Here is a 72,089-nt window from a genome sequence, read left to right on the forward strand (position 1 = left end):
TAATATAGCCCAACATCTTTAGTAGACCAAAACACATTTCAATAACATTCCTCGCTTGTGAGTGTTTCATGTTAAAGTATTATTCCTTGTTTGTAGGTGCATGTGTACTATCTTCTTATTCCCGTAAATGATACCTAGTACCTCTATATGGTGCCAAAAAACTTTCACCATTGATATATCCTCCATCAGCCAAATAACATTTACATATAATAAATAAAATAATAGGTATGAATATGTAACTATATTTACTTTCAATATTTAGTAATTACTGTATTAGCTTACCAATAGAATCTTCAATCCATTATGCCTATTAATTGCATCCCGCAAAACCCTTGAATCAGTAGTCGAACCTTCCTAACCAGCTAAGACGTAGACAAAATTCATCTCATGATTACAGACACCTAACACATTCATTGCTATATTACCCTTTCTTGTTCGGTACCTTGGTTTATCCAAGTCAAGGACATTAACTCCAATATAAGTTCCATCAATGGCTCCTAGATAGCCCTATAAAGTAAATATTAACTCGTTGTTAGTTAAAATCTTATATAAACTATTAGTTAAGGCCTTATATTAATTTGTAATATATCATAATAATGTTATAGTGGTTACCTTGAACCACTTCCACCGGTTGTCCGCACACTCATTTGCAATAAGCGTTGGGTTGACAAACAATATCTCTTGTATACGCATTAATGCACCCAAAACTCGATGAACATACCAACTTACCGTTTCCCCCGACCGATAGAATCTAACTTGAATACATCTGTTTTTTTTGTGGTGTGCTAATATGTTTAGGAATGTAGCAACTTGCTCCTCAGTGGTCACTAAACCATCGTCTAATAATCCACCACGAGTGTGTAGTAACTCGCATAAATGTGCAAATGCATTTCTATCCATACGTAACTCATATATACAATTTTCATCACTTTCACGTGTGATATGTTGTATTTCTATGGACTTTTTCAAAATCGTGTCTAATCTATTCTCTAATGTACTTTGACTTCAAGCTCTCATTTGAGCTTCTTTTTCCTCACATTCAATTAACCAAAGTCTAATTGCAGCTAAGCACATCAACAACTGAATATAACTCTCCAATAGTTTCATAAATTGGAGCAAATGATTACGATCCATATCTACAATTTTTATTAAAAAACATGTAAAAAATATTCTATTTTTTAGAGAAACAAGTTTGAGAGACAAAGATTATAAAAAAATTAACTACTCAACAATAAACTAGAGCAGTTAACAATTGAATAAGTCTACAACAAAACTTGACAGGTACCAAAACTGGGCAACAACAATTTGGTTATTTTATCCTCCCAAAATCTAACAAGCATCTCTATAAAAACTACAAAAAACTGTGCATGAACAAAATTTTCAGGGCAATTGTGTAACATCCCAAAATACGACCTAAAAATTTTCGTTTAAATAATACTAAATCCATAACATCGAATGTCATAAAATAAAAATCATATGTCAATATCTCAAAATCATAATAAAGTGTTGTGATAAAACTGTATCAAAACTGTGTCAAGTCATATCTAAGAAAAATGAACCAACTCCCAGGAAAAAAAACTGAAGTTGCGGTGTGTGCGATGTCATCATCCCGAGCTCTTCCCTTTTCTAGCGGAAGTACCTGAAACCAAAATTGAAACTGTAAGCATGAAGCATAGTGGGCTCCCCCAAACTACCTCATACCATACAAACATATAAACACATATTGGGCCTTGCCCACTGCATTGGACCGATGTCTAGAAACTGAATCGGACCGAAGTCCGGAACTGACTGGGACCTTGTCCCCTGCATCGGACCGAAGTCCGAAAACTGACTGAGCATAACATAGCATAGCGTAAACATATCAACTAGCATAAAACACATATACTGCATACTGCATTAGACCGAAGTCCGGAACACATAACACAAAGACATGCTTGAATCACAAAGACATCAAGCACACTGAACTACTGCATCAAACCAAAGTCCGTAACTATTACTATCTAGACGGGTCGGCATTGTGGCCGTAGACGGAAGGAAAACTCACCTCGTAACGTTGACTGCTGAGATGCCAACTCTAACGCAGGCTGGTTGCTGCTCCGGAACTGTCCGGCTACAAACCCTACAAAACACTAGGTCAGGTACTGATAACTGAACTGAGGGTATAAAAACCATTTTACCCCTGATTAAAGTCAAAGACCCTAGTCAAGGTCAACAGTCCATGTTGACCTTAACTCGCCAAGTGTCCTGAGACTTCTTCCCACTCGCCGAGTCACCGGGGTGACTCGCCGAGTTCTTACGATTTACCTTCTAACAACACAATGCATACACATACATTCATAACTTGGGGAAAACTCATCCGACTCGCCGAGTTGTTCTTCAACTCGTCGAGTTTATGGCAATCTTCATCGGACTCGACGAGTTGATCATCCAACTCGTCGAGTCTGTGGCTATCTTCTTAGGACTCGTCGAGTCAACCTTGCAACTCATCAAGTTCATGCTGTCCTAATTTTCAACAGACTTGATTTGAGCCATGCAGCGGCTCCAAATCACATATCCAAGCTTCTAGGGCATGCTTATCACGTAAAGTTGCAAACTTTACGTGCATGCATGGCTATAAAGGCTCTAAATTCTTATTTTAAGTTCTTCAAGGAGCTTCATGCTCAAAAGAGACCTCAATCATGACCAAGACTACAACTTTATGCTTCTAGAATCCAAGGAGAGTCCAGATCTGAAGTTACAACTTCAGATCTAGCCCATAGCTCAAGTCATTAACTTAACATTCCATAAAAGAAACCCTAAAACTCAACCAATAGAAGATATCTACAAGGAAATGGCGATTTGGGTACCTCTAAAAGATAATAACTGAGATAAGTGTTGATTCACACACTCCACTTGCTCCAATCCCCTTCTCTTCCAAGCCTTCTCCCTCCAAAGATCCTCTTTTCAAGCTTCAACACACAAAGGGCACACACACACAGAGATTAGGGTCTCACAAGAGCTCTCTAGAACTGTAAGGAGGCCCAAAGGGGGTTGAGGCTCCTTTAAATACGGTGTAAAACCCCGAGAATTAGGGTTTCATCTGCCAGCACCTACTCGTCGAGTCCCAATATGGACTCGTCGAGTAGGTCACTTATATCGCGATCCCACCCTGCTGCTACTCAACGAGTAGGGTGACAAACTTGTCGAGTAGGCCTTAACCCAAAAAATCTTATTTAAACCATACCTGAGAATCGGGGCGTTACAACTCTCCCCCACTTATTTTAGACTTCATCCTCGAAGGCTGCTGCAGATGAAACTGAAAACAATTCTGGATAGTGCTCTCTCATATCCTCTTCAGTCTCCCATGTCCACTCGGAACCCTTCTGGTGTTGCCACTGCACCTTCACCAACTGAACCATCTTGTTCCTCAAGGTCTTCGTCTTCCGATCCAAGATCGCAAATGGTCTCTCGATATAATTCAGGCTGCTATCAACCTGAATATCCTCTAAGGGTACAACCACTGACTCGTCCACCAAACACTTCCTCAGCTGAGAATACATGGAAAAAGTTGTGGATCTTGCTAAGCTCTGCCGAAAGATCCAACCGATAAGCCACCCGACCCACTCGGGCCATAACCCTAAAAGGACCAATGAACCTGGGGCCCGGCTTGCCTCTCTTCCGAAACCTAATAACACCCTTCCAGGGTGATACCTTCAGGAGAACCATATCGCCCACCTGAAACTCTAGGTCCGAACGCCTCCTGTCAGCGTAACTCTTCTGCCTACTCTATGCAGTCTGCAGTCTGCTACGAACTTGCTGAATAAGCTCTGTGGTCTTGAGCACCACCTCGGTGCTCCCGATGACTCGTTGACCGACCTCGCCCCAGCAAATCGGGGTCCTGTACTTCCTTCCGTATAACATCTCGAAAGGAGGACGGTCAATGCTAGAGTGGTAACTGTTATATGAAAATTCCGCTAGTGGAAGATACGTATCCCAACTACCACCGAAGTCTAAAACATATGCCTGGAGCATGTCCTCGAGAGTCTGAATTGTCCTCTCGCTCTACCGTCCGTCTGAGGGTGGAAAGCGGTGCTAAGATGAAGACAAGTCCCTATCTCGTCGTGAAACCGCTTCCAAAATCTGGAAGTAAAACGGACATCTCGGTCTGACACTACCGAAATAGGCACTCCATGCCGTGCTACTACCTCATGCACATAGATGTCGGCTAGCTTCTTAGCCGATATGCTCTCTTGGATCGGTATAAAGTGCGCGCTCTTGGTCAGCCGATCCACTATGACCCAAATCGAATCCACTCCTCGTGAGGTCCTGGGAAGCTTAGTGATAAAATCCATGGTAATGTCCTCCCATTTTCATACGGGAATGTCTAACGGTTGCATCTTGTCGTGGGGTATCTGGTGCTCTGCCTTGACCTTCCTGCAGGTCAGGTATCTCTCCACATACCACGCGACATCCCGCTTCATGCACGACCACCAATAGTCGGGTCGAAGATCCCGGTACATCTTCGTCGCCCCTAGGTGGATGGAAAATCGAGACTTATGGGCCTCGTCCAACAACACCTGTCATACTCCGCCCCAGTACGGTACCCAAACTCTCCCATGAAGGGTCAACAATCCCCGGCTGTCATAATCAAAAGAAGCTACTCGGCCCACGATCCTCTCACACTTCTACCTCTCCTCCTTGAGGCTCTCGACCTGTGCCTCCCTGATCCGCTCCAACAGCGAAGTAATCAGTGTCATCCTCAAACATATATCCCTGATTGGGATCACTGCCGTCTTGCGGCTTAAGGCGTCGGCCACTACGTTGGCCTTCCCCGGGTGATAAAGGATCTCACAATCGTAAACCTTCACCACATCTAACCACCGAATCTGCCTTAAGGTTCGGTTGGTCCATGAGGTATCTCAGACTCTTGTGATACGTGTAGATGGTACAACGGAACCCATAGAGGTAGTGTCTCCAAATCTTGAGGGCGAACACCACTGCCCCCAATTCCAAGTCGTGCATTGGATAGTTAGCCTCGTGAGGCTTCAACTGTCTAGAGGCGTAAGCTATCACATGCCCCCGCTGCATCAATACTGCTCCCAAACCTGTGATCGAGGCATCACAGTAGACTACAAAATCATCCACTCCCTCTAGCAGGGTAAGAATCGGTGCCTCGCATAATCGTTGTCTGAGGGTCTCAAATGCCGCCTGCTGCTCAGGCCCCCAACGAAACACCACCGACTTCTTGGTCAATCGGGTGAGTGGTACTGCTATCTTGGAGAAATCTTGGATGAATCTCCTGTAGTACCCTGGCAAACCTAGGAAGCTCTAAATCTCAGATGGAGACCTCGGGACCTCCCACTGCATCACGGGCTCGATCTTGGCCGGATCCACTAGAATACCCTTCTGGTTGACGAGGTGACCAAGGAATTGCACCTCGCGCAACCAGAACTCACACTTGGAGTACTTCACAAAAAGTCTCTCTTTCCTCGGTGTCTCTAGCACCTCTCTCAAATTCTCCTCGTGTTGCTCCTGAGTCTTGGAGTAAACCAAGATGTCGTCAATGAATACTATCACAGATTGATCCAGCATCGGTCTACATACACGGTTGATGAGATCCATGAATGCGGCTGGAGCGTTAGTGAGCCCAAAAGGCATCACCACAAACTCATAATCACCATAACGGGTCCTAAAAGCTGTCTTCTGAACATCCTCATCTCTGACCCGCATCTGGTGATAACCGGAGCGCATATCAATCTTGGAGAACCAAGATGCTCCCTGAAGCTGATCGAACAAGTCGTCTATCCTTGGGAGTAGGTAACGGTTCTTCACCGTTACCTTGTTCAACTCCCGATAATCGATGCACATACGTTGCGACCCATCTTTCTTCTTCACAAACAGGACCAGGGCTCTCCAAGGTGAACTACTTGGTCTAATGAAACCCTTGTCTAGCAGTTCCTGCAGCTGCGTAGACAACTCCTGCATCTCTGGAGGAGCTAACCGATACGGTGCCTTGGCTATCGGAGCCACACCAGGGACTAGGTCAATCCTGAACTCAACCTGTCTCTCCGGAGGTATCCCAGGCAAATCCTCCGGGAATACGTCCGGGTAGTCTCGCACTACCGGTACATTGTCGACCATCACCTTGCCCTTCTCTCGGGTATCTAGAACGTAGACGACGAACTCTGCACAACCCTACTGAAAGTAGTGTCTCACCCTCGCTGCTGAGCAAAGGATCGGTCCGTGTTGTGGCCTCTCGCCCTGAATCAGTAACTCTCCCCCACTTGGGGTGCGGACACTCACTAGCTGTAACTCACAATCAATCACTGCCCCATTGGGGGATCAGCCAATCCATACCGATTATAACCTTATTCCCTCGCAGAGGAATAGGAACCAGATGTACTGAAAACTGCTCATCGAATAATTGAAGAGAACACCCCTTATGCACTCTCGCGACCCTGGCGGTCCTATCATCAGCTATCTCAACCTCAAGTGGACAATCCAGCTCCCCCGAATCTCTGCTAAACCTCTTGCTAAGCGCAAGTGAAAGAAACGATCGGGTAGCCCCCGAATCAAACAAGACTATAGCTGATATGTCGTTCACTAAGAACGACCCTATATATAGAAACACATAACTATAAGAACAATCAATAATAAACAATAATAAATAGGTGAAGGAAAATACATACCCGTCACCACATCAGGAGTCGCTCGCGCCTCCTCTGCTGTTATCTGAAAAGCTCTACTCTTCACCACTGGCACCTCACTTCGGCCCTGACGACCATCTGTAATCCTCAATGTTGCAGGGGCAAAGTGCTACCACCTTCCCTACTGCTTCTGTCAAACTCGGACACTGGGACTTTTTATGTCCCCTCTGATTGTAATGGAAGCAAATCAGATCAGATGTTGCGGTAACAGTAGGAGTAGTTGTACAATCTTTGCTCATATGCCCAGTCCGAATGCACTTGTAGCAACCGGGACTCCCTGCCTTGCACGCCCCATCGTGCAATCTACTACACTTGCCACACCGTCTGTGGCTCCGTTGTCCTCTAGATCTGTGATCTGATACCTTGGGCTTCTTGCCCAAACTCCCTGTACCCACAACCACCTCCAGCTTCCTCTTTCTCTCCATCTCAAGGTTAATCTCTCTCTCACGAGCCCTAGGAATCATGTCATCCAACATTTTACAGCTGGATCGGCTCATAAACTGGCCGATATCACTCCGCAACATCTCATGATATCAGGTCTTCTTCATTTCCTCATCAGCTGTGTACTGAGGAACGAGAAGAGCCCTCTCCTTGAACTTGGCGGTAATCTCCACCACTGTCTTTGTAGTCTAAGTAAGATCCTGAAATTCCCTGGCTAACTGTTGCACCTCAATGACTGGTACAAAATCGTCTTTGAACCTGGTAGTAAAATTAGCCCAATTCATAGCATCAAGTGCTGCGTCATCCCCAATGACATGCCCAATCTCCTCCCACCAATCTCGTGCCCTGTCCTTCAGAAGGCAGGATGCTAATCTGAACTTGTCCCCCTCGGGACATCTGCTGGTGCGGAACGCATTGGCAACATCTGCCAACCACCTAGTACTCACAATGGGGTCCCGCGCCCCATGGTAGTCTGGAGCTCCACAAGCCCGGAACTCCCTGAAGGTGAGTGTGCGCGACCCCATCATGGCCGCCATCTCAGCACGGAACGTGCTCAACTTCTCATCCATCAACTCTAAAATACCCTCCTTGATCGAGCTGAAGATCACAGGAGTCTGCTCAAGTATGATGCGGGTAACCTCTGGAGTGAAAAACTCCCTAGTCTGCTCATCCAACTGCTCGGCCCCCGAGCCTGATCCCGATCCCTCCCCGGCACCTGATCTGCCGCCTGCTGGTCTAGGGCATAAAACCACCATTCTGAAAAACATTACGATAAACGTCAGAAACACTGATATATCTCGAGGGATCATTACTACTACAGGTTTTCCGGTCTTATCTCAGCCTTCCTTGATTCAAGTATGGATCCTCTGCTTCCAGTAGTATGGGCCCCTACTACCTTCCACATCTATCCATACCTTCCTCAAGAACTGCCTTGACTCCATCAAGCCACTACTACTGCTACTGATCTCTGCTACTCTCATCCTAGGCTTTCCCTAGGGAAATCTCCTACTCAACCAAAACCAGTCCTCAGCTGCTGAAGGCCCCCTTGTAATGCCAATTAGTCATCACCTGAATACCACCACATGTTCCAAGGCTTAGATAATCCTTCGAGTAGAAGTCTCGTTCCTACAACGGTTGGACTCAAACAAGAGCTGCACAGTAGGGCCAAATCCAACAGTCTGAGATTATCCAACCCTGATCACATGTGATGTGACATATTCACCTAACGGCTAACTCCCATCACTTGGAGTCCCACAAAGCACAAAGCAAGCAGCATTCGGACATAGGAACAAATCAAGCAACTCTATTCTCATAACAAGAAACTGTACTAGCTTACAATGCTAGGCTCACAATATCAGACATAACCTAATCAGGCTATCCTACTGTTGTCTACTCGTACTAGCATGCAATACTCATAAGGATGAAACACATATAGCAGGCACATAAGGCATCTCCCTAGATCCTTAGTCCTATTCTAGCATATTGTTCTACTGTAACTGAAACAGATAATCATAATGTAAACTTGTATGGGTAATCTGAGAGTACTTACTTGAGTTCAGCTGATCGCATGCACCACACCCTTTTTTTTCGTTTTCAAAATCCTTTTCATTTTAATTCTCTTTTTCAAAAATTCTTTTGAAAACATTTTTCTTAAATTTTTTTTTTACTATTTCCTTAGTTTGAGTTCAGTCATACCCATAAGTGTGCCTGAATCCCTTAAACCAAGGCTATGATACCAACTTGTAACGTCCCAAAACATGACCTAAAAAATTTCGTTTAAATAATACTAAATCCATTACATCGAATGTCATAAAATAAAAACCATACGTCAATATCTCAAAACCATAATAAAGTGTTGTGATAAAATTGTATCAAAACCGTGTCAAGTCATATCTAAGAAAAATGAACCAACTCCCAGGATAAAAACTGAATCTGCGGTGTGTGCGATGCCATCATCCCGAGCTATTCCCTTTACTAGCGGAAGTACCTGAAACCAAAACTAAAACTGTAAGCACGAAGCTTAGTGAGCACCCCTAAACTACCACATACCATACAAACATATAAACACATATTGGGCCTTGCCTACTGCATCAGACCGAAATCTGAAACTAACCATGACCTTGCCCTCTACATCGGACCAAAGTCCTGAAACTGCATCGGACCGAAGTCCGGAACTGACTGGGACCTTGTCCCCGGCATCGGACCGAAGTCCGGAACTAACTGCATCTGATCGAAGTTCGGAACTGGCTGGGACCTTGTCCCCTGCATCGGACCGAAGTCTGAAAACTGACTAAGGATAACATAGCATAGCGTAAACATATCAACTAGCATAAAACACATATATTGCATATTGCATCAGACGGAAGTCCAGAACACATAACACAAAGACATGCTTGAATCAAAAAGACATCAAGCACACTGAACTACTGCATCAGACCAATTCCTACTAGAAGGAAAACTCACCTCATCATGCTGGCTGCTGAGATGCTAACTCTAACGCAGGTTGGCTGCTGCTCCGGAACTATCGGACTACAAACCCCACAAAACACTAGGTCAGGTACTGATAACTGAACTGAGGGTATAAAAACCATTTTACCCCTGATTAAAGTTAAAGTCCCTATTCAAGGTCAACAGTCTATGTTGACCTTAACTCGCCGAGTATCCTGAGACTTCTTCCCACTCGCCGAGTCACCGGGGTGACTCGCCGAGTTCTTACAATTTACGATCGAACCCTTAAGACTACTTATCGGGTTACCTTCTAACAACACAATGCATACACATGCATTCATAACTTGGGGAAAAACTCATCCGACTCGCCGAATTGCTCTTCAACTCATCGAGTTTATGGCAATCTTCATCGGACTCACCGAGTTGATCATCCAACTCGTCGAGTCTGCGACTATCTTCTTAGGACTCACCGAGTCAACCTTGCGACTCGCCGTGTTCATGATGTCCTCAATTTCAACAGACTTTATTTGAGCCATGCAATGGCTCCAAATCACAGATCCAAGCTTCTAGGGCATGCTTATCACGTAAAGTTGCAAACTTTACGTGCATGCATGGCTATAAACGCTCTAAATGATTATTTTAAGTTCTTCAAGGAGCTTCATGCTCAAAAGGGACCTCAATCATGACCAAGACTGCAACTTTATGTTTCTAGAATCCAAGGAGAGTCCATATCTGAAGTTACAACTTCAGATCTAGCCCATAGCTCAAGTCATTAACTTAACATTCCATAAAAGAAACCCTAGAACTCAACCAATAGAAGAGATCTTCAAGGATATGGCGATTTGGGTACCTCTAGAAGATAATAACTGAGAGAAGTGTTGATTCCCACACTCCACTTGCTATAATGCCCTTCTCCTCCAAGCCTTCTCCCTCCAAAGATCCTCTTTTCAAGCTTCAACACACAAAGGGCACACACACACACACAGATTAGGGTCTCACAAGAGCTCTCTAGAACTGTAAGGATGCCCAAAGGGGATGAGACTCCTTTAAATAGGGTGTAAAACCCCAAGAATTAGGGTTTTATCTAACAGCACGTACTCGTCGAGTCCCAATATGGACTCATCGAGTAGGTCACTTATCTCGAGATCCCACCCTGCTGCTACTCGACGAGTAGGGCGACAAACTCATCGAGTAGGCCTTAAACCAAGAAATCTTATATAAACCATACCTGAGAATCAGGGAGTTACAAATTGTGTCCAAAATTGAACAAATTATAAAATTACAAATGATGTTTAACCTCCTAAATACTGACAAAAAGATAAACTTGGAATGACGGACAAAATGAAGTTCTTGGAGATTATCATTTGGATCATAAGAGAGTTTGAACAGTTTGTTTTCTGTATTTGTATTTTCATCATCTTTCTTGTTTAATTAGTTTTGAGAAATTACATCTAAACATTACATTGCTACATTATTTATATATATTTAATAAATTATTTTATTATTTTATAAATATAATGTTTACAATATAAATTCTTGCGAAAGAACTAAGAGTTATTCTTTTTATCATTGGATTTACAGGTGCTAGAATGGTTTTTTTTCAAATGCTTGAGGTGTATAATGCATTATTTTTTATTGTTGACAATATAAAATTCTTTATGTTTGTTCTTTTCATCTTTTTGTTTTAATTATTTAGGAAGGAGGTCAAGGAGGATCTTTTATACATAAGAAGTCTACAACATTTTGTTCAGGTTGGTAGAGTCAACTAACACTAAAATTTAGTATCCACAAATATTCAGGGGCATTTTCCTCTACAAATATTCAGTGGCAACTACATAGATTCAAGGGCATTTTTGTCTAAAATTTAGTATCTAAAAATGAATTGGGCAGGAGATTTGAAATAAACCCATTGTTGGAGTTCATCAAGTATGAATATGATAGTCTTGTCTTCCAATGAGGTAAAAGATTCAGCGGCATTTACATCTAAATTTACCTTGTGATCATTGGTACAGATTATACGATTTCATTTACATGGAAATTACTCGGATTGATAACATGAGTGGCAACAGAGGAAAAAATATATATATTTATTTAAAAATCAAAACTGCTCATATTTTATATAAGGGAATGAGAAAAAAAATTGCATAATCATTTGTCAAGAAATCAAGAAATCAAGAAATCAAGAAACTATACACTTAAGCAGGAAGTCGTTAGAACTCGGTTAATTGATTATCAAGAAATCAACTAATAACCAAAGAGCAAATCAAGATGAAGATGATTATCAAGAAATCAAGAAATGTAGAAGAAAAATTGAAGTCAATCAGGTAAGTAAAGAGATGAAGTTTAACAAAAAAAAGTGTACATGGGATGATACAGTCGAATACGCAGATATCTTGGAAGACAAAGATGAGATTGAAGACGATGATATTGAAAAAAATCGGTAATTAGTAATATGCAAAAATCAATTTCTATGTGAAATTGATATAGGAAGACGATGACATTGAAGAAGAGGATAATTTCATAAGAATGATGGATACCGAGAAAGTGGGAGACGCAAGGTGAGACCCGTTCCAAGGATATTTTCGTCAGATTGAGAAAAGAGGAATACGTGTTCTGTTGAGTTCCACCCTTTTGGGTGGGACTATTTTTCCGGTTAATTGTTCCATTGGACATGGTCAAACTTTTACTTTGTTCCAGTTCTAAGCATGCCAAACGCCCTCTCAAAAGTTGTAGTTCTGTTCTGCCCCATTGTGTTCTCCTCACCAAATGGGCCCTAAGAGATGAGATAGGGCTTTCATAAGGGTTGCTTATTCCTCTCTCTCTCCAAGTATTTAAGAGACGAGATAGGCCTTTCATAAGGGTTGTTTATTCCTCTCTCTCTCTCTCACTCTGTGTGTGTGTGTTTGTGTGTTAATAAACTTTGATACTTGTAAACTGTCTTTAAGCCATTACTTGGATTTTCACCGGTAAAAAAAAACCGAATCGGTCCGGTCCAGCCGGTTCCAGGTAAAAACCGGTTATAAACCGGCTTATTTTAAAAAAATTGTATTTTGTAAAATTCCTTAAACAAACATATTTCATTTGTTTTAAGTGGGATTGACATGTAGTTTTTTTCGACGTGTAATTTGGAGTTTGTAGATGATTTTAGACTATAATTTTGTTGTTTTTGATATTACATTCAATGAGTTACAATGCTTCAAATATGAGATATCAAAGCTGAAATAATTCAGCTTTTCAACAAGAAATTTAAACTTTTATATTCTATTAAATTCTCTAAACAAGCATATCTCATTCGTTGTAAGTAAGATTGACATGTGGTTTTTTCCAACATATAATTTAGAGTTTGTAGATGATTTTAGACTATAATTTTATTGTTTTTGGTGTTATATTCAGTGAGTTACAATCCTTCAAAGATGAGATATCAAAGCTAAAATATTTCAGCTTTTCAGCAAGAAATTTAAACTTTTGTATTCTGTCAAATTCTTTAAACAAGCATATCTCATTCGTTTTAAGTTGAATTGACATGAACTTTTTTCCAACGTGTAATTTAGAATTTGTATATGATTTTAAACTATAATTTTGTTGTTTTTGGTGTTATACTCATTGAGTTACAATCTTTCAAACAACTTATATAAAATATAAATAATAAAAGTTTGACCGGTCCAAAGGGCATAATAAAGGAACACGTATTCATTTTTACGAGTTGTACCGTATCAAATCCAAAAAAATATTCATTTTAACGAGTTGTAACATATCAAACCCACCAACATATTCATTTTAATGAGTTGTATCAAACCTAAAAGCATGGTTAGTCGATATCAGGGAAATCCAGGTAAAGCTGAGCAGTTAAGAACATACTTAAGTATCTGCGAAGAACTAAGGACTAGGTCCTTGTGCTTGGTGGCAGTGTTGACTTAAGAGTTACTGGGTATGTAACACCCCAATTCTGGTATGATATTTATATTGTTATTTATTGTTTTATTTCTTCAAGTTTTAAGGGGAACTCGACGAGTCAGAAGCTGGACTCGTCGAGTTGGGTCGCGATTTCGAGCATGTTTAAATTGGCGACTCGGCGAGTTCGCCAATCTAGATGAAACCCTAATTTCAAGGGTTTGCACCCTATATAAACAACTTTTGGGGCCTCACGTCAGCCCCCATCACCCCCTCAGAGCTTCATTCTCGAAACCCTAGAGCCCTTTTTGCATTTTGTGTGATTTTGGTGTGTTATTTGAAGATTTTGAGAGATAAAGAAAGGTAGATCAAGAGGAGAAGAAGGAGATCCTAGATCTTTGAGGAATTTCAGAAGAAAGTAAGGTATATCTTGGCCCTTTTCTGTTTCTATGCTTAAATCTCCTTTGTGAAGCCATTCTTCAACCATTTCTTAGCTTAGTAGTAGCATAGAGGACTCATGGAGTTGATTAACCTTCAGATCTAGCTAGATTTGATTTCCAGGAGCTTAGATCTAGCACCTTTATGGATCCATTTTGCATGAAAGCTCTAGATATACTATTATAGTGTGCTTTTAACCTTAAAACCTCCATTTGATGTTATTTACACGTAAAGTTGGAAACTTTACGCGTAAATCGAGTCCCAAGAACCCAGATCTACTAATGGCATGGATTAGTTTCAAGCAGAATCGAGTGTACAATATTTGCATGCATACGACTCGGCGAGTCGTTCTTCTGACTCGGCGAGTCGAGTCGCGAGTCCCTTGTGTTTTCTTTTTCGAGTTATGCCGAGTGGAGCCAGTGAGTGAGAAGTGGACTCGGTGAGTTAGAGGGTTAGACTCATTCGTGGAAGAACTCGGCGAGTCAATGCCCTGACTCGGCGAGTCCAAGGCCATCTTCATACTTCAAGAACAGACTCGACGAGTTGTTCATACAACTCGGCGAGTCACAGCTAGAATACTTATCTGATGAAGGAGAACTCGACGAGTTGTTCATACAACTCGGCGAGTCAGATGCAGATTGTCAGAGTGTTAGTAGCGAAGAGGAACTCACCGAGTTTGCGCCAAAACTCGACGAGTAGTAGTGAGTGGAATCAAGGAAGTAAGAGTAAGGACTCGACGAGTTGGCGGCCCAACTCGACGAGTCAGGTCAACTGAATGTTGACTTTTATGGTTAGGTTGACTTGGACCAGGGGTAGGAGAGTCATTTTACCCTCAGTATTATTATTATCAGTATTTGATTGATGGTGCTCATGGATATTGTAGCCGGGGTGAAACCGGAGACGCAATAGACAGATTCCACAGCAGTCCTTTCAGCAGTTAGGCTACGAGGTGAGTTTCCTTCCAGTAGGAACGGGTCTAAGGCCACAAATGCCGACCCGTTTAGTTAGTAGTAGTTTCCGGATTTCGGTCCGATGCTGTTGTTAGCGTGTTTGATGCCTTCGTGGCTCAGACAGGATTTATGTGTTAGGTGTTATGGGCTACGGCCTGACGTAGTATGTAGTATAGGAGTTTATGATCATGTGTGTTATGCTAGTTGATATGTGTGTATGCTATGCTATGCTATGCTATGCTATGCTCAGTTAGTTTCCGGACTTCGGTCCGATGCAGTCAGTTCCAGACTTCGGTCCGATGCAGGGGACAAGGTCCCAGTCAGTTCCGGACTTCGGTCCGATGCAGTTAGTTCTGGACTTTGGTCCGATGCAGTTAGATCCGAACTTCGGTCCGATGCATGGGACAAGGTCCCAGTCAGTTCCGGACTTCGGTCCGATGCAGTTTCCGGACTTCGGCCCGATGCAGTTTCCGGACTTCGGCCCGATGCAGTGGGCAAGGCCCAATACGTGTTTATATGTTATTGTATGGTATGTGGTAGTTTGGGGGAGCTCACTAATCTTCGTGCTTATAGTTTTAGTTTTGGTTTCAGGTTCTTCCGCAAGTAAGAGGAAGAGCTCGGGATAATGGCATCGCACACACCACAACTGCAGTCCTTATCCTGGGAGTTTGTTTTGATTCATAGTTTGATTTGATACAGTTGTTTCACGACATTTTATTATGAGTTGAGATATTTGACATATGGTTTTTATGATATGACGATCAGCATATGATTTTTATTACTATTTAAACAAAAAAATTTGGGTCGTATTTTGGGATTTTACAAGTTGGTATCAGATCCTTGGTTTGAGGGATTCGGGCACACTTCCGGGTGTGTCTGAACGCAAACTAAGGAAATGGTAAAATGTTTTTCAAAAGAAGAGAGTTTTAGAAAAGTAAAAAGAATTTTTTTTGAAAGATAAAAACTTTGAAAAGAGAAAAGGGGTGTGGTGCATGCGATCAGCCGAGCTCAAGTAAGTACTCCCAAATTACCCATACAAGTTATGTTATGAATATCAGTTTCAGTTTCAATATCAGTAGAGCATCATGCTAGTGTAGAACTAAGGATCTAGGAGGACGCCTTATATGTCTGCTTTATGTGTTTTAACCTTATAAGAATTGCATGCTAGCATAGAGTAGTCAGCAGTAGGATAGCCTGTTTAGGTTATGCTTGATAATGTGAGCTTAGCATTGTATGCTAGTACAATTTCCCATTTTGAGGATAGAATTGCTTGAGTAGTCTCATATGTCTGAATGTTGCTTGCTTTGTGCTTTGTGGGACTCTAAGTGATGGTAGTTGGCCATTAGGTGAATGCGTCACGTCACATGTGAACAAGGTTGAATAATCTCAGAGTGCTAGACTTGGCCCTATTGCGCAGCTCTTGTCTGAGTCTAACCGTCCTAGGGACGAGTCTTTTACTTGAAGGATTATCTGAGCCTCGCCGCATGTGATGGTATTCAGTTGCTGGCTAATTGGCATCACAAGGAGGCTTTCAGCAGCTAAGGATTGGATCGGGTATAGTCAGAGAATTCCCTAGGGCAAGCCTACGATGAAAGTAGCAGAGATCATTAGCAGTAATAGTGATTTGGTGGAGTCAAGGAAGTACTTGAGGAAAGTACGGATAGATGTGGAAGGTAGTATGGGCCCGTACTATTGGAAGTAGAGGATCCGTACTCGAATCAAGGAAAGCTTAGATGAGACCGGGAAACCTGTGGTAGTAGTGATTCCTCGAGATATATCAGTGTTCCTGACATTTATTATGTTGTGTTTCAAAATGGTGGAATTATGCCCTAGACCAGCAGTCGGCAGTTCAGGTGCCGGAGGGGGATCAGGATCAGGCCCGGAGGCCGGGCAGTTGGATGAGCAGACTAGGGAGTTTCTCTCTTCAGAGATTACTCGCACCATACTTGAGCAGACTCCTGTGATCTTCGGTTCGATCAAGGAGGGTATCTTAGAGATGATGGACGAGAGGCTGAGTACTTTCCGTTCTGAGGTAGCGGCCATGATGGGGTCGCGCACACTTACCTTCAGGGAGTTCCGTGCATGTGGAGCTCCAGATTACCACGGGGTGCGGAACCCCATAGCGAGCACCAGATGGTTGGCAGATGTGGTCAACGCCTTCCGCACTAGCAGATGTCCCGAGGGGGACTAGGTCAGATTAGTGTCCTGTCTTCTGAAGGATAGGGCACAGGATTGGTGGGAGGAGATTGGTTATGCCATCAGAGATGATGCAGCCTTGGATGCCATGACCTGGGCATAATTTACTACCAGATTCAGAGCTGAGTTCGCACCGGTTATTGAGGTGCATCAGTTAGCCCACGAGTTTCAGGATCTTACCCAAACTACTGATACAGTGGCGGAAATTAACTCCAAGTTCAGGGAGAGGGCACTTCTCGTTCCTTAGTATGCGACTGATGAGGAAATGAAGAAGGCTCGTTATCATGAGATGCTGCGGAGTGATATCCACCAGTTCATGAGCCGATCCAGCTGCAAAACGCTGGATGACATGATTGCTAGGGCGAGAGAGAGAGAGAGAGAGAGAGAGAGAGAGAGAGAGAGAGATTGACCTTGAGATGGAGAGGAAGAGGAAGCCGGAGGCAGCTCCAGGTTCAGGGAATGTAGGAAAAAAGCCCAAGGGTTCAAATCACAGAGCTAGGAGTCAGCAGAGCCACGCTCGGTGTGGCAAGTGTGGGAGATTGCACAATGGGGCGTGCAAGGCAGGCAGTGTCGGATGCTACAAGTGCGGTCAAACTGGGCATATGAGCAGAGATTGTATAGCCACTACTGTCGCCGTTGCAACATCAGATCTGATTTGCTTCCATTGCAATTAGAGGGGACATAAAAAGTCCCAGTGTCCGAGTTTAGCTGTTGCAGTAAAGGTGTCAACACCTGCTCCTGCTACTTTGAGGATTACAGATGGCCGTCACGACTGAGCTGAGATGCTAGTGGCAAAGAGTAGGGCTTTTCAGCTGACAGCAGAGGAGCCGCGAGCGACTCCTGACGTGGTGACGGGTATGTATTTTTCCCTTATCTATGCATTTATTATTGAGTGTTTCTTATGGTTATATGTTTTGTATAGGGTCGTTCTCAGTGAATGGCATTTTAGCTACGGTATTGTTTGATTCGGGAGCTACCCGATCATTCGTCTCTCTTGCACTTAGCAAGAGGTTTAGCAGAGCTCTAGGGGAGCTAGATTGTCCACTTGAGGTTGAGATTGCAGCTGATAGGACCGTTAGGGTGGCAAGGGTGTACAGAGGGTGTTCTCTGCAGTTGTTCGATGAGCAGTTTCCGGTGGACTTGGTCCCTATTCCCCTGCGAGGGAATAAAGTCATAGTAGGCATGGATTGGCTGAGCCCCAATGGGGCGGTGATAGATTGCGAGCTACAGTTAGTGAGGGTACACACTCCCATTGGGGGAGAGTTAGTGATTCAGGGAGAGAAGCCACAGCGCGGGCCAATTATGTGTTCAACAGCGAGGGCAAGACGCTACTTTCAGCAGGGTTGTGCCAGCTATATTGCCTATGTTTCAGATGCCCGGTAGAAGGGCAAGATGACAGTTGATTATGTTCCGGTAGTGCGAGATTACTCGGATGTATTTCCGGAGGAATTGCCGGGGGTACCTCCTGAGAGACAAGTTGAGTTCAGGATCAATCTAGTCCCTGGTGCGGCTCCGATAGCCAGGGCACCATATCAGTTGGCTCCCCCAGAGATGCAGGAGTTGTCTACGCAGCTGCAAGAGCTGCTGGACAAGGGATTTATCAGGCCGAGCAGTTCACCCTGGGGTGCACCGATTTTATTCGTGAAGAAAAAGGACGGGTCGCACCATATGTGTATAGACTACCGGGAGTTGAATAAGGTAACGGTGAAGAACTGTTACCCACTTCTGAGGATAGATGATTTGTTTGATCAGCTTTAGGGAGCGTCTTGGTTCTCCAAGATTGATTTACGCTCCGGATATCACTAGATGCGGGTCAGAGATGAGGATGTGCAGAAGACTGCCTTCAGGACCAGGTATGGTCATTATAAGTTTGTGGTGATGCCGTTTGGACTCACCAATGCTCCGGACGCGTTCATGGACCTCATGAACCGCGTGTGCAGGCCGATGCTGGATCGGTCTGTGATAGTATTCATAGACGATATCTTGGTGTATTCCAAGACTCAGAAGTAGCATGAGGAACACCTAAGAGAGGTGCTAGAAGTTTTGAGGAGGGAGAAAATTTTCGCGAAGTTCTCCAAGTGTGAGTTTTGGTTGCGCGAGGTGCAGTTCCTTGGTCACCTCGTCAACCAGAAGGGTATTTTGGTAGATCCGGCCAAGATTGAGGCTGTGATGCAGTGGGAGGTTCCGAGGTCTCCATCAGAGATTCAGAGTTTCCTAGGATTGGCAGGGTATTACAGGAGATTCATCCCGGATTTCTCCAAGATAGCAGTACCGCTCACCCGACTGACCAAGAAGTCGGTAACGTTTTGTTGGGGGCCTGAGCAGCAGGTAGCGTTTGAGACCCTCAGGCAGAGATTGTGCGAGGCACCGATTCTTACCCTACCAGAGGGAGTGGAGGATTTTGTAGTCTAATGTGATGCCTCGATCACAGGTATGGGAGCAGTGTTGATGCAGCGAGGCCGTGTGACAGCTTACGCCTCAAGACAGTTGAAGCCTCACGAAGCTAATTATCCTACGCATGATTTAGAGCTGGGGGCAGTGGTGTTTGCCCTCAATATTTGGAGACATTACCTTTATGGGGTCCGTTGTACCATTTACACGGATCACAAGAGTTTGAGGTACCTCATGGATCAGCCAAATCTGAACATGAGGCAGAGGAGATGGTTGGATGTGTTGAAGGATTACGACTGTGAGATCCTTTATCACCTGGGGAAAGCCAACGTAGTGGCCGGCGCCTTGATCCGCAAGGCAGTAATGGACCCGATCAGAGACATTTGTTTGAGGATGACGGTGATTGCTCCATTATTGGAGCAAATTAAGGAGGCACAGGTAGAAGGCCTCAAGGAGGAGAGACAGAAGTGTGAGAGGATCGTGGGTCGAGTAACTTCTTTTGACTATGATAGTAGAGGATTGTTACCCTTCATGGGAGAGTTTGGGTGCCGTACTGGGGCGGCGTACAACAAGTGTTGATGGATGAGGCCCATAAGTCTCGATTTTCCATTCATCCAGGGGCTACGAAGATGTATAGAGATCTTCGACCCTATTATTGGTGGCCTTGCATGAAGCGGGATGTCGCCTGGTATGTTGAGAGGTGTCTGACCTACAGGAAGGTTAAGGCAGAACACCAAAGACCTCACAGCAAGATGCAGCCGTTAGACATTCTGGTATGGAAATGGGAAGACATTACCATGGATTTCATCACAAAGCTTCCTAGGATTGCGCGTGGAGTGGATTCTATATGGGTTATTGTGGATCGGTTGACGAAGAGCACTCATTTTATACCGATTCAGGAGAGCCTATCAGCAGAAAAGTTAGTTGATATTTATGTGAGGGAGGTAGTGGCACGTCATGGAGTACCTGTTTCGGTGGTGTCAGACCGAGATGTCCGTCTCACTTCCAGATTCTGGAAGCGGTTTCACGACGAGATGGGTACTCGTATCCATTTTAGCACCGCTTTCCATCCTCAGACGGACGGACAGAGCGAGAGAACGATTCAGACCCTCGAGGACATGCTGCGGGCATGTGTTCTAGACTTTGGTGGAAGTTGGGATACGTACATTCCATTAGCGGAATTTTCGTATAACAGCAGTTACCATGCGAGTATCGATCGACCTCCTTCCGAAATACTCTATGGGAGGACGTGCAGGCCCCCGATTTGTTGGGGCGAGGTCGGTCAGCGAGTCATTGGGAGCACCGAGGTGGTGCTCAAGACGATAGAATTGATCCAGCAGGTTTGTGGCAGACTGCAGACTGCTCAGAGTCGGCAGAAGAGTTACGCCGATAGGAGGCATTCAGATTTGGAGTTTCAGGGTGGGCGATATGGTCCTCTTGAAGGTTTCGCCCTGGAAGGGTGTTATCCGGTTTTGAAAGAGGGGCAAGCTGGGCCCCAGGTTCATTGGTCCTTTTAGGGTTTTGGCCCGGGTGGTTCGGGTTGCTTATCAGTTGGATCTTCGATCAGAGCTTAGCCAGATCCACAACACTTTCCATGTTTCCCAGCTGAGGAAGTGTTTGGTGGACAAGTCAACAATAGTGCCCATTAAGGATATTCAGGTTGATAGCAACCTGAATTATGTCGAGAAGCCAATTGCGATCTTGGATCGGAAGGTGAAGACCTTGAGGAACAATGTGATTCAGTTGGTAAAGGTGCATTGGCAGCACCGTAAGGGTTCTGAGTGGACGTGGGAGTCCGAGGAGGAGATGCGGGGAATTACCCCGAGTTGTTCTTAGATTTGGCAGCAGCAGACTTCGAGGACGAATTCTGACGCAAGTGGGGGAGGGTTGTAACACCCCAATTATGGTATGATATTTATATTGTTATTTATTGTTTTATTTCTTCAAGTTTTAAGGGGAACTCGACGAGTCAAAAGCTGGACTATTCGAGTTGGGTCACGATTTCGAGCACATTTAAGTTGGCGACTCGACGAGTCCATATTCCGGACTCGGCGAATCTGCCAGTCTGAATGAAACCCTAATTTCAAGGGTTTGCACCCTATATAAACAACTTTTGGGGCCTCAAGTCAGCCCCCATCACCCCCTCAGAGCTTCATTCTCGAAACCCTAGAGCCCTTTTAGCATTTTGTGTGATTTTGGTATGTTATTTGAAGATTTTGAGAGATAAAGAAAGGTAGATCAAGAGGAGAAGAAGGAGATCCTAGATCTTTGAGGAAATTCAGAAGAAAGTAAGGTATATCTTGGCCTTTTTCTGTTTCTATGCTTAAATTTCCTTTGTGAAGCCATTCTTAAACCATTTCTTAGCTTAGTAGTAACATAGAGGACTCATGGAGTTGATTAACCTTCATATCTAGCTAGATTTGATTTCCAGGAGCTTAGATCTAGCACCTTTATGGATCCATTTTGCATGAAAGCTCTAGATATACTATTATAGTGTGCTTTTAACCTTAAAACCTCCATTTGATGTTATTTACACGTAAAGTTGGAAACTTTACGCGTAAATCGAGTCCTAGGAACCCAGATCTACTAATGGCATGGATTAGTTTCAAGCAGAATTGAGTGTATAGTATTTGCATTCATACGACTCGGCAAGTCGTTCTTCTGACTCGGTGAGTCGAGTCGCGAGTCCCTTGTGTTTCCTTTTTCGAGTTATGCCGAGTGGAGCCAGTGAGTGAGAAGTGGACTCGGTGAGTTAGAGGGTTAGAATCATTCGTGGAAGAACTCGGCGAGTCAATGCCCTGACTCGGCGAGTCCAAGACCATCTTCATACTTCAAGAACAGACTCGACGAGTTGTTCATACAACTCGGCGAGTCACAGCTAGAATACTTATCTGATGAAGGAGAACTCGACGAGTTGTTCATACAACTCGGCGAGTCAGATGCAGATTGTCAGAGTGTTAGTAGCGAAGAGGAACTCACCGAGTTTGCGCCAAAACTCGACGAGTAGTAGTGAGTGGAATCAAGGAAGTAAGAGTAAGGACTCGACGAGTTGGCGGCCCAACTCGACGAGTCAGGTCAACTGAATGTTGACTTTTATGGTTAGGTTGACTTGGACCAGGGGTAGGAGAGTCATTTTACCCTCAGTATTATTATTATCAGTATTTGATTGATGGTGCTCATGGATATTGTAGCCGGGGTGAAACCGGAGACGCAGCAGACAGATTCCACAGCAGTCCTTTCAGCAGCTAGGCTACGAGGTGAGTTTCCTTCCAGTAGGAACGGGTCTAAGGCCACAAATGCCGACCCGTTTAGTTAGTAGTAGTTTCCGAATTTCGGTCCGATGTAGTTGTTAGTGTGTTTGATGCCTTCGTGGCTCAGACAAGATTTATGTGTTAGGTGTTATGGGCTATGACCTGACGTAGTATGTAGTATATGAGTTTATGATCATGTGTGTTATGCTAGTTGATATGTGTTTATGCTATGCTCAGTTAGTTCCAGACTTCGGTCTGATGCAAGGGACAAGATCCTAGTCAGTTCCGGACTTTGGTCTGATGTAGTTAGTTCTGGACTTCGGTCCGATGCAGGGGACAAGGTCCTAGTCAGTTCCGGACTTCGTTCTGATGCAGTTTCCGGGCTTTGGCCCGATGCAGTGGGCTTCGGCCCAGTACGTGTTTATATGTTATTGTATGGTATGTGGTAGTTTGGGGGAGCTCACTAAGCTTCGTGGTTACAGTTTTAGTTTTGGTTTCAGGTACTTCCGCAAGTAAGGGGAAGAGCTCGAGATGATGGCATTGCACACACCACAACTTCAATCCTTATCCTCGGGGTTTGTTTTGATTCATAGTTTGATTTGATACAGTTGTTTCACGACATTTTATTATGAGTTGAGATATTTGACATATGGTTTTTATGATATGACGATCAGTATATGATTTTTATTACTATTTAAACAAAAAAATTTGGGTCATATTTTGGGATGTTACAGGGTATAGTGATGCCAACTTTCATACAGACAGAGACAACGTTAGTTCTCAGTCAGGCTGGGTGTTTACCCTTAATGGAGGAGTAGTTACTTGGAAAAGTTCCAAGAAGGAAACCATGGATGATTCTATTTGTGAATCGAAGTATATTGTCATCAGCGAAGCATCGACGGAGGCTATATGGTTGAAGAACTTCATTGGAGATCTTGGAGTAGTACCAGCCATTAAGGAGCAATTGGAAATTTTTCCGTGATAATCAAGGAGCGGTTGCCTTGACCAAGGAACCAAGTGATCATGGTAGATCTAAACATATCGACTGAAAATATCACTTTATCAGACATCGTGTAGAAAAAGGAAGCCTCATCATTAAGAGGGTATCATAAGATGAGAATCTTGTTGATCCCCTCACAAAGGGTCTTAGTATGATTAAGCACGTTCAACATGCAAGGAGCATTGGTCTGAAGGATGGTATTAGTTTTAGTGATTAGATAGTTATTTAGAAACTTATAACAAATAAATGTAATTGACATTTGATGATTAAATAATATAGATTTATTTATGAGTATCATTTACTATCTTTTGTCAATTGTTTATCATTATGTTTCTTCCGCATGTTTACTTCCCGAATAATTGATTATTCAGATATCCATAGTCGATCATACTTTGGAAGTAAGTAGTAAATTAAGGTTGTCATAAATTGAATTGTGGATTGTCTAAGTGTTTAGACATAGCAATTGTTTGCTGCAACATTCATGAGTACTTTTAATATGGGGCTTTAAGTATTAGATTAAACCCACGCTCAGTAAATTACTTCATGGAATTTATCACAAGTAATTCTAAGACAATAATATTGTATAATCTTTAAACTGAGATATATGAGTTGTTGTTTACGAGTTAGTTGTGCATTGATAATGTGTAAACGCATCAGTAACTTGGTGTTATAAAACATATTGTTGTGCATGATTTGACAAGTAAATAGTGCAAGCATATAAGTCAAAGTTTATCTGCTCCTTTTTCCCTAAGGGGGGAAAAGTGATATTGTAGCACCTGGTTTCTGGTATGTAAATCTTAATTGAGTATTTTCCTTTTTAAGCCTTGGACTCGGTGAGTCATAGGTCCGACTCGCCGAGTAGGGACGAGACCCCGAGACGCGTTTAAGTTGGCGACTTGGCGAGTCCATATCCTGGACTCGGCGAGTCACCGCTGTTGGATGAAACCCTAAGTTTCTAGGGTTTGCACCTTATTTAACCCCCCTTTCCGCCCCAGGCCAGCCCCCATTCACCCCCTAGAGCTCCCAACCCTCGTTTAAGCTTGTTCTTTGAAGAGTTGAAGCTTTTGTTGTGTGTTCTTGAAGGTTTTGAAAAAGAAGGGAAGTAGATCCAGAAGAAGGGAAGCCATCCAAGCACCATTGTGTTCTCTCGGCAGTTTCTTTGAGGTATATCCCATTTTCCCCATGTTTCTATGCTTAAGGCTTCATTTAAGACATTCTTGGCTCGTTTCCAAGCTTGTATGTGCATGATAATTCGAAATAAGTTGATTGGTCTCTAGATCCAAGCATAGTTGAGCTCCAGGAGCTCAGATCCACTACCTTTATGAGCCCATATTGCATATAAACCTTGGATCTACTCTTTTGGTGCATATTGAACCCTAAAAATCCCATACATGGATATTTACACGTAAAGTTGGAAAATTTACGTGTTATTCATGCTCTAGGAGCCCAGATCTACGAATGACATGGATTGGATTCGAGAAAATTCGTATTTTTAGCTCTTGCATGGAGCGGACTCGGCGAGTCGCTCATCTGACTCGGCGAGTCCAGTCGCGAGTCTCCGGGTTTGTCCCTTTTTTTGCTATGTCGAGTCGCGTGGTGAGTCCAAGAGGGACTCGGTGAGTTGGAAGCTAAAACTCACCCATAGTGGAACTCGGCGAGTCAATGCCCAGACTCGGCGAGTTCAAGGCAATCTCCTTAGATCAAGATCAGACTCGGCGAGTTGTTCATACAACTCGGCGATTTACAGTATAACTTGTTATTCGGATGAAGATGAACTCGGCGAGTTGTTCATACAACTCGGCGAGTAGGATGAAGGACTTGAACATCAGTTTGGAAGGAGAACTCGTCGAGTTGACGCCTAACTCGACGAGTAGAAACATAATTCAGGACAGTCGTTTGGACATGGACTCGGCGAGTTGGCGAGCCAACTCGGCGAGTCGGGTCAACTGGAAGTTGACTCTGACTTTGACTTAGGGCATGATCAGGGGTAAAATGGTCATTTTGCCCAAGGGTCAGTTAGCAGTTTTTGACTAAGTGTTTGGTGGGAATGCAGCCGGAGGATTTCCAGAACAATAGCAGCAACAGTCAGACTATTCCCACGAAGATCAGCAGCTACTCCGAGGTGAGTTACCTTCCGGTAGCGGTGGGTCTAAGGCCACAATTCCGGCCCACCAGTAGGAGACGTATGATAGATGATTGTCTTTGTGATATCATCTAGGTTTGCTACTACCTGATATGTTATATGCTAGCATGATATGTTATATGTAATAGTAGTAGAGTTCGGTTGTTAGGACCGAAGGGTAGTCAGACACCCCAGATACGTCTGACAGTATGTTATGATATGTTTGCGTGCTGGCTTGTTATGTTATATGCGATAGAGGTAGTAGGAGGGGGCCAGTCCCCAAGTTCGGTTGTAAGGACCGACGGGTAGGTCAGCACCCCAGAATGGCTTGACATGGGTAGGTCAGCACCCCAGAATGGCTTGACATGGGTAGGTTAGCACCCCAGAATGGCTTGACACGGGTAGGAAGGCACCCCATAATGGTCGCACGGGTAGTCGACACCCCAGAATGGTCGTACCGGGTAGTCAGGCACCCCAGAATAGCCTGGAAGTATGTATGTTATGTGTTGTATGGTATGTGGTATGATGAGGGAACTCACTAAGCTTTGTGCTTACAATTTACAGTTTTGGTTTCAGGTACATCTTCATCGAAGGGGAAGGAGCTGGCTCGGTAGCGGCACATCATGCACACACATTGGTTTCCACATTTACTAGATGCCCTTGGGATTTATACTCTGATGTTTCGATTGGTTGTATGACTTGTCTTTTGAACATGGTTTATGATGTGATGTAGTTTGGTCAAACAATATTTTATCTATTAACATTTTGTAAAAGTAATGTTTTTAAAAACGAAAATTTTGGCCTGCATTTTTGGGATGTTACAGATATCTTGGGCCCCTCGATGAGTTGGTGTCGACTTATGTGTCGGGCCCGGTCAAGACTAAATTGATGTGTTCGATTAACTTCTTTATCATTGCAAATCAGAAATCGGGAAACAAACTATTGGAAAATGAGAATGATTTTGTTCCATGTCATTTGTTCACATGATATTTTGTAGAATGGAGGATTATATGATCGCTTATCTTAGGACATACAACTGACTAGGTCAGAGTTCGATAAAAAAAAAGCTATGAGAGCTACGATTGCTTATCAGTTTTCGAAGTCATACTTGCAACTATAGTTATTATACTTATCCAAGTGGGAGACTGTTGGATTAGGTGTCTAAGCCCATAACTATAACTACTATGTACTTGAATTGGTAGTGGCATGATCCTTTTGGGTTGCCTTCATACTTGCAACTGGACATGATGATAACTGAGGAGGAGGAAGGATTTATTATTTGATTAATAAATTGGAATAAATGATCTATTAATATGTTATGGAAAAAATATATTAGTTAGTAATCATATTATTAATTAAAATTTAATCAAAAATTAATTTGGAATTAATTAAAAGTGTAGGTACTAAAACTGCAATTGTTTAATAGTTGAGCAAAAGGGTCAAGAACCTTCCTAGGGAAGGTAGTGGACGAAACTGATGATATATGTAAGATTATTCTAGAATTTCTAAAATATCTTATCATATATGGATAACCAAATGAGGTGGATAATTACCATATTTGATATTATAATTATCCATAACATCCTTGGTGCATTTATAAATAGAGTCCTTAAGCATGAGAATTTCGGTTACTCTTTGGAACAATAAAGAACCAAAAAACTAATCTCCTCCTCTCTCATATCATTCTCTTTCATTGTGTGTTTGTGAACCATTAGAGATGTTACACTTGTGACACTAAGTTCTCAAGCTCAAGATCTACAAGGGAATAATTTTTATTACAATATAACAATCAAGGTATGTAACCAAACCCTAGTTTTATATATATATATATATATATATATCAAAAATTATAGTTACATCCTAGGGTTGCATGTTTAATTATAGAAAACCTAGATCCACAGCGTCAGGGTTGCATGCACACATAAGAATTGTTGTTATGCTCAAAACCCATCATTGTTGTGGCTAGAGCTTGAAGATCTAGAGCCTTCGTCGCATTTGCAAGCTTTTGGAGGTATAAAGCTCTTACCTTTATGTTTCTAGCTTATCTAGTTGAGTTTTTCATGTTTTTGGTCCCATGGTATGGTTCTTGTAAGCAAAAGCTAATACAAAGCTCAAGTTTATCACTTTATGCTGTTTTTGAGGATCTCGTGTCATAAAAATGAGGTCTTTGTTGCTATATCTCATTCATGCAAGAGTTTGAGGTTATTAAAGAGTGTTATTGACTTAGGGTTTGGTTTTGGGATCTATTAAGCCATGCAAAAGCTTAAAGTTATTGACTTTATCAGTTAAGACCTTCTGCGATATGGACCTTTAGTGTTTAGGTATTAGGAGCTTAAAAGGTGGTTTTTGACAACAGAGGATCACACAGGTCGTAATCTCTAGGTACACATGACGTAACAGTTTTAGCCCTAAATCCTTTTTTGTTGAAGCTCAATACGTTGGGTGTAAGGAAGGAGTGCGCATGACGTACTCCCAGATGTGTTCTTGGGACATTTTTGGGCCTTGGGCCATATTTGGGTGGGTCCAGTTTGGAAATGTAAAATTGACTTTTACCCTAGTGAGAGAGAATATGAAATGGACCTTTTATTATGGGCTAATACCCTGATTATTAATTAAGGTTTATTTTGGATATGTTCGGTGTGAGGAACCTTTGTAGCAGCAGCTCGAGTGTGTGATTTGTTTATCATCCGATTGAGGTGAGTATTCTCACTATACTATGTAGGATGCTAGTTGTCATTGTGATACTTTCATGGAAGACCTTAAGGTATCCCGTTATATTTGTATGAAAAAATATGGGGGTAGCCCATGGCAAATGCATGAAAGACTATAGGGGTATCCCATATCACTTGGATGTTAGACCATAGGGTTAGCTTATGGCATTTCAAGGAAATACTATAGGGGTAACCCATGACACTTGATTGTAAGACCCTGGGGATAACCCATGACATTCCCAGGAAAAGACCATGGAGGTAGCCCACGACACTTGTATGCTAGACCATGGGGTAGCTCATGGTAATGTATGTATGTTATATGGTATTTTGAGGAACTCATTAACCTTTGTGCTTATGGTTTATGTTTTAAATGTTTTTAGGTACTTCTGGTTCGAAAGGTAAGGGTCTGGCATGATGGCACAACATCTATCAGTGTTCTGCATTTTATGATTTTGGATTGTACTTTGATAACTATTTTCTACATTGACATACTTTATGATGGGCTTTGAGCATAACAACATCCTATGTGATCAAACAACCCTAATTGATTTTGTAACTCTTGGGTTTCAGGGCTAAGCATTTTAGATGATGTAATAGTCTAGGTCAACTATTGTAACTCTTTTTGAAGTAATAAAGATGAAATATTTGAGTATTATGTGAATTATGTGAATTTATGTGTATTATACTTAATTATAAAGGTATAATTAATAGAGAATAAAAATAAGCGTCAAAATTAAAATGTGAGATAAGCCCAATAACTTTACATAAAGTTTTAGTGGTCAAAATAAGGACTCCGGGGATATAAATAATGCCGAAATCCGAGTTATAATGAAGAAGTTATGACCCGTCGAAGTTTTGCGACGGAACCGACACAACACCGGGAAGACGTAAATAGTGAATTATGATAGAGTGACTTTTAGCCTTAGTGATCTAAATGAAATTCGTAGAATATATTAACCTGAGAGCATCCATAAAAAAGAACGCCCAAATCTGACTTCGTATGAGGAAGTTATGATTTTTCTAAGATTTAGCCTAGCAATGCACGGCCCGAAACTCGAATTTTAGTTCGAGCGGTTTTTGGCTTACGCGACCTAAATGAGAGTTGAAGATCTCATTAATAGAAACTCAACGATAAAAAGACAGATGAAAACAGAGTCTGTATGAAGGAGTTACGAATTTTTCACGGTCATTTAACAGTCTAATCTCCTCCTACTGTTAAATTTAAGATCGGTCAAGAATTAGCCGACGGAGTCAAAATGAAAGTTGTAGATCTTATTTTTACCTTTGCATGAATATAAAGAATGTCAAAACGGAGCTCGTATGCGAAAGTTATGAATTTTTGAAAATCGGCTGATTTCCACCCTATGTGCGATGCCACGTATTAGCACCAGGCTGTGCCTGGCTGTACCCAGTTGGCCACGACGTGGGAGCCTCTTCAGCCTCCTATAAATAGAGACACCCCTATCCTTCATTCTTCACACCTTAGCCTTAGCCTTTCATTCCTCTCTCTATACTCTCTCTCTCTCTAAGCCCTAACCCCCCCTCCCCCCCCCCCCCCCCCCCCGAAAAGCCTAGGGAACCCCCCTAGCACGACGCGGAAACCCTGGAGTGCCCAATGGCCCCGAGAGAAGAGCCTTTCGGCTCGGAAATGCTGTAAGTGAGATATGCCTAACCTATCTTTAGTATAGTTTATGTTTTAATATAGTAATGTTATTAGGAACTTATAATAAGTACTTGGGCTATTATTATGGGTTATATAAGTATTGTTTAATTCTTATATAATAGTAATAATAACTAGACTATTAATTAGTCTCGGTGAATATTAAACTAAACCCTAGTGGTAATGATACTAGGTTTTTGTCGAAGGAAATTGTTTTAAGAAGTAACGAAGCGCTATCTGAATTCAGAATCACCACCTTATCAGGTGAGTGCATAGTCACGTTCATCTTACACATAGATATGAAGTATTATATATAAATTACATGCTATGTGTGCATATTATCTGTATACTTGATGTCTATGCTGGATGAATGATTTTATATATGTTTCAAATGATTTAAACTGTATAAGTATTTTATATCTACAAAAATGTTGGGGTAAAACATGGGTAGATGTATTAAGATGATATGTGATAAATTGATGAGAGGTCTTGATGTTGTTGTTGTTGATTCTGTCATCTAGCGGAGTATGGATACGACCACGGACTCTTCTGGACAGTCTGGTGGAACGCTAGCAGGCTCGCAGCATGTAGGTGTTTGTGAAAGACGTGTTCATCGGTGTACTCCATCCCCCACATGGTTGCCTTAAGGACATTTATTGCTGAGGAATCCCCTTAGTATTAGTGTCCATCCTGATGTTCATCCTTAGTCTAGGTCCCTTATGATATGTGTTTTAGGGACGTAATGTGAGGATAACGGGAACGGGTAATCGGATTATTATTGTTTGTTGAAATTAATAAACTTATTTATTGTGGGCTGAAACCCCTATGTGCTCACCAGGCTCCCAAACCTGACCCACTCAGTTTCATGTATTACAGGTAGTGGCGCTCGAGCATAGATGAGATGTTTTGGATGAGGGATTACGGATATAGGCATGTAGATATAAAATAATGTAGTAAGACTTATATTGTATTGTTTATACTTTTGATTTGTATCGAACATGACATCCTGAGTCTTTTTAATGAAATACATTTCTACGGAAATGCTTTGATAAATCTTTATCTTATTTTGTTTTTAGGAACAAATTCCGCAACTCTTTTATTTAAAATGTTACTCTGATTTTTAAACAAAGTATAAACAAATCGGTCTTTTCTGGCCGTGAAAATGGGGATGTCACAGTTAGTATCAGAGCATTAGTTTATGCCTTATATGTTGTCATTTGTTCGGATCTATGGTCTGTTGTCGACCGGATCTGAACTAAAAGTACGACTACGATATTAGAACTTGCATATAAACGTTTCGGAGGGATAAGGATGATTTAAGCGTCTATCCTAAATAAAGGATCTGAATTCACCTCATTCGGTGTATAGATCAAAATGGCAAGAACGCGCAGTGAAGTTGGGAATGCAAATAGAAACAGAAATCAACCACCTGTGATTAAACAAATATCGGTTGTGGTGGCCGCTCTTAAGCCAATAATGATGGCTGGAGTACAAGCGATGATCCAAATGATGTTGGATCCTCAAATGAAGGAAACCATGCGTTTACTCCAATAAAATCGAGAGGAAGCTACCATACCGATCGAACAGCCTGAACTGAATGACGGGCAGTCAGAAGGAGGTAACTACAGTGGAAATCTTGGTCAAGCCAACCGACCAATAATTCGTTGAGACAACCAAGATGGTGGAAATGACACGCGTGGATGCAAGTACAAGGATTTCATAGCATCCAAACCACCAATAGTTCGTCGAGACAACCAGGATGGTGGAAATGACTGTATATATATATATATATGTGTGTGTGTGTGTGTATGTATGTATGTATGTGTGTACGTATATATATATATATATATATATATATATATATATATATATATATATATATATATATATATATATGGGCTCGTTTAAGTTCGTTTAGGCTCGTGAGCCCATTAACTGAAGCTCGGCTTGAGCTCGTTTAATAAACAAGCCTCATGTTTAGGCTTGAGCTCGTTTAATAAACGAGCCTCATGTTTAGGCTCGAGCTCGGCTCAGGCTCGTTTAATTCGATCTCGAGTCGAGCTTTTAACGAGTCGATCCCGAGTAGCTCACAAGTAGCTCGACTCACTTACACCCCTACCTAATACTAGCATACAATTTTTTAAATTCAATATGAAACTAGGGTTAGAATGTTACCTTGCTTGTTATCTCTTAATAACAAGGATTCCACGGATGATCTTGACTCTTGAAAGCTTAGTTCCACAAGTGTTGCACCTCTAATGGAGTCACAAACACCAAAAGCAAAGGATGAGTGAGAGAGTGGCAGAAATCCGGCTATGGTTGCTAGGGTTTTCAGGTGGAAACTCGAATTCCTTGTTTTGCCTCTAAGCAACCCATGGACACTCCTTCTAGAAGGCCTTGGACAATTTCTACAGGGCCTCCTAGAAGATACTATTATATTCTAGTGAGTCGTGATAACCATACTAATATGACGGAATGTCTGTCTTAACGTTCTTCATGCTTTGATTTTGTTGAAGGCATTTGTCACCCTAGAGTGGTCTGTCTAGCTGTAGCGAACATCAAAGGTATGGGGTGTCAACCCTGTATAGATCTATACACAAATTCTCGCTCTCCCTCTAGGAGACTCTGGTTATAACTCTTACAAGACTTTAAACGTACACTATTATATAGGTAAGGTGAAGATGCGTCTGACTAGAATACTAATAGATATTTATGCAAATAGTTGAAATTCGTTATTTATTTTATAAATAACAATAGTTGTACTCGTTGACTAGATGAGTTGTTTCATTTTATAACCTTAGTTGTGCTCGCTGACTAGGTGATTCGTTTCGTTTCGTTTCATTTATTGAAAATAATCTACTTTGAATCATATATATCAAAAATGACTCAACACTATCGATGTTGGCAAAAGTGACCCTTCTTTTTATAAATTATCAAATAAAACCCATATTTGTTAAAAGTATTATGAGTGATCCAAAAATACGAGAATTGTTGAAAATGGCCCAGTTCTTCTAAAATACTTGTTTTAGAGTTGTTTTTAAGAAAATGTTCAAAATGACCCTTATTTATCAAATAGATCCATTTTTGGCCCATTTTAATGGAAATATTCATTAATGGCTCAAATTCATCCTATATTTCAAAATGGCCCTATATATATTTATGGCCGAAAATGGTCCAAAGTAATATAAATTTTCATGATTTTACATCTACCAAAATTGTATGCCAACAGCTTTGTTTAAGCAAAATTTGTAGCAATTTCCTTGTGGTTCTTGACATAAGGCTTTATGAATTAGTTCATAGTTCAAATAAACACTAGTTTTTGTTTCAAATTAATAAATAAGATGTGGAATATAGTCCAAACTCTTGATACTTAACCAAAATCTTGATTTTTTGGACTATTTTTATGGAGTTCCATAACCTTATGTACTTATAACATAACATACATGCATAACAAGCAAATATATTAAGATTTAAACAAGACTTTGACTTGTATCCTCCCCCAAAACAATGAAAACTCGAAAAATAAGGGTATGAAGCCCACCTTGGGTAGAAGATAATATAGTTGAAGAGATGAGGTGAGAAATTGGAGCCTAAAACACTTGAAGTGTTGGATGAATCTCTTGAGGGTTTTTGCTAGCATAAGGCTATGAACACATAAGTTTATATGTGAGTAGAAGATTTACAATAACTAAATGTATGAATCATTTACTAATCATAAATTACTTACCAAATATTAGGAAGATTTGTGAAGAAATAGCTTCTGGACTTGGCTTGAACTCTTGAGAGTGTTCACGGAGGTTTCACAGAAAGTGAAATGAGTTTGTGAAATGAGAAATGGGGTTTACGCCCCTTTGTATGGGGATAAGAATTTGATGGGATGTTTACTTGGATTACTATTGGGTAAAGCATGCATGACAACTGTAAATATCTTGGGAATCAAGGGGTTTCATGGTCTAAATGGATTTAGACCATGGTTTACACTCCAAGGGAGTTCAACCAAAGGGTTTATAGCCAAATGGTGGCCCCTTATGGGGTTTACGACCTAAAGGTTGCCTAGGATGGTGTTCATGGTCAAAGTTTTGGAGTCCTTATAATGTTTACGCCTTAGGTTCTTCCTAGGGAAGTAGTGTTTACGCCCCAAATGAGTTTTCCCTTTAGTGTTTACAGCCAAATGAAGGTCCACCAAGGTGGTTCACGGCCAAAAGCTCCCTAGGATGGTGTTCACGGCCACTTTTTAGTTTCTAGGGTAGTTCACGGCCACACATGCCTTAATGAAAAGGATTTATGGTCTTAGATGATATTCTTCAGTGCATATATGTATTGGATAATTTCTATAAATAGGAATATGTTTCTTGTGCTTAGAAAGCTAAAAGTGATAGCCTTCAAGTTCAAGCATTCAAGTTTGCAACATAACACGAGTTCTTATATCTATATCAAGTGATTCTTAATCCAATCCATTCATCTAGTTTTGCCTTGATAAACTTGTTTACTTTCAAGAGGTTACCTTATATGTGGTTCTCAAGGTGTATACTTTCATACACATACACTTATGCCTTAATGGTTTACAAGATTTTTCAGTGTAATAGGGTTGCAAATTTAGACCTTGCCTGGTCCAAATAGTTCGGGTTGTCACAACTCTTTGAGTTCCTTCAGTGTTCAGAAAACCGGGAAAAACCCCAGTCAACTCGTCAAGTTCGCTTAGTCTCTAGAAGACGAAAAAACTAGATCCAACTCGTCGAGTTGGCAGAGCAACTCGTCGAGTTTTCCTAGCCTTAATGAATTAAGACACTTCTAAGCATAAACCAAAGCCCCAAACTATAGATCTGGTCCCTTAGGACTAAAATACCACGTAAAGCTGCTAGCTTTACGTTCATGCATGGCATCAAGAGGGCTAAAACACTCAAATAAGGCTTATCAAGGGACTTAGGACATGAAGGAGGACCAAGACCTGATAAAGTTGGCAACTTTAAGTCTGGAGGCCATGAAATGTCCAGATTCGAAGTCTTAGCTTCATGACATGCTCAAATCCAATATTGACCCCAAAATAAGCTAATAAGGGCCATAAACTTTCAAATGAAGAGATCTAGCAAAATGATTGTCAAGGTATCGACTTTATACCTCCAAGTGGCTACAACAACACTAAAAATCCAGGATCTAAAGCTTCTCCCTTCAACTTTGCACCACCAACTTCAAGCTCCTTTAAGAAAGCACCAAAGAATACTCTTTAAGCTCACACACACACACACACACACACTCAAAATAGGGAAAGTGGCACGGTTAGGGTTTTCTCTGGACTGAGGGGACGATGAGGGAGACCAACCATGAGAGTTAAGGCCTTTAAATAGGGTACAAAACCCTAAAAATTAGGGTTTCATCTTTAGCCTTCAACTCGTCGAGTTGGGACCTTCAACCTCGTCGAGTAGGTCTTATAATTCACGCGGCCATCTTAGTTTCTACACGACAAGTTGGGGCCTCCCAACTCGTCGAGTAGGCTTTCTAAACTGCATAAAATTCCTAGAACTTCATTCCTGGAAATCGGGATGTTACATAGTTTTACCAAACGTCATTTTTTATCAGTTAACTTTTCAGCTATCAGCTAGCTTTTTATTTAACAACTAGCTTTTCAGCTATCAGCCAACTTTTCAGCTAACAGCTAGCTTTTCAGCTAGTACACCAAACATAGCCTTATAATGCTTATAGAGGGTCTAGAATGTGGAAAATTTAGCCGGACAAAGCTCATCCAAGCACCAAGAGCATCATTCTTCAATAAGAAATCCAAAAGCTCACATAATGGCTCACCAATACACACACAAGGCTAGGGTTTGCATTTGAGGGAATGGAGTTTGAGATTAAAGAAAAGCCTAAGCATCACATTCCTTAAATAGGGATCAAGGCCTAACACCTAGGATTTCGGGTTGTGATGGCTTCGTGTCGCGGCCAACATAAGGTTGCATCATTACTTAATGACATGGCACGTGCCACGACCAATAAGGGAATAGCTGTGTGGTGCAAGATAGGGTTAGGTTTGGGTTTGTGGCGTAAGATGCGATTAGGTTTGTAAAATTGATCGGGAAAAGTTATGAAATTATTGATCATGTTGGGGGTAACATTTCACATAACCACGAGATAGTGTTGTTGAACATTTTGATTTTGAAATTATAGGGTAGTAAATAGATCATCAATGCGGGGACAATAAACCGGAATCAGCATATCAAAAGGGAAAGTATTTCTAGTTTGTGTTCTTAAATTAGAAACACCGGATTTTGGCTGGGGTAGTTGGAATTTTTATCTTTATATGAGGTTCCTTTGAACATCCTTTGTTAGTGTTCCGCTCATGAATTTCATTTCATTTCCTGCCAACCATACCCGTAATCCTAAAACATTTTACAAACACAAGTCTGTAACAAACTCTACACTACATAACCTTCAGTTGCAAATTCAATCAACTAACCCTAAACAATCATATAAACCAATCTATAATGGAATTAAAAAAATAGATGATAACAACAACGCCAAGACTTAAACCTGAGACCTCACTTATGGATCCTCAGCATACATTCAAGCATAAAAAACTAATACATATACATCCACATAAAATCATCCACTTGAACATCAAATCGTGATACATATTGAAAAACATTCATAATCCATAAACGATTCTCGTATTCTCATTTATCGAAACATTAACATATACAATAGCAAATCCAACTAGCCATTAAGGTTGCGAAAGAGCTCAGGAAGATGAGCGTTTGTGAGCTTTGTACGTTTACTAATCTCAGTCTTCTTCTTCTTTTGTTTTGGTTTGTTATAAATATTACCATTTTGTGCCATGACTCTTCTTTTCGCAGTGTTGGTTGCAGGCTTCATTCCGTTCTTCTGTAGGTCCCGCTCAATGTCCAGCATGTCACGTGGCAGTTCAATTGACCTGAATAACTGTTTCAATTCATCATCAACTTTGATTGGGACACGTGGATCATTAGGGTAGGCTATGTCTTCTTGTGAGTCAAAGTTTGATAGAAGCCATATCTGTCTTGCAGCTTTCAAGGCCTAAAAGTCAATCATCACGGAGTTCATTAGGAATTATAAATATTTTATTTTATTATAAAGTTACATTTTTTACAATTTTGGTCCTTAGATGAGGTTCTTGTAATGTTTTTGTCCTTGTTCCAAGTAAAGTTTCTATTTTTGGTCCCTAGGTATGGCTGGTTTTTACAAATTTGGTCCCAAAAATGAACTTTTTACATGGAAAAGGGATCAAAAATGTTGCAAAAACATCAAATAAAGACAAAATTGCAAGAGAACAGTTTTTGGGACCAAAATTGGAAAAATAAACTACATGCAGGGACCAAACATGTAATTTTATCTTTATTTTATACTTGGTCCCTAAATATAGCTATTATTGCAGTTTTAGTCCCAAAAAGTTATCTCTTGCAATTTGGTCCTTATTTAAAATTCTTGTTATATTTTTTTGTTTTTGTTCAAAGAAAAATGACTGTTTTCTGTCCCTGAGTTTGCAATTTTGGTCCCAAAAATAGTCATAATACTTAGAACAGGGACCAAAAATGTTATCAAAACCTCAAATAAGGACAAAAATTGCAAAAATCAGGTATACCCAGGGACCAAAAAGGTAATTTTGGAGGTTGGAAAGGAAATACCTGTAAATCATCCATGACAGTTGGATAAGCATCCTTAAGATCAGCAACAGCAATTCCTTCTGCAAATGTCCGAATTAAACGGAGTAGTTCTTTTTGGTCTCTCACATTATGCTTCGACTGTAGATAAAAAAAAAATTAAAAACTTTATTTCAGTAAATTGCATCAAAGTACTTTTTGGAATTACAAAAATAATGTCATAAAAAGATTAGGATTATTACCTTGTAAGAGAAGCGTTTTCCTTCATAACTAACTTTTGGATTTTTTGTTAAACTCTCAAACACAGCTCTGTTGCCTTTCACATCAACATAACATGCTTCATTTATTTGCTCTGCTGTGAATGATTGCCTTGACTGTATATATATACACAATGAAATTAATTTAAAGCTACGGAATCTGACTTAGATTGTAAATATCACACAAATACTATGAATTTCTGGTCAATAGAAATCACTTGAATGGCTTAAGTAAAACAGTAAGAAGCAAATGAGGCAGCAGGAAGCAATCCTAACTATGAATTCGCCAAGAAAAAATACTTTGAATTATATAAGTATTATACAGCTTTAACATCTTTTCTTCTATGTAGTCAAAAGCTATTTTTCTCTTTGGTTTGGGACACCATAAGTAGCCTACATATTTCTCAAATCTCAAGAAAATATTTCCATCAACATGGTTCTTAAACCAATCTAATGATCTATAATGGTATACTGCCATACATGATAAATACATGAAAGATAACTATAACAACAAACTTAAGTAATACAAGAACAGGTAAGGTTTGTACCTCAAACAGCAGATCAATCACACGTTTGATCTGAGCTCCAACAGGGCCCTTCCTTATATTATTAATATGCTGCAACCTCTCTGTGTCATTAGAGAATTTAATTGGAGGAGAAGGTAATTTAGTCGAGGTGTTTGCAGGCACAACTCTAGGAGCAGGTGTTGTTGTCTTGGTGGTTGTTTTAGAACCTGCAGCAATGCTCTTTAGGGTTGATTGACATTTCTCTTGTTGCTTCTTGAACCTGTCCAGACTTTCTTTCAGTGACCCCATTTGGGCACTAGTTACTTCTTTACCAAACTACAGATACATCAAGAACGCGATTCAGTCGACCAAATTGAAACGAAACCTTCGTGAAATTGAAAAAGGAACACGAAATCGGAACTCAATATAGTTGAATTTTGAAAAAAGAAAACCATGATGTTTTCGTTTGAACATAATCGGATGATAAATTAGGTCAATAAATGAAACCCTCCCCACCTACAATCGCGCTTCTATCCCTTGATTGTCGTGTGAGTACGTCGATCAGATTATCACGACGACTTGCTGCTCCGACGATAAGCCACGACGACTGCCTTTCCGATTCCCTTTCCTCTCCGATCGATCTGCAGTTGCTGCGCTCCTTTCCTCTCTATTTTATATGTTTTTGTCTGAAATTGACAATAATGGAAAAGTAAGCCCTTATAGGCTTATATACTGTTTCGTTTTATTTTTACAAATTAAAAACGGTTATTTCAAAATTACATTACAACATTTTGATAGTATTTCACAGCTTTTTTTTTTTTTTTTTTTTTTTTTTAATTATTCACAGACTTCTAAAGAAATTAACAATTATACCCTTCATTTAATTTTAGAATATCACTAAATATTCAAAGACAACACCAAAGGGCAATGTTAAGCATGGAACTCCTTTATCATCTAAGTTGTTGGTCCTTCCTTTCAACCACAATCTCCGACGAAGCCCATCCTCTACGACAATCATTTTCACCTTAATATACTTTTTCCGTGATGCTCATTTCTATTAATAGGTACACTGGTCCAACTCCCCATTACATAACACATGTATATAAAGAAGAAGATAGCAATGAAGAGGGAAGAGAGGGTTGCATTAATAGGATGCAAACGATGCGGGCGAACAAGTTGTTGCCGACATCTGAAATGATGATGGTAAACACGAAAGCCACACTCATTCTCTTACTTATGTCTCTCACTTCCAACTTCGGTTTTCGATATGATGAATTATACGAGTCAATTCAATCAGAAATGTAAGAAAACAGAATGTAAATAATTTGTTTGACTAAACTGGCAAAAATGGTCTCTATATTTAGCTAAAAAAATGTCACTTTGGTCCAAAAGGATTTGGACTAGCATTACTGGTCCAAAATAATTTTTTTGTTCCAAGATCATTGTATGTATGAGTTCACATTTAACACTCTAAATGTGCATCTTGTACCAGGATCGTTCCAAACATATTTTGGGCCATGGGCACAAAAGAAAATTTTTGGACCTTAAAATGCACAAATGTCATCAAGTTTTTTGTAATAATTCAATAATTGAAAGAAATATCTGTATTGTCTTCTAAATATAATAATTTCCATAAAAAAAATTGGGTCCTTTTAAAAGATGGGTCCCGGATGTCAAAAGTCCCCATGGGACTCCAATACCGTACGGGACTAAATTTTTAAAAAAACTGGGAGCGGGGGTGGGAGTAGAATTAAACCCCGTTTATTTTCGGGACCGAGGTCGGGAGTTGGTATTTCCGTCCTGTACTCCCGTGGGGGGGCCCGGTTGTACATTTATGTAAAAAAAAATATGTATTTAATATAAAATACATATACAAAATAAATTTTCTTATTTTAGGTTTAGTGTAGGTTTCATTTTTCCGTTTTCCAATTAATGGATGTTGAAGATGTAGCGAATTAATGATATATTTTTGGACATGTAAGTACTCTATATTTGTAATGTTGGATTTGTCGTATTTTATATTTGTAAGTTGTTAGAATTGTCATTTTGTAATGTTGGATTCGTAATGTTAAATTTTTAATTTTTTAGTTTCTAAAAAAATAGGTTTTGAGCTTTTAAAGTTATTAAAAATAGTTTTTTAGCCTACAACAAAAGCTGTTTTTTAGCAAAAATAATCGAATTTTAAACCTATAAACCGGGGGGATTGGGGCGGGACCGAGGGTGATGGAGGTAACGTGGGGCGAGATCGGGGCTATGTAAACGAGGGATCCGGGGGTGGGACTAGGGGTGGGGGCAACAACTGATTTTAAGGGCGGGGGCGGGGAGGCGACTATTTCCGCTCCCGTTCACATCCCTAGCCTCGGACTATCGCCCACCCTCTGAGACGACCTGCATGTACCTCCAGTTTCGGATGGTAAACTGAAACTGATCTGTCTCGACAATAGTAATAGTTACATTAAAATATGCTATAACATTAAAATTACCAACAACAAAGAAGAAGGTGACGATAAATACATCACATTTACAATGATATTACTAGGTATTTTGTAAAAGGTGTTAATCTTAATCGGGACCAACTTTGGTATTTGAACAACTTTAGGTCCGAAAAGATAACTCTCATGAATATTGAGGGGGTTTCTTGTAAAATGAGAGGTGATATATAGATATGACTCGGGGTCGTTACTCGTTATCGGTCGTCATCTGCAATTGCAAACAGGAGCGACGACCATGGAAGACGAGAAGCTGAAGAACGAAGCAATGGAGATCCTGGGATTATGTCAAGTCTTGCCTCGTTTAGTCGTATTCGATCTCGATTACACTCTCTGGCCTTTCTACTGGTATATGAATATCTATAATCTTGCTTTCGTAATACGCCAACTTTCTATTTCATTGTTTGACTGTAAATTTTCGAGTATTGCCTTCTGTTTGATGAGTAAATCTAATTCTATGCAACTTACCTATAATCCAAGTAAACAGGAGTTTTTATTTTTGTGAGTGTGTTTAATTGCATATAGTTTATCTAAAGCTCAGTTAATTGTTCATGCTCCGATTTAATATCCTCACTTTAGGTCAACGAATTGTTAGCTTTTGTCATTTTATTGGAGAAATGTCCTATAGATTGAACATAATTTAGAAAGTAGTAGGAATTTATTTTTGCCTACCTGTTTCTAGAGACGTTTTCATGTAAACCTAACATCGGTTTTTTCATTTCATATCAATGGAAGGGATTTCTTCGAACTGTGATTCAGTTGGATGTAATTGGGCTGTTCATTTCATGAATGATAAGGTTTTAGGTACATTTACTTGAATGATTTGTTCATAGACATTCATAAAACCTTGGATTTTGCTCCATGGTGTGAATTCATTCATTACACAAGAAAGATTCATGATTACTAATGCCTAAGGCCAACTAGTTTACTGATTATACATATTTGTGATCATTTCTGTCAAATTCTTCAGTAACTCATGTTATATATAGATTATATAAACAGTTGATATTTTTTTTTGAATGTTAGTGAATGTCGATCCAAACGCGAGATGCCATATATGTATCCCCATTGTAAAGATATCTTAAATGCGCTAAAGGACAAGGGAGTTAGCATGGCTATTGCCTCCAGATCACCAACAAGAGACATAGCAGAGACTTTTATTGACAAATTGGGCATAAAGTCGATGTTTGTAGCGCAGGTTTGTGAATACTTTGATCCTTTTAAAATGCATTTGAATAAATAATAGCAAAAGATAAGACTTTTATTGGGTGATCATATTTAAACCAATGATTATGAATTCTGGTTATCAGTACTTCATACGCAGCCTGTTAAGAGTTAAGGATGATCGTAGACTTAACTACTTTTATGAGTATTTAGAAAAGTTTCATGAACAAAATGTTAATCAAGGGCAATTATGTCATTTCTGTTAGTGATTAGGGTTTAGGCCCAAGCCCTTTAGGGTTTAGATTAGGTCTCTTATGTAACCCTATTACAATTCCTTTGAATTATAGCAATTCCTTTTGATGTTTCAGGAGATCTTTTCCAGTTGGAGTCACAAAACAGAACATTTCAAGAAAATCCAACAAAAGACTCAAATCCCATTTGATAAGATGCTTTTCTTTGATGATGAAAATCGTAATATTGAAGCGGTAAAAATTCTTCCATTTACTCCCCTTATATTGAAATTCACACAATTCTTCAAATGTTGATAAGATTCAATACAAGAAATAGCAAGGTACTTTCATTGATTATTTTATTATAGCAATCTACTTTCATTTTTTCTTTTTAAAGCATTGTACTTTGAAAAATCTTATTTGCATTGGTTTAATTAGATAGATATTTTCAAAGTATAATGTCCTAATAAGAAGACTGATAAAATTACAATGTTATAATTGGGTAGATCTTTTAAAGTACAATGCCTTAATAAGAAATAAATAAAATTAGGATGTTACAATAAACAAATAAATGAAAGTACGTTGATATTTATATAGAACTAATAAATGAGCCCCCGCTTTGCAGCCGGTTTTTATGTGTTTTTGTTGTGTATTACCAGTGACATTTTACAAAGTTCAAACTTCAGGGGGTCAAAGTAACATTTAAAGAAAATAGAGGGGTGGAAAATGTATTTTTCAATGTAGAGGAGTAATAATCATATTGTATATATACTACGGATAAGCACGAAAGTGTAGAAAAAGAAGGGGTAATAGTGACATCTTACAAAGTTGAAGGTGGAGGGGGTGAAAGTGATATTTTAAAAGTAAAGGGATGAAAGATATCATTTTATAAAATAGAGAGGTTGCAAGTGACGGATTAACAAAGTTGAGGGATTAAAGTTGCACTTTACACATTGACAACTTGTACATTGTGCATTAAGAAGAGTTGACATTTTACAAAGTTGAAGGTGTAGGGGTGAAAGTGATATTTTTAAAAGTAAAGGAATGAAAAATATTATTTTACAAAATAGAGGGGTTGCAAGTGACGGATTATACAAAATTGAGTGATTAAAGTTGCATTTTATGCATTGACATACTTGTACATTGTGCATTAATAATTGCACTTTTAGCTACATTGCCTTTTTCTTACAAACAAAACTTACATTTTATATATATTTATAATCCATCATGCAGGTTTCAAAAATGGGGGTGACAAGTATTTTGGTGAATAATGGGGTGACTCTTGGAGCCTTTAGGCAAGGGCTTAATGAATTTTCTCAAGGTCCAACTCCAAGTTCATCAAAGAGGGATAAGAAAAAGTGAATAAAAACACTTTAAAAAAAAATACATCATTTGGATATTGTATCCATATTGTTTATGGTGATACAGATTTTTGAATTTGATTTGGATTTGATTTATGTATTAGAAAATGTTGTTTTACATATTCAATTGTAGTAGTAACTATTATTTGACCCATTGCACGATGATTTTTATAAAAGAATTATAATTTGAAAGATAAATGAGGAAGTCGTTAAAGTGAAAAAAAATATTTTTGGTTGGTTGGATATTTGCAACTTGGTCTGAAGGCATGCATCGATTATGCTTGGCTAAAATAGCTGGTAACTAAAAGATGGAAAGTAGGTATTTAAGGCAACCTAGTAATTTGTTATAATAGACGTTGAGCTTTTCTTTTAACCTTATTTGAAGTATCTTTTGAATTAGGTATTTTAACTTCGAGCTTTTAGATGAAGCTTTTTATATTAAATTGAGTTTTTTAGCTTCACGTTCTTAAAGCTCTCAAAAGCTTATTGCCAAACACCTTTTGCTTTTATATGACAACACATTTATTTTATGTTTTTGATTATATGTTTCTAAAAAATATAAACAAATAAAATAACCGGTGAATAAATAATTAGATACTTTGGTGATAATGTTAACATGTGATTATTAAAAAAATATTATTTTAATCAAATAAAACGTGAGACCTATATCCCTTATAATTATTGCAAAAATAACATATAGTTATTGGTTTTTTCAAATGTTATATGGGTAAAAGGGTTGTTTGATAACCTTTTAATGGAAATATTAAAACGTAACGTTTGAACAAGTTAGCATTTAGTGTGATTGATTTAGTTTGACCTCTGAACAAATCAAAAGCTCTAATGGCCTTTGAACGGTTAAGAAATCTTACTTCCTTTAAATCATTAAAAATTTGGTATCATTCAGCACTAAATGATTTAGGTAAAATGAAAAAAAAAAAAAAAAAAAAAAGACCGTAAGGGAACATGTGGTCTCTAAAATGCAATTAGCCTTGTTTGACTATATTTTGTTTTGGTTTGTGTGTATAGGAGTGGGATTAGGAAGTAAGTAATGATAAATGACATCATTCATATGTATATTTTAAAATATTCAAGAGTAAAATTGAGGGAACCAGGTGGCTAGAACTATATTTTGAAGATTGAAACAATTTATAGCCATATTTGACAACCAACTTTCAATAGCTAAAGTTTTTACTTTAACAATTTGTTTGATATAGATGTTTTGGGAGCTTTTTTGGGTTTTTATCTTTTACCTTTTAAAAAAACATAAAAAAATAAACATTGTTTGACTTACTGACTGATTGACTGAATGAGCTTTTAGTTTATATTTTTTTTAAAAAAAACTATGTTTGACATCATGAGTGAATTAGATGGTTTTGGGAAACTTTTAATTTTTCGAAGTTTTTAATATTTAATTTTTAAATAATTTTACACGTATAAAAGCTAACAATTATTTATATCAAACACTATGTATAAATAAAAATTACAACTTTCAACTACTATTTATCATCTACCGATAGATACTAGCTTCCAATTTCCATCTAACAATTAATTACACCAATTATACCTATAATCTAACACTTTCTAGATAGACATAGATAGATATTTTGTCAAAATTCCTACACTCACTTTTTAATTCAAAATCACAAAAAACATGTTATCGATAGACCGGTTATCGGCAATGACGACATCTGAAAGAAAAACCGGTCGTAAACCCACAGCATCTCTATCCGCTCTTGGATGCTCATAGACTAAGAACAATCATGCAGTAATATTTGTACATCGTGCATCAAAAATCGTACATCAAATCGGATATCAGCAATTTCGATTCTGGAAAAACCTAACCCCATCTTTGTATCATCACTGTGCTGCCCCTATCGTGTAACCAAATTCGACGATACCATCGTCTCTAGCTCTCATTAATGGCGTCAATATCACCGCCGACGTTCCGTTCCTCCGCCGGTAGCTCCGTTACAAGCCCTCACAAATTCACCTACACAACCCCTAAGTTTACCACAACCAGCCGATTGAACCACCGTGCCTCTTATTCAACGAATCTATTTTCTCACTCTCTATCTAGGGTTTCCGATCCTTTATCCATCTGTCGTTGCGTTAGTAACAGAGATATCGGTGACAACAACGATAATGATAAAGATAATCGTCGATGGGACTCGGTTTTTCAAGAGAATGTCAGGAATGCGATTAAGTGGTTTGAGGATTACATGACTGGATATCGGAAGTATCAGATGAAAGACGATGAATTGAAGAAGGCTGATTCTGGTGTTGGTGTTGTGAAGATAGAAGGAGAGGTCGTGGTGGATGGAGATGGCGATACAGAATGGGATTGGGAACGCTGGCAGAAGCATTTCACTGATGTCGATGAGCAGGAACGTATCGTTTCTACATTGAAGGTACTTCTGTAAACTAATAGAGAGCATAGTATCAGAAATTAAGATGATAACTCTTGCTACAATAACCTTCATACATTGACATGTATATCATCATCATCACAGTCACATCTAAATCGTGCTATTGCCAAAGAGGACTATGACGATGCTGCCAGGATTAAGGTCGCAATTGCAGCTGCTGCTACTAACGACACTGTTGGCAGAGTGATGTCTTACATGAGAGTAAGAGAACGTTATTATTCTTCAAATCAAGGATTATCACATTTATTCCTTATCTGTCGACCTTTCTAACTTTGCAGAAAGCCATAGAGGAAGAACGATACATGGATGCAGCATTTGTAAGAGATTATGCTAGTGCAGGTCTGGTGAGTTCCTGAACATTTTGAATTACATTCAACTTATTTACATGCTTTTGCTTATTGAACAATCATGCTATTCAATTCCCAATTTAGGTGGGATGGTGGGCTGGACTTTCTGATGATAGCAAAGATCCATATGGTCGAATTATACGTATAAGTGCAGAGCATGGAAGATACTTAGCAAGAAGTTATAGTCCCAGGTAAAGTAACAAGTTATTTAGTTATCTCAGAGAGTAAGTGATGAAGGTTTGACCATTTCTTTGACTTTCAGGCAGCTTGCCACTGCTGCAGATGGAGCTCCATTGTTTGAAATTTTTCTAACAACAAACGAGCATGGAGAATACAGATACCAGGCTGTATACTTGAAACGAAATGAAGTTCCCCAAAAATTTCCAGTTGTATCCTCAAAGTCATCAGGTTTCATCAGTACCATGAATCCATCAGACACAATGGGAGAAAAAGATGATCTTTTTGTAAAAGATATTGAAGATACAGATGATGATGATGCTGACATGGCTGAAGAATCTGCATTTGAAAACATCTTGAGAGACATGATACCTGGTGCAAAAGATCTAAAAGTCAAAGTCCTGAATGTAACAACACCAGGAAAAATAGACAGGGATTTGATATCTAAAGTGGTTGAACAAATGGAGGAAGAAGAAGAAGATGATGATGATGATGAAGAGTCTGAGTTGGAAGACATAGATGGAGGAGATGAAGTAAAAAACGGAATCAGTGAAGAACAAGACAATCTTGATGAAGGAAAAAGTCAAATTGCAGTCAAGATTGTAGTTGGTGGCTTAGTACAAAAGATATCCAGTAATACCCCTCGTAAAGATTTGATCCGTGTGCCAGCTAAGCTTGAGAAAAGGACACGTTCGTCATTTTCCTTTTCTTTAGAGAAAGAAAAACAACAGGTGTCCTCTGGAAATTCACAATCTTTAAAGAAAAAAGATGTTAAAATCCATGGTAATCGTAGCACAGACAGCATTATGCTTGATCTTGCCAAATCAATTGGAAAAGGAAAGATACCCATGAAGGTCAGTCAGATTACTAAAATAGGGTAAAACAAGGGGGGTATTTTTGACTTTTTGTCAAAATATATAATCTTTATAAAACATTTTACAGGTGCTTAAAGATGTTGGCCAGTTGATTAATCTTACACTTACCCGTGCTAAAAATCGTCAACCTTTATCTGGATCCACAACATTTAACCGAATTGAGCTTCCAACAAATAAAGATCCATTAAATGGTATTATCCATTATATTTTATTCATTATCTTATTTCATAATTTATTCTTACTAAATCACAACTACTTTTTTTTTTAGCATTGTACGTTGGTTCACATGGGCTTTACACTTCAGAAGTGATTCAATTAAGGCGTAAATTTGGTCAGTGGAAAGAAGAAGGCAGCATGAAAGAGCTTTCAAATCTTGAGTTTTATGAATATGTAGAAGCTGTTAAGTTAACAGGGGATGCTTATGTGCCAGCTGGACAGGTAAATAAATTTATTTTTCAATTGTTGATAGTTTTTTTTTTTCCTTTTCACATTATACCATTTTTTTAATTGTGACAGGTGGCGTTTCGTGCAAAAGTTGGAACGAAGTATCAACTTCCTCATAAAGGGATCATTCCTGAAGAATTTGGAGTGGCAAGTTTTTATAAATTCAAATTATGGAATCCCCTAATTCTATACTTTATATCTTAAATTCTAAATTTATATTTTTTTTATTCAGATTGCTCGATATCGAGGTCAAGGTAGGCTTGCAGATCCGGGATTTCAAAATCCCAGATGGGTTGATGGCGAACTTGTAATTCTTGATGGAAAGGTCTCACCTTTTTTTCTTCCATCTTCATTATAATATGTAGTTTTTTTTTTGTGTGTGAAATAGTTATTAATTATTTAATTCTGAAATCTTCTTGTTTATTGATGTTTTTGCAGTATATTAAAGGAGGTCCTGTTGTTGGATTTGTATATTGGGCACCTGAATATCATTTCTTGGTGTTCTTTAATCAGTTAAGGCTGCAGAATTAAGACAGTTTTCACACAAGAAGTTTTAACATTGAATCAGATTTACAGGTAAGCTTTTTAAACTTAATTTTTTTTTAGGGGATATTCTCAAAATCACTATTATCATAATTCTGATCAAAGTTTTGGTTTACCCTTTTGTAGTGTGAGATGATTTCCATCCCCTATGGAGTCATATGAATGGATGAGTAAAGTGTATTATCACTTGCTTTGACCTTTATTCACTGTAGCCACTATTCCATCGACAAATGCAGCCATGGCATTTTGTAGCAATGCTGCATTTATTTCATGTACAGTAGCTATAAAGTAGACTTTTAATGGCACCACAATTACTTAATGGAGGAATAATGGTACCACAATTACTTTTAATGTATATATAAGTTATGGGGAAAATAAAATTATAATATTTTTATTACTTTTTTTTTTTTTTTTTAAATTCTTGGATTGAAAGGATAATAAATATATTATAAGGTTGTTTTGAACCTATTTAGGTAGCTTACAAACGAACTAATATAACCCTCATGAAGACTCTCATCCCCAAATACATTTTTCATTTCCAAACCCTTTTTTCTAATCCATTCCCCTTCTCCCGATTCCATTACCAACTTCACTGATTCCGCCACCTTCTCTCTCCTAAACGACCCATCTTCATTTCTCTCAACTTCACACCCAATTCCCTTCTCCACAAGCAATTTACAATTAAGCCCTTGGTCAGCCACCATAGGCATAAGAATCAACGGGTGCCCAAACCCTAAACTCTCAACAATCGACCCCCATCCCGAGTGGAAAAGACACCCTCCGATCGAAGGGTGCGCCAATATCTCCATTTGTGGGACCCACCCAAGACAAATCACCCCCCTCTCAGACACTCTACTTTCAAAATCTTTAGGTAAAATGTCCAAACTACCCACCTCTTTCGGCTTCCGCAAAACCCAAATGAAAGAAACCCCCGAAAGCTCGATTCCGTGGGCCAACTCGTGGATTTGTTCAACCGGCATTTTATACTCGCTCCCGAATCCGACAAAAAGTACCGATTTTGCCCTTTTCGCGTCTAACCATTTAAAAGTTGTCAACCAAGTTGACTCGTTTACATCCTCTTTTTTTCTCTCTGGTGGAAGTACCCCCAAGGGCAAAACTGTCTTTTTATAAAGATTTTCGAGAAGATCGATGTACTCCCCCTCGAACTCTTTACAGCTTCGAATTATTACAAACTCGGATTCTTCGATTACTTGACTTATTCGTTGACCGCTTGACTTTCCGGATGCATCCGGAACGTGTAAGTTCCGGAGCATCGTCGGAGCATAATCCGGCCGGTGAGCCACCGTGGAACGGAAAGTAAACCACTCCGGTGCCACCGTGAATGCCGCCGGAGTTTTCCGTTTATGCCCCCACCTCAGCTCCTCCGGTGGGCCCATGTACGCCAGAGTGGCGGCAGTGTACACACTAAAAAAGGCGGTTTTCGCCCCGAACTTGGTGGCAATTTTTGGGACCCAAAATGAAGAAAAATCTATAAAAATAAAATCCGGTGGATCTGGATCGTTTTCGAGTATTTTTTCAAATGGTTGTTGTAAGTTGTCGTGGGCTTTTTTTAAATAAGGTGTTTCTTCTTGTTGGATGTCAATGGTGGCCTCACAGTTTTCAGGTAGACCGTTGACTTTTGGTAATATGATTTCGATTAGTTTGATGTTGGTTGAAAGATTCGTGGGAATTGAAGGTAGTCTTTTGAGGTTTTTTGGGGTGGAAACGAATGAGATTTTGATACCATGTGAGGCAAGTTTTTTGGAGAGTTCGAGAAATGGGAGCATGTGACCGAAGGCTAACCAAGGGAACATCATCACGTGACATTGTTTGGTTGTCATGTATGTTTTTTTTAATTGGTGTGTTATTGTGAATGGATAGGATGTATTTGTATTGTGTTTTTTTTATGTGGTTTTGGTGGGTTCATGATCTTTATATGGGTGAGTTATTTTAGAAATGCGTGCACAATCTTTTGGTTTTTATGTAGTATGTAGGAGTATACCATTGTTTGTAGGCGAAGTAGAGGAACTAATAGTAAAATTGGAATTCAACTCTGGTAAATTCTTTTGTTTGGCTGTAAAAGTGTTAGGAGAACACCACTGTCTGTAGATTTACATCAAATGCAATATCAACAATTACTAACAACAAATAAATACTGTATAAAAACTCAAAAGGTTTTATGCCGATAAAAAAGACAAATAAAAAAATATGGCTTGTATTTTTTTTTTGGACATTGATGTTATGCCTTTTTGCTGCCATGACATATTTTTGGAATTTACGTAATACTTCGACTTTAAAAAATTGATTCGTTTATATGGATACAACATTTTTTACAGCTATCGTACACATTACTAAAACATGTAATTTTTATGAATGAATCAAATTTTTTAAAATAGAATAGTCGCCTTCCTTTTAAGAATCATGCTAAAACTTACGGAATTAAGTTTTTATTCTTTCATCCTTCTTTAAATTTACATAAGTATTCATTAACTAATAACTATTTGATTTCTTTTTTCTTGAAGAACAAAGAATTATTAAAAAGTCAATTTTAGTATTTGTACTAGTATTTAAAAATGCCTGCCAACAAAAGGTTAATAAAAGGACAAGTTTGCGATTTATGAAATGCCCAAATTTATAAAAACCGTTTTAGTTTGGATTTTTTTGGGTTTAACTTTCTTTATTATTATTTAACCATTTAGATTTTGATATATACTCCATTTTTTAAAATATTATATACAATTTTAAATTCTATAGTTTGGGATTTGTTCAGTTCAGACATCCTAAGAAAAAAAAACATAATACGTGACAAAATATATTAAGGCTACTGGAATTTGGCTTTTACATAATTACAAATCGAATAGATATATACAAAAGAATGTAATTGACTTTCATTTCATTTTTTACCAAACAATATATATGTGACAAAATTCAAAATATCAGACCTTTGGATTTTCAGCTTCTTTGCTTATAGCAATTCTTTCCAAAAAAAAATGCATGTGGAATCTTGATATAAGTATGGAAACCATGACAAAGTACAAGATAAAAAAGCTTGATTGTAATGACAAATTTTCAAAAGTTGTTCTGAGTATACAAGATGATAACAGATTGGAATTTGATCAGTTTTGAAGCACAGATTACAATACAAAGTTACAAACACAAATTATGATAAATGATACAAGAACATAACAGTGATAAAAACATTTGAAGCGATCGATTATACTGCTGCTGTGGGAGTGGGAGTGGGTTTGAGAACAATTTCAACATTATCATGAACACCTTGAAGAAGCAATTCACCATCATATGTCAACAATTTACGCCTCTTCGCTGCTCTCAATGTCCCAACCAATGCTTCAAATATGTTCGCACATCTATCATCGTGGAAGAGCACACCGAATGTCACCTTCATCAACATTCAACAGATTTAATGACAATAAATCGGATGAAAATCGAACTTTATTATCGAGAAACAGATATGACAAGATCGAATTGCAAAACATCAGGAGCTCGGCTGCTTGAGATCGTATATCCATTGGTAGATTGTTAATTCTCAAGGTTTTAAACATGGCCAATTTCAGCTCATTATATAGATCGAAGCCCTAATTTATCGGATTGTTCAATACTGAATTAGATCGCGACAGAAATTCATCACAGATCGGCGATAGTAAGAGGTATGAGACTAGATCCATACCAATTTGGGAATATGAAACACTATTATGTAAATCCAGAAGTAGGAGGCGGATTTAGAGGAATTTTCTCCGAAAATTGAGGGGAAAAGAAAATTACCTTGTAAGAGCCATCGTCTTGCTTACTGCCGAGTCTTTGGATCTCTACTTTGAGTTTTTCAACTTCTTCTTCTACATTCATGGCTGTGTTTTAGCTTTCCTGGGTTATGGGTGTTTATCACGTTGAGAGTTATTCTCCTGGAGTGTATATATATATATATATATATATATATATATATATATATATATATATATATATATATATATATATATATATATATATATATATATATATTATAGGTTCACGTGAAACGGCCTAATTTTATGAGGCCGTAATACGTATTTTTTTTATTTATTTATTTTAGTTAATTCAAGTTCCGAAAATAATATTTAAAAAAAAGAAATTTTTGAATTTTTCCATTTATTTTGCATTTTATTAGAATATTTCACGTATTTTAAAAAAAATGGGATTTTTTTTAGTTAATTCAAGTTCCGAAAATAATATTAAATTTTTTTTTTTTGGATTTTTCCATTTTTTGCATTTTAAATTTTTTTTAGAATATGTACAGTATAATATTTTATTAGAATATTTCACGTATTTTTCAAAAAAAATAAGATTTTTTTTATATTTTTTTAGTTAACTCAAGTTCCGAAAATAATATTTAAAAAAACAATTTTTAGATTTTTCCATTTATTTTGCAATTTAAAATTATTTTTTAGAATATGTCAGTGGAATATTCTAATAGAATATTTCACGTATTTAAAAAAAAAAAAAAACGGGATTTTTGGTTTATTTGTTTTATTTTTTTTATTTTTAGTTAATTCAAGTTCCGAAAATAATATTTAAAAAAAGAATTTTTAGATTTTTCCATTTATTTTGCAATTTAAAATTATTTTTTAGAATATGTGAGTGTAATATTCTATTACAATATTTCATGTATTTTTAAAAAAAAAAACGAGATTTTTTTTTTTGTTAATTCAAGTTCCAAAAATAATATTTTTTTTTTTGGATTTTTCTATTTATTTTGCATTTTAAAATTATTTTTAGATTTGATCTCACGGTTTCATAAAATTATAATGGTCTCAAATAAATCTGAACATATATATATATATATATATATATATATATATATATATATATATATATATATATATATAGAAAAAACATCATAAATGGTCCCTGTGTTTTCCCAGATTTTGAAGTTTAGTCCCCGTAGTTTAAAAATCTCATAGTTGGTCCCTATGCTTTCAAAACTTTTGACAGGTGGTCCTTGTCCCTCACACCGTTAGAATCCCACTGTTAACCCTTATTTCATTAAAATAATATAAGGGTAAATCGGTCTTTTCACCTGTGCCCTCTTCTTTATTGAGGGAAATGATTATGCCACTGTCTTCTTCACGTCAACTCCCAAACACTCTTCATCTCCCAAGAGCACAGTGACTTCGTCTTCAATAGATCACTCTTATCCTCGAATCGAAATTGGGGTTTAGGGTTTACACAGCACCAAAGGACAATGGTTCTGTCAATATGGTGTTTGCGTGAAAAAAATGTGTGCTTGAAGGACTTGCAATCGAGATATGGTAAGATTTTTCATAAAAAAAAAAAAACTGAAGTTTTTGTTTTCCTTGAATGTATTTGTGAAGATAAATCATCTTCTTTATCCTTTCTATTTTTATGTTTGTAGAGGGATATGATAACTATTTTACGTTGAAGATACACTATAGTGGTGTCTTCACCAAGTCACTTGGAAGGAAATACGTCGATGGTAGTGTATCATACGTAGATGACGTTGACACTGATTTATTTTCAGTCCATGAACTCGATGACATGGTTCGAGAATTAGGGTACAAAGGTGAACAAACTCTTTACTACCATTTCTGTATCCCTGAATTTCCCTTAGACTACGGGTTATTGCCTTTAGGGAATGACCAAGATGTTCTTAAATTGGTTCCGTATGTCCCTAAGCACAGACTTGTAAAGGTCTATATTGAAATTGGTCAGACTAGGGTAGCTAGTTATTTTAAGTCTCCTTCTAAAGTTGTTATCGAGGAACTGGAACCTGAGAGTGTGTCACCGGAACTTAATAGAAAAAAACCTTGTAGAAGAGAAGTAGGATCGTGTAGTAAAAAGCTTAAGTTAGACCCCCCTGCCAACCATGTTGTTGACCAGTCACAGGTAATAGATATGGATGAAAGTCAGGATCATTCAAAGACTATTGTTCCATATGTTATGCCTCAAGTTAGCCAACGAAGTAATGTCATTGATGTGAATGAAGGATTGATCATGGGCCACATAGAAGAAGTGTGTAAGAGCAATTTAGGCAATCTTGCAGAGGAACCAATTTCTGAAGATATTGATGGACAACAAATTGTAAGACTTTATGAATTTGAAGCACTTACAGATGATTATTCAACTTATGTTGAATTTGATGCTGAGTACAGTGTACCGAATGGTGAAGACAATCAAGTAGAAATGGAAATTCTAGAGGGCATGGTAAGTGATGATAGTGGAGATGCTTTCTATAGTGAGAATGAAGATGGTTTTGATTATAGTGCAGATGATTCTGATGATAGTGACTACATTGTACATGAGTCTAACATGCAATTTGATGTGGATGTAGACATGAGTGAATTCCAAAGTCATGTGGATGTAGATGAACATGGAATTTTAAACAAGCAAACTGAAAGTATAGGTAATGACATAGTTGATGAAGAGTTGGAAGTTATTCAAAGTGATGATTATCAGTATGCAGGATTTAATGAAGCTGAAAGGACAAAAATGCTTAAGGAGTTGAGTAGGTCAACTCCATGCTCACATGGGGAGATCCATTTAAAACCATATAGGGTGGGGCAGTGTTTCAAAACAAAGAAGGAAGTTGTGGACTACATGCATGCACATGCTGTAAATACAAGGAGGTCCCTATACTTAGCAAAAAAATGATAAAATCAGGATAAGGGTCAAATGTGGAGGTGTTGTGGGCCAATCTACTGAAACAGTTCAATGTGGTGGGCCATCAACAAGAAGTAAGGTAAAGTGCAAGGGACAATCTACTGAAATAGTTCAATGTGGTGGGCCATCAACTAGAAGTAAGGTAAAGTGCAAGGGCAAAAATGTGATTAGTAAAAAAGGAAAATGTCCTTGGGCAGTCCAAATCTTGAGGCCAGATGAGAATACAGATTGGTTGGTGAAAACAGTACATGAAGTCCATAAATGTTTGCAGACAAGATCAGTTAAAGCTTGTACTTCATAATATTTAGCAAACTTAATTGTTCCACAAATTCAAAGTAACCCTAAAATTCCAATCAAAGCTTTACACGAGGAGTTGTGTAAGAAGTTGGAGCTTGGTATGTCAGTTCAAAAGGTTGGTAGGGCAAAGCAAATGGCTGAACGTGTGATTAGTGGGGACTACCAACTTCAATATGGGTATCTCAGGGATTATGCTTTGGAACTGCTAAACACAAATCCTGGTTCAACTGTTAGGATAGATGTGTATCCTGAACCATCATTGTCGACTACTACAAGAACTTTTAGAAGAATATATGTATGTCTAGGTGCATTGAAGTTGGGATTCAAAGCTGGGTTAAGGGATTTCCTGGGAGTTGATGGTACGTTCTTGAAAGGCCCATATCCTGGGTAGGTACTAACTGCTGTGGGTCTAGACTCAAATAATGGAATATACCCTGTAGAATATGCAGTGGTAGAGGCTGAGACAACTAGTTCTTGGACCTGGTTCATGGAGCTGTTAGGAGAAGACTTAGAATTAGGAACAAATTCAAAATTTACCTTCATTTCTGATAGACAAAAGGTATGTTATACCTAATTATTTCTCATGATAGTGTAGCTTATTTTCTAATTTTATAAATGAAACTGACTGAATTTGCATTTGTTAAGGGGATAATACCAGCAGTTGCAAAGGTATTTCCCAATGCAGAACATAGGTTTTGTTTGAGGCATATTCAGGAGAATTTGAAGAAACAATGGAAAGGAAAAGAGTTGAGTGACTTGGTTTGGGAATGTGGTAGAGCAACAACAGTAAATCACTTTAAATATGCAATGGATCAGTTGAAGAAAATGAATGATGAAGCTCATGCTTGGTTGTGTAAGATTCCTACAGAGACATGGTCTAAATCTCACTTTAGTGGTATGTCATTTAGAAGTTGTTGAGTTTTATGTTTTAATATAAAATTTGTAATTTCTCTTTTTGAATATGGTTTTCACAGGTAGGGCACACACTGATTGTTTGTTGAATAATCTTTGTGAGGTATTCAATGCTAAGATAGAGGAAGGTAGAGATAAACCAATCATCACCTGCTTAGAGTATATTAGAGAGTATCTCATGAAGAGATTGTGTGTTGTGCAAAAGGAAATAGATAAGTGTCAAGGGGAACTAAGTACTACTGCAACTATAATTTTAGAGGAGATTAAGACTCAAGCAGCAAAGTATGTAGCTAAGTATAATGGGGCAGGAAAGTACCAAGTTGCAAGCACATGGCAGGATCAGTATGTGGTGAACCTAAATGAAAGAAGTTGCACTTGTAGGTTCTGGGAATTTACAGGTTTTCCATGTAGGCATGTTGTTTCTGCTATATGGAACAAAATTGAAAATGGAGAAGATGCCCCTGATGTTGAGGATTGGGTCCATCCTTGCTATAAGTTATCAACATGGAGAGCCATGTATCCGAACAAAATTGATCCAATAAATGGTCGTTCAATGTGGCCAAAAAGTGATTGTCCATTCACTTTAACTCCACCAAAACATCACACACAGGTTGTTATGTCAACTAGGCTAGATATGTACTTTTAATGCCAGCATGTATGTTAATGTTTTAAATATAATAAATGCATATGTGTAGGTTAGGAGGCCAAAAAAGAAGAGAAGGAGAGGTGTTGATGAGCCCAACAGCCAAACCACTAAATTGAGCAGGAAATTTATTGCAGTCACTTGTTCAAAGTGTCATAACAAGGGGCACAATTCAAGAACATGTAAAGGGCAGGGAGGCATTAGTGAAGTTGGATCAAAGGGGAAGACACAGGCAAAGGGTAAGACACAAGGAAAGGGAAAGGGTAATTTAGGAAATATGTTAAGTAGTTAGTTGGATGTTTGGGTAGTTAGGTCTTTTGAAACATAAATTATGGTTTGGTTGTTTAAATTATGGTAATTAGGTCTTTTGTAATGTTTGTATGGGTTAAGACATTCCATCAGTAAGTATGTTGAAAGTAAGTCTCATGTTTGTATGGGTTAAACACAGACTTGTAATGATTTTATCAACATTTTGTAATGATTTTATCAACATTTTGCTTATGAATTACCCTCTCCAAACCTTTCTCAAGAAGATGCATGTATAACAATGTAGATTTGAAATACCATTCCTAACCATTTGCAAGATGCAGTTATAACAATGCATCATACGAAAATGAACATCAAAACCACAGATTTATAACAAAATACATAATCATCATTTCCGTTAACTTAATGTGTTACACTTCATACAAAAAAATGAAACCAAAAATACCCATTCCATCAATATCCAAAACCCCCTGAACTAGTTAGATGCATACAAAGAAACCAAAACCCCCCATCCTATTACCATCCAAATCCTTACTCGTTAAAATAAAACCAAAAAAAAAAAATCATCCATGAACAGAACAACATAAGCCGGTAGTTCCACAGTTCTGCACTTGCAATTGCAACCCTCTCTTCCAATCGATTCATTGATCTTATTAAACCTGGAATCACCACCAATGCCCTTGCACACATCGGAGGGTCAACCCACCTTACGAACCCACATCTTGAACAATTCAAAAATTGCCTTCCTGGGTTACGATCCGTCCATGAGGTCAACTTCATTGTTTCCATTCCACATCTACAAATCGCCATCTTCGACACTCGCAGAAATCGTTTTGGAATTCGATGCACAGTAGAGTGAGAGTAGAAGACGGTGGGTGCGAGAAGGGTTAGACCAATATAGACATGCATTTGGTTATAAAGAAGAGGGCACAGGTGAAAAGACCGATTTACCCTTATATTATTTTAATGAAATAAGGGTTAACAGTGGGATTCTAACGGTGTGAGGGATAAGGACCACCTGTCAAAAGTTTTGAAAGCATAGGGACCAACTATGAGATTTTTAAACTACGGGGACTAAACTTCAGAATCTGGGAAAACACAGGGACCATTTATGATGTTTTTCATATATATATATATATATATATATATATATATATATATATATATATATATATATATATATATATATATATATATATATATATGCGCACCATTCACTATTTGGGATTGTTTACACTTTACGGGTCATACTTTCGTAAGGGAAAATTAGTAGGGAAAATTACTAAAGGATCATATATGTTATATATGTAGACCTCTGCAATAGAAGAAGTGGACCAAACGCTTATAGTCTAAAAGAAGATCACTGTTCGTTTATTAACATCTGCAGACAGTTATAATAAATCAAAATCTAATTAAATTTATTATAAAAAACTTAAAAGAATTTTTCAATAATTTAATTACTTTATTATATAATTAACACAAATATATCAACTTTTATGTATTATTATATAAAAAATAAAAATAAAATGGTATATATTTAATAAAAACTAACAAACTTTGGTCATAAATTTATAATAAACATTCTAATTAGGGATAAAAGATTTAACACATAAATTTGATGGAAATAAACTTTGATTTTAAATGAAAATTTTTAAAATTTTTATTTTGCCTTTTCAATTAAATCAATTAAAAATTATGCATAAATATTTTTCTTAAGAAATAAATGATACTGCATTAAACAATGTTTTATAAAATTTGGCACAAAAAAATATAAGACAATATTAAGATTTTTTTCATGTATATATAAACAGCTCCAATGACCTTATTGTAATTAATTTTTTATTTATAAATTTGTCAAAAATGTCATGATTGTGTCGTCGGACTTTTTTTCTTTTAGTATTGTAAATTTTTTATTAAAGAAGTTTATAATAGATAAAGTTGAAATAAATCCAAGTTAAAAAAAACAAAGACATATGTGTGTTTTTAGACTAGAAGAGGTTTGAAGACTTTGGTACATATTGTTGGATTAGTGTCTAAGTCCATAACTATAACTTGTATATACTTGACCCGACCCGACATGGTCCATTTGGGTTGCATGGCATCGGAACATTTCGGTAGACCTTTTAATGAGAAGAAGATATTTGTGACATATTAATATATTATAAGTTCTAATATATTAATATGAAATCATATTATTTAACTAGTATTGATCAAGAATTAATTTAGTGATAAAAAAAGACTAATTAAATATATGAGGATTGATTGTGTAAATCATTGATTCTTATATATGTGGGCCTATGATCCATGATTCCTTATGTTGGGTTTAACCCATGTGGTGGCCCAAGGATACTCCATGGAGGTTAAAACCCATGGAGCATAAGGAATGGGTAAAGTCATGGGTTACATGGTGTAACCCTAATGTGCACAATATATAAAGACCCCATTGGTTGGTAAAATTGGCACTAGTGCATAATATAGAGGGCAAGCTAATTTCTATGAACTCATATCTTCTCTCATGGTTATTCCAAATGTTCATGGTGTTGTGTGAACCATTTGAGGTGTCACATTTGGGGCACTAGGCTCTTGAGCTCCATGGAATCAAGCACCAACAAAGTGGTATGTAATTTTACTAGTTTTATATTACTTGTACTTCATAATATGCTAGTTAGGATAATACCTTGAAAAATTGATATTTGCATGTATAATAGAGAAAACATAGATCCAAGGTATTTAGGGTTGCATGTACACCATAAGAGTGTTAGAATGCTCAAAACCCAACAGTGGTATCATAGCCTAGGCTTGTTTTCACTTATACTTGATGTAAACTGCTTAAAATCGAAGTTTTTTTTTTATTATTTTTATTTTTTTTGCTGTTGGGACAGTGGACTTGCTGAGTTTACTGATGGACTCGACGAGTCCAAGGCAAAATTCAACCAACTCGACGAGTTGGTTCATGCACTCGACGAGTTGGACCCCCCTGACAGCATATCTTCGAGTTTTGGTGCTGGAATTGGTCTAGAATCATTACCTTTTACTGTTTTGGACTTATAAAACCTGTTTTTAATGTTGTAATGATTATGTTAAATGAATTTTAATGCTTTAATCAAAGTTTCAAGTTTATATATGTTTATGTAATTCTTGAAAATTGTTGCTTATGAATATTCATGCTTGTGAGTTTTTGTTAGATCATAGGAATTATGTGCAAATTGTTTTGTTAGTGTAATTCTTGATCCTAATGAAATTGTATGGACTCCATAACTTGTCCTCAAGTTGTGGATTGCCAAAAGTTTTGTGTTACCTTGTTTATGAGTTGATTTAGATTAGTAAAAAAATGATGTGTTATTTGTTTTCAATCCATATTGATCTAAAAGAAGTTCATAAAATGTGTTTTTGTAACTTGTCCTTAAGTTATATGAAAAGTCATATTTATGAATCTTAAAACTCATAAAAGTGCCATAGGTTACACAAAAATGAAGAGTCTTTTTCATTAAATTGTTTTATGACTCCATAACTTGTCCTCAAGTTATGGATGTTTAAGAGTTACTTCTTTAAAAGTGTTATTAAAGAATAAGGAGTTACATAAAAAGAAGAGTTTTCATTTTAATGTACATTAAACTCATAAGTTATGAATATGAAAGGTTTTGAATAGTTTCAAAACTTGTCCTCATGTTTTGGAATTTTTGAAACTTGTAAAGTCTTACACTCTAATACTTTAATTCCAAATTAAAACCTTTAGAATATTAAGAGTTTAAAATTCAAACCTTATACTTCTAGAATATTAAGAGTCTAATTATTATATATATGTATAAGAATAAGTAAGTCTTACCATTAGTAGGCCTCATTCATGAAGTCGATTTATAAGGGGGGTATAAGGTTACTGCCTATAAAATGGCGGTTTAATGAGTGTCTACTCTCACCCACCGCTTCCTTGATTGGTGGAGGGTTGTTAGTTGAACGGGTAGGATAGGACTATAATTCTCCCTTCATTAAAAGTATAATGATAAATACTAAGTAACTAAACACTTATAAGTTCTCAATCTTAGTTACTTAGGAAAATGTGAAAAGGTGCTAACCCATGAAATTGCACTTTGCACCTTGTTAAGTCGTTAGTGGAGTGTGTGTGGTTAACCGACACACTAACCTCGGACTGACCAAGTGTGCCAAAGGGTAACTTAAATTTATCATAGATCGGTGGAGCGTGTGTGGTTAACCGGCACATCGATTAGGTGATAAATATTAAGGGTACCAAGTATATTTTCATGGTTATTCACACCTTGTTTATGATCCACGGCATCCCAGTCACAAACTTGAGAGGGCACAATCGAGATTCAAACATGTCATTGAAAGTTCATCGTATCTCAAAAGATCTAGGAGTTAAAAATCCAATTAAAACTTAATTATATTTCGTTTTTCATGGTGGAAATTGGTAAATCGTCATTTACCTACCTTCAACTATTTTATAACTCAGATTACGGCATCCCTCTTCCAATTATAAGTAGTTTGTTGGGTCCTAGCCTTAATATTTCATGTTGGGTGTTATATTAAGGACTTTAAATCAACTAACTTGAAATTTTTTCCTTACAGATGTCTCCTCTAGACAACTATGGTATTCCCAAATCTTTAGGAACAAGCTTCCTAATGAAGATGATATCTCATATGGCAACCAAGGTGAAAGATCAATCCCTTTTTTGTGCATTAGTGGGACTGGAAATCATACTTCACTTCCTCCACCTCCACCAATAAATCTCCCTATCCCACAAGTTTCAAGACTTGATAAGTTCTAAGTCACTGAATCCCTATTCGCAAGCAAAGTCCATATGTGCTTACATCTTAGAGGTTAAGTCACATATTGACAAGTCGGGAGAGTCGGCTGTCGGTGTCTCGAGGTAGCTGGTTGTTGACTTGATTCTTCAGTCACTCGCTGATGACAGATCACAACATGACCCTTAATGATGTTACATATTTGCTTGATGATGTTGAATCATCAATGATTTGGAACATTGGTAAAGCAAATTAGATTGGAAGATCTACTTCCCAAACCTATTTGGACATTAACAATGGTGACATTCGAAGTCCAGAAAAACTTTCTCTTCCCAATGTTGGTATGATCGTACCCTATCTCAAAGATTCGCTAAAAGACAACAACCCATGGCCACCCCTGCCATTACAACAACAGTCACGACACATGCCTCGGCCTTTGCCACAACACCTGTCACTCAAGTACTAGCTAGGCGATATATTAAGAAACTTCCAAAGTGTAACAAGTGTAGCTACCACCACAATAGGGCTTGCCGGGTATTGCACTGTAAAAACTGCAATAAGAATGGACATACTTCCCGCTCCTGCAGAACCCGGACCCGGCTCATCACGTCAAACACCAACACCGATGAAAATCCAGTATGCCATCTATGCAGTGAGATGGGACACTTCAAGAGAGACTGTCCGACCGAGAAGAACGACGGGGGAGCAGGAGGAGTGTGATAAACAAACCAACATGAGCAACAACGAATCTTATTAGGACTTTTGTAGTGATTCCAACAAACAAAAACGTTTAAGAACCATCTGTTTGTAATGAATTTTGTATGTTTGCTAAAATTTATGTCTTTCAAAAAGTAGTTAAAACATTCTCTCATTCAAATCAAATCAAAGACACTCATATATGACCTTAGGGTCATTACCGATAAGTTGTGATGAATTGATGTATACATCAGGACTAGTTATAATAAAAATACAACAGAATTAAAGCGAATAATTCCGTCCAAATTCCTGTTCCATGTCTAGTGGTGGTATTCAGATAGATCCATTCACCCGTTGATTTCAACAGTGACAAATGACATACGACTTGCATATACCGATCGATCGCGGAATGATCGGATGGGGTTCACAATATAAGGTATCATTACAAACTATCAGGACACACACTACCAGCACTAGCTACGGTGGTATAAATCATTTACAGTTCTAATAACATCGATTAAAATGGAAAACACTAAAAAGACATACAGGATGCACTACCACTCTAACGAATACCTATTACGAATACGACTTGATATATGTGTCATCGAGAAAATCCGGTGTCATCATTCGATATGGATTGGTTGGGTCATCACTTTATCAATTGCATATGTTACAAGAAGACCCTCCATTTAACCAGTTGAATATCGAAACCCTCGTCTCTCATAACCTTAAATCCAATTTCTGACCCTCGGGTCATCCTTCGTTGCAAAACCCCGAAGCACTCTCTGGAAGTGTGTTATACCTTCTGTAACCTTTTCAACTTATTCCTAGTAAACCCTTCGAGGATATCACTCGTATAACAAGTTAAGATCAAGCATGGAAGCTTGGGACGAATACGGTTAGCCTATCACTGCTAAGGGTGTATGTGAGGAGAATATGTAATTAAGATTCTACGGGCATCAGATGTGTGCTTCTGCCCTATTTCTTGTTCCTTGTCTGGTTGTGGACTTGGGGCAGAGTCACCCATCCAAACTTCTTACCAATCCTAATTACATACGACCTATATGCACGAGTTAAAGATAGATGCACCAGGTACGAGTCCTACCAGGAGCTTTGGGACAAGACTGCCCAGGAGTACGAGTGGATGTTCTACCATTCAAATTAATCTCTTCGCGTAAATTGAACCCATATTCTCCCACCGATCTAACCGAAAAATGAGAAACAATACAGCAGGCCCTATGCAGCGCTCCGAGGAGAAGTTATTACTTATGAATTAAGACAACTAAAGACGTACGGGGTCGGCTAGGCCACGCATGACCTCAAACTAGAAGCGGTAGTACTCGCCCTAGAGATCTATAGACACCATCTCTACGGCACAAGATGTACAATTTTTACCAATCAGGAGAACCTAAAAGGCAAGAGTGGCAGGGCATGTTATCTCATGAACTGGATCTGGACACCAAGGTTGATGGATTCAGAAATAATGTCACGAACGAAGCACCTGAAAACTTGCTACTCCCTTCATCCAAGCTCGGACAAGATGTGTCTAGACCTTAAAAAGTAACATCATTGGACGAATAGGAAAGCTGACATCGCTACACATATGGGCAAGTATCGGACTTGTGCCAAGGTCAAGGTAGAACAACAGAAGTCTTCGAGTTTCCTACAAACAACCAATGATAATCGAAAGGAAGTGGAAGCGGATAGCCATGAACTTCGCAACCAAATTATCCAAGTCAAAGGGTAGTCTCGATACCCTTTGGGTGATTGTTGATAGGTTGACCAAATTTGCGCACTTCCTACCAATCAAAGGAACCAGCAAGGTGGAGAAATCAACTAGAATGTACATCAAATAAATTTTATGAACGAATGGTCTGTCAATATCCATTATCTCTGATAGAGATAGTAGATTCATTTCGCGACTCTGGCAAACCTTACAGGGAACTAGGCTAGACTTGAGTATGGCCTACCACCAGCAAACCGAAGAGCAGAACAGAAGGGACTGTTCAAACCTTGGGCGACATGTTAATAGCTTGGGTGACTGACTTTGTTAAAGCGTAGGAAACTAAACCCAAGGTACATAGGACCATTCGAAATCCTTGCAAGGATTGGCCCAGTGGCGTACAAACTCCAATTACCACAAGAACTAAATCAAGTACATCCTACCTTTCACGTATTGAACCTAAAGAAGTGTCTGTCCGATGAGATTCTCGTGATACCCCTCGACAAAGTTGAAGTTAATAAGAGTCTCCACTTCGTGGAAGAACCAGTTGAAATCATGGATTGGTAGATCAAAAGAACGAAACAAAGTTGTATTCCCATCATGAAGGTTCGTTGGAACGCTATGTGAGGACCCGAGTTTACCTGGGAACGCGAGGATCAAATTGAATAAAAATACCCAAACTCTTGAAGTGCCAGTCAAAATGCAAATTTCGGGATGAAATTCCTTCTAACAGGGGGATGATGTGACAACCGTCAATTTACGGTCAAGTCAAAGTCAACTAAAGTCAACAAGTCAAATCGGTCGACTCAATTAACCTTTGTGTACTAGGGCTTACGTTAGGTAATTACTATACAACTCGCTATTCTAATGAGAAATCATCAATTGAAAAGTTCGTATGTCTAGATTTCCTTAACCTAAAATTGTGGTAAGTAATGAACCAAACCGATAAAACAATGTTGCATACTCATCAAGAGTGTGTAAGATCCTTAAATATGGCTTAATGGGGCTTACGGACCTTGCATTGCGAAGCCAAGCACTCAACAAGGTCACAAAAAGAGCCCCTCTCAATCGTTTTCACTCTATCTCTCTCTATTAAAAATCTCTCCCAAATCTCTCTCAAAAGTTCCTTTAACTTTTGGTAATCATTCGGGTCATCCCGACCCTTAACCGGGTCAAAAACCGCTTAAAACGGGTAAAATAGACTTAAGGACCCAAAACCCCTCTTAAAGGGCCGAACCCTCTTAGGGCCGAAGGTCCCTACAGGTACCGAACTGTTGAAGAATCGAGACCTCAAGGACCGAACCCGAAGTCCTAAGAACCAAACCTGCTTTTCGGACCGAGCCTCGCAAGGACCAAACCCGAAGGTCCCTTCGGATCGAACCTCGCCTGAGCACCGAACCCTACCTTCGCCTTCGCCTCTTACCTCTTTCGCTCCCTTTCACCTTCGGGCCCATCAACATTAGGGACCGAACCTCAGCCTAGAACCGAGAGGTCTCGCAGGAAGCCCAAATTCACCCAGTTTTCGACTACGACTTCGTTTTAGGCCCGTTTTTCATCATTTTAACGCGGGATTTTCACCCAAAACTTTATTTTAGCATATAAGGACCCATATTTATTAATTAATCACCTTTTTAGGGATACATCTTATCCAAGAAGAGTGGGTGAAGTACTAGAGGTGGAGTGTTGACTTTTCTTTAGTTTATGACACAAGCAACCACCTATACCCACTCCATGACCAACCCACACCCCTCCCCACCATCCCTAGTCACTTCATAGTCCTTTTCCACTCATTTCCCAACCATACTCACATCCTAAGAGATGGAAAACTCACCCTCTCTCTTCACTTCACTTATTTTCCCTCATTTCCACCAAAGATCAAACACATCTTTTCTCTCAAATTCTCTCTCACAATTTTGAGATTTCGAAGGAATCCTTCAATCTTTCCATCTACATTTGGTAAGTATCATCATATTTCACATGATTATTAGACTTCCTTTTAACTCAAACCATAGATCCCTTACACAAACTCCATCATATTTGTGTTAGATCTTCGAATCTTCTAGCAACATTCTAAGTATTCTTGAGTTGAATACTTCCTTTCTTCAACATCCATCCACTGAAATCACACAAGGTGAGTTCATACCTTTAAAATGACTACTTGAACATGTTCATATGATTTTTCTAAAATTTATGGTGATTTTTACAGAACTGTCTATCACTGTTGCTACAAATCCGGACCAGTCTGTGAATATGGGAATTTTGACACAAGTTAGAGACATCTAAAAATCATGATAAAATTAATGAACAAACTAAACACATTTTATAAACTCGCAGAGTTTACGGATTTAGATTTCGACTTCGTATGATTTTTCTGTGATTTTTCCAAAACAGTGCAGAAATGTTAAAAACAAGTTAACAGTTTACAACTTTCATTACACTTTGTAACATGTTGAGCAAAGTGTTAATCTTTGATGGTTTCATATTTTATCTATGTTTTCCGTTGTGGTATAATTATATAAAAGAAAATACTCACTGATTTGTAAGAGTTCATTGTCATTACAAACAATACAAGATAAGGCATGATAAACATAGTTATGTTTTGCTATACATTCGACTCACATAAAATGAGATTCATTTGCATTACAAACGTTTTGGATAAACTATAATAGGTATAGTTTATGTTTTATATACATTACAAACAGATATGATAAACTATAATAGGTATACTTTATGTTTCAATTACATTTCAAACTCATTACCAAAGGTTTTCAGTTCATATAAATGGGGTACAAATACAAAGTACCGGCTTTATATGAAAAGGGGTTTTCAATTCAGTTCACGTAAATATGTTAATGAGTAAATTTGTGAGACATTCGCTTCACATTACCTCCAAAGTAACAAAGTCAAAAGTCCTGTAAATTATAACCAAAGTCTCATATAGGGAGAACGTGATAGTTCTGTATAGATCTATATTGGGTCTGGCAAACCCGCACCTGAGCTGCATGCAACAGCTAGACCGGCAGGTCTGTGGTGATAAGTGTCATTTAACTGGCGACACCTGAAGAATGTCGTATTACGAATCCAATAGGTCATAGTGTGGTTATAATAACTCACATGGGGTATTAACAAAATAGAAGATTTACAGGTTCTTACTTAAAATTTAATGAGTTCAGGTCGATTTAAATTTGTATAAAAGTTCTTTAAGTATGGGAAAATACTTGTACATTTCGGTCTTGAATTTTAAGACTACAATACATTTTATAAGGAAAATATTGGATTTTTCTTGAACAAACATCACTTTTGCAAAGAAAAGGATTTTAGCATCACAGTTAAACGCTTATGAACTCACCAACTTAATTGTTGACACTTTTCTTTCAAAAATACTAGTATTCTCAGGAAATCAACGAAATCAAGTAACCACAAGCTTTTGAGGATGGAACGCTACGACGTTGAACAACTATTTTATTATCATGTTGTAATCAATTATTGAAATATATAACACTTGCAACCATGTAATTGTTGGATTAGTGTCTAAGTCCATAACTATTTTGGTATGTACTTGACCCGATGGTGCATGGTCCTTTTGGGTTGCCTTCACCAAATCAACTTGATAGGATGAATTATGGAGAGTAAGGATTAAATATGATTTATTAATATATTATGGGAATAATATATTAAAGGAGAAATCATATTGTTTAATTAATATTAGTCAATAATTAATTGGTGATTAGTTTTGTGACTAAAAGAGATTAATTAAACTTAAGGGACTGGAATTGTAATTATAAGATAATTGCAATTTGGGCCATGGATTGCCTTGTATTAAGGGATGGACGAATTCTAATGGGAAACCTATAAGGAAATCGTCCATGGGCTTAATTAAAGGAGTCTATGGGTTGCTTAGGGCTTAAGCATCCAAATTAGGGTTTCCTTGTTAGATAACCCTAATAGCCCAACTATATAAAGACCCCTTATGGTTCAAAAACGTGGCTAAGCTTCTTGTAAGGGTTTCTACACGTTTTTGGCAGCCTCCATCCTTTCTCCTCTTCATCCTCTTGCTTATGGTGTTTGTGAGCCATTAGAGGAGTGACACTTGTGACTCTAAGCCTTCCAAAGTCAATTCAAGGAGGAATTGGGATTGTTATTGCTACATAACAATCAAGGTAACACTATAAACTTATTCTCATGATAATATGATTACTTGTATGCTAGTATTAGGGTTTATAGTCTTGGATTCATAGCATGTACAATAGAGAAACCTAGATCCAAGCATTAGGGTTTGTATAAGCACATAGGATGTCTTATGACCAAAACCCATCAGTAATATCTTTTTCAATTATATTTATGATTGCTTGTATTGCTTTGATCACTATTATACCTGTTGTTATGATACTATACATGAAGTCCTCCACCCCGGATGTTTCTGCCATCCTTGGTTTGGGGGTGTGACAGAATGTTATGTTGGAATGGTTCAACATAAGAAAATTTTATATATGTTGCGTTCTTAAAATTCGATCATGATTACGGCATCCCTCTTCATAGTTCGAACTGTGAGAACATGACAAATAAAAAGGAATAGAACCAGACATGACTAAAATGATTAAACAATTGTCGAGGACAATCTGAGGTTGACCCAAGATTTGTTGATCGTGAACAATTGGAATATAAGGTAAACTTTGGAAAGGACCATATTGACATATTCTGAAAAGTGACAACTCTTGTTCAGAAGTGATAGTCAAAATGGTAACATGGAATTGTTTCCATAGGTGGAAGTTATTCTCTGAATATGTGCAAGATTAAAGAAATTAATGCAAAGAAGGATGTTCAAAGGAATGTACTTTGAATTTGAGACTTCATTTCCATGGAATTGCTTCCATTGGAATACTTTGTAATGTCTGTTTCCAAGTCTTTGTGACTTCTGTGCATAGTCATTACAATGGGATCATTGCATATAAGTTTAGAATCTAACAGATTATAGTAGATGGCAAGAGTTTGGTATTCTTACATTTATAATAAGGATTGGATTTGTGAAACAAACATCATTGAAATATTATCAATTGATCTATTTCACAAAGAGAATACCATATGTAAATATAGTGTGCATACTAGGAGTATGGCATAGCTATTGTTTGGACGAACATAGTATGCATGCTTGGTGCATGGCATGACTATTGTTTCAATTCAAGTATTAAGTTGATAAATTGAAACAATGAATAATGAGTAATCAATATGGTGCTTAGATAAAATGGTTTTTATTTACACTCAAGATTTTGGGCCCATATTGAATTAAGTATTAAAATTTTGTTTCACTTTGCATGTTTTGACTTCCAGAATAACTAGGTTAGTCTTCCCGAATGACTAAGTTATTCAAACTCTCGACAGTCAGTTATACTTTGGAAGTAGGTATTGATTTAAGATTGTCATGAATTTGGCTTGTATGATTTGTCTAATGTGCATTAGACATAACAATGGTTGTTGCAACATTCATGAGTACTCATAAGGCCTGAGTAATGGATTCAACCCACGCTCATTTGGATTCACTTCATGGATTTTATCACGAGTGAATTGTGAGATGATAATATCTTATATTCTTCAAACCTAGAGATGTGAGTTGTTGACTATGAGTTGGTTATACATTGATTGCACGAAAACACATTGGTAACTCGATGTCATAAAATGTGCCTTTGTGTATGATTCAACAAGTAGTCAGTACAAGCATATAAGTCGAAGTTTTTCCATTCCTTTTACCTTTGGGATAAAAACAATATATGTGGGTCCCTCGATGATTTAGTGATGACACCCATAAGTGTTTGGCCAAGCCTGGCTGATTTGATTTGTTCAATTAGTCGGTTGTCATAAATCAGAAATCGGGATACAACAAATGGACAGAGAGAATGATTATAATCCATGTCTCAGTCCATATGATATATAGAATGGAGGAATATATGATCACTTATCTAATGGACGCGTCATTGATTTGTTCAGAGTTCGGCAACAACTTTTAAGAGCTACGATTGTTGGTCAGGTTGTGAAGTTATACTTGCAATAATAGTTGTTAGACTTATCCAAGTGGGAGACTATTGGATTAGTGTATAAGTCCATAGCTATAATTGGTATATACTTGACCCGACTCGGCATGGTCCATTTGGGTTGCATGGCATCGGAACATTTCGGTAGACCTTTTAATGAGAAGAAGATATTTGTGACATATTAATATATTATAAGTTCTAATATATTAATATGAAATCATATTATTTAACTAGTATTGATCAAGAATTAATTTAGTGATCAAAAAGAGACTAATTAAATATATGGGGATTGATTGTGTAAATCATTGATTCTTATATATGTGGGCTTATGATCCATGATTCCTTATACTGGGTTTAACCCATGTGGTGGCCCATGGATACTCCATGGAGGTTAAAACCCATGGAGCATAAGGAGTGGGTAAAGTCATGGGTTACATGGTGTAACCCTAATGTGCATACTATATAAAGACCCCATTGGTTGGTGAAATTGGCACTAATGCATAATATGGAGGGCAAGCCAATTTCTATGAACTCATATTTTCTCTCATGGTTATTCCAAATGTTCATGGTGTTGTGTGAATCATTTGATGTATCACATTTGGGGAACTAGGCTCTTGAGCTCCATGGAATCAAGCACCAACAAAGAGGTATGTAATTCTACTAGTTTTATATTACTTGTACTTCATAATATGCTAATTAGGATAATACCTTGAAAATTTGATATTTGCATGTATAATAGAGAAAACATAGATCTAAGGTATTTAGGGTTGCATGTACAACATAGGAGTGTTAGAATGCTCAAAACCCAACACATATATGCATCAAGAAGAGGAAACGCAGACATTTTTAGGTCTGCAGTCTTCAAAAAAACAAACAGCCTACGAAGCTTAATGTCTGCATGTGGTCTGTGTTGCACAAACAAAAGAGGATAAGAACATCTGCAAACAAGAAACGAACAACACCTTAAATTTTTACGAGATAATTTTTTCAAAAAGATACTTCATCCGGTAACCCAAGTTTACATGGTAATTCATATAGATGACTTGTAGGCTGAGTACGGTTTCATGGTTTATCTATCGGTAAACGACATTTGAAAATTCTCACCCCATTAATGATAGAAGGTAAATGACAACAAATTCTTCACGTTTTGTTCAATTTTCTTCCATATTCGACCATTAATTCATATTAATTATGGTTTATTTGTGTTGTAATGATTCAATTATGGAGTGTACTGCCCAACATAACAAACCATGCATATTTGGCCACATGATTATAAAGATGGTCACTTGGATGGTGTAGCAATTGATGTTGAAGAATAAGACGATTTCAAAAGCAAAGCAACTGAAATATACCATGATGATTTTCTAAACACACTATGTGAAGTAGATGACAACTTGTAACATTCGGATCCCGAGGTAATTGAAATTCCAAATTTTAAGCATTTTAAGGTTTGCCAC

The 72,089-nt window shown here is 38.2% G+C and overlaps 4 protein-coding genes and 1 pseudogene across 4 annotated transcripts in view; 2 read left to right on the top strand and 3 right to left on the bottom strand.

The window, feature by feature from the left end:
• LOC145007271 (uncharacterized) overlaps positions 1-900 on the bottom strand; it is a 1,128-nt gene extending 228 nt beyond the window's left edge. The window contains exons 1-2 of the mRNA XM_078966240.1: positions 613-900; positions 443-507 (exon numbers count right to left, since the gene is read on the bottom strand). Of these exons, the coding sequence (XP_078822366.1) occupies positions 443-507; positions 613-900 (353 nt within the window). The remainder of the gene's footprint in view (positions 1-442; positions 508-612) is intronic.
• Positions 901-36,701: 35,801 nt separating this feature from the next.
• On the bottom strand, positions 36,702-39,272 carry LOC145005925 (transcription initiation factor IIE subunit beta-like). The gene is made up of 5 exons (XM_078965031.1): positions 39,096-39,272; positions 38,622-38,915; positions 38,059-38,190; positions 37,841-37,957; positions 36,702-37,232 (listed from the first exon to the last, which is right to left on the bottom strand). Exons 2-5 carry the CDS (start codon positions 38,886-38,888, stop codon positions 36,894-36,896), a joined length of 855 nt encoding a protein of 284 aa, XP_078821157.1. The 5' UTR covers positions 38,889-38,915; positions 39,096-39,272; the 3' UTR covers positions 36,702-36,893.
• Positions 39,273-41,276: 2,004 nt separating this feature from the next.
• On the top strand, positions 41,277-43,977 carry LOC145006446 (Haloacid dehalogenase-like hydrolase (HAD) superfamily protein). The gene is made up of 4 exons (XM_078965532.1): positions 41,277-41,416; positions 42,095-42,266; positions 42,601-42,717; positions 43,696-43,977. Exons 1-4 carry the CDS (start codon positions 41,307-41,309, stop codon positions 43,822-43,824), a joined length of 528 nt encoding a protein of 175 aa, XP_078821658.1. The 5' UTR covers positions 41,277-41,306; the 3' UTR covers positions 43,825-43,977.
• A 1,510-nt stretch (positions 43,978-45,487) lies between these two features.
• On the top strand, positions 45,488-49,032 carry LOC145006444 (protein EXECUTER 1, chloroplastic-like). Its single transcript, XM_078965531.1, has 11 exons — positions 45,488-46,231; positions 46,334-46,450; positions 46,528-46,593; positions 46,681-46,787; positions 46,859-47,627; positions 47,716-47,839; positions 47,917-48,086; positions 48,165-48,239; positions 48,325-48,417; positions 48,531-48,668; positions 48,762-49,032. Exons 1-10 carry the CDS (start codon positions 45,743-45,745, stop codon positions 48,621-48,623), a joined length of 2,103 nt encoding a protein of 700 aa, XP_078821657.1. The 5' UTR covers positions 45,488-45,742; the 3' UTR covers positions 48,624-48,668; positions 48,762-49,032.
• A 29-nt stretch (positions 49,033-49,061) lies between these two features.
• LOC145006445 (UDP-glycosyltransferase 91C1 pseudogene) lies at positions 49,062-50,514 on the bottom strand (annotated as a pseudogene).
• Positions 50,515-72,089: the final 21,575 nt, after the last annotated feature.

Source organism: Lactuca saligna, chromosome 7 (assembly GCF_052625555.1).
Source record: "Lactuca saligna cultivar CGN05327 chromosome 7, ASM5262555v1, whole genome shotgun sequence".
NCBI lineage: Eukaryota > Viridiplantae > Streptophyta > Magnoliopsida > Asterales > Asteraceae > Lactuca > Lactuca saligna.

Excerpts from the sequence above, each read along its gene's own strand:
- LOC145006446 (XM_078965532.1), top strand. The coding sequence starts at position 41,307 with ATGGAAGACGAGAAGCTGAAGAACGAAGCAATGGAGATCCTGGGATTA. Across the intron at positions 42,267-42,600 it reads AGTCGATGTTTGTAGCGCAG|GAGATCTTTTCCAGTTGGAG; the intron begins GTTTGTGAATAC and ends TTGATGTTTCAG. Across the intron at positions 42,718-43,695 it reads AAAATCGTAATATTGAAGCG|GTTTCAAAAATGGGGGTGAC; the intron begins GTAAAAATTCTT and ends TCCATCATGCAG.
- LOC145005925 (XM_078965031.1), bottom strand. The coding sequence starts at position 38,888 with ATGGGGTCACTGAAAGAAAGTCTGGACAGGTTCAAGAAGCAACAAGAG. Across the intron at positions 38,191-38,621 it reads TGATTGATCTGCTGTTTGAG|TCAAGGCAATCATTCACAGC; the intron begins GTACAAACCTTA and ends ATATATATACAG. Across the intron at positions 37,233-37,840 it reads CTGTCATGGATGATTTACAG|GCCTTGAAAGCTGCAAGACA; the intron begins GTATTTCCTTTC and ends ATTGACTTTTAG.
- LOC145006444 (XM_078965531.1), top strand. The coding sequence starts at position 45,743 with ATGGCGTCAATATCACCGCCGACGTTCCGTTCCTCCGCCGGTAGCTCC. Across the intron at positions 48,087-48,164 it reads CTTATGTGCCAGCTGGACAG|GTGGCGTTTCGTGCAAAAGT; the intron begins GTAAATAAATTT and ends TAATTGTGACAG. Across the intron at positions 48,240-48,324 it reads TTCCTGAAGAATTTGGAGTG|ATTGCTCGATATCGAGGTCA; the intron begins GCAAGTTTTTAT and ends TTTTTTATTCAG.